Below are 72089 nucleotides of genomic sequence, written 5' to 3' on the forward strand. Positions count from 1 at the left end.
CTCACCGCAGCACGCAAAGGCATCACACATAAAGAGTTCAAGTGGCATGTTGTAGCCAACAAACCAAAAAACATCACTGAGTTCCTCTAGTTGGAAGGCCAATTTATCAACACTAAAGAGGAAATAAACCAGAAAACTGACAATCAGCCTGGAGAAAAAAGAAGAGGGAGGAAGAGGGGACGAGTAACAAGAAAAGAAAGAAAAGTAAATCCCCCAAGCAAAGAAGCAAATCCCCCTCGCGAAGCTACAGGTTGGGTTGGCGTTCTAGGACCCCCCTAGTGGAGAGGACGAACTACACCCCTTTGAACACAAAGCGAGGAGAAATCCTAATGGAAATAAAGTATTCCCCTATCGTCAGCTAGCCACCCAAACTTTGCGGAGACCCAACAACCAAGAACCCAAACGTCTATTATCACTTTCATCGGGACCATGGTCACAACACAGAAAACTGTAGAAACCTCCTCGACGAAATTGAAGAGTTGATCCATCGTGGATACTTGAAAAAGTACATTCTACACGAAGAAAAGGAACAAGGGAACTGACAAGGAGACCAGAAAAAAAGACACCCCAGAGAGTAGCAGACAAAACGAACAGCCACCTCGCTCACTACCAGAAGAGAGACCAATCCGCGGAGTGATTAATATGATCACCGGGGGATCTATTGTAGCGGGGTGCACAATGGCGGCTGGGAAAACATCATTCTAAGAGCTAAAGCACGAAGCAGTGAACCCACCCAAACGACCTCGAATTGAAGAACCAAACTACTTTACCGAGGATGACACCCACGGGATCCAGTATCCTCATGATGACGCCATGGTCATGAAGATGGTTATTAATGACTGAGGTAAGGCGGATCTTGGTGGACTCAAGTAGTTCGGCAGATATCCTCTTCAAGAAACCTTTGACAAGCTACAATTACAACAGAGTGACCTAACACCAACAGATGCCCCACTAGTAGGTTTCCGTGGAGAAGAAGTTAGGCCTATAGGTCGTGTCACAGTACCGGTGGAAGCGGGCACGTGGCCGAATATTATCCGGTTTGAACACACATTCTTGGTGGTCACTACCCCATCCTCGTACAACGCAATCATAGGTCGGCCTACTATGCATGTTTTACGCGCAGTAGTGCCGACCTACTACCTCACAATGAAGTTCCCAACGGATTACGGAGTGGGAGTAGTATCAGGCAACCAGCTCGAGTCCCAAAGATGTTATATCGCTGCTCTTAAAAGAAAAGCAAAGATAGCAAAGGACGTCGAACTGGAATGACCGACAGAGCGAGCTGCCCTGATGGAAGAAACGGTCCACATACTAGTGTCCGAGACCGAACCGACCAAGACTCTCCAGATCGGAGCACTCGTAAGCGAACCGCTACGAAATAAACTAGTAAGTTTTCTACTTAACAATTTAGATGTTTTTTTCCTGGTCTACGGCAGAAATGTCAGGAATTGACCCTTGTGTCATAACTCATAAACTGAATGTGGACCCTTTAGTTAGGCCAATCCGACAAAGAAAATGCAACCTTACCCCAAAACGATGGAGGGTAGTCGATGAGGAGGTCAGGAAGCTCATCGTTGTAGACTTCATCAGGGAGGTCCATTACCCGAGCTGGGTTGCGAACCCGGTGTTCGTGATGAAAGCAAATGGCAAGTGGGGCATGTGTGTCGACTACACCGGCCTGAACAGAGTCTACCCAAAGGATTGCTTCCCCTACCCAGAATTGACCGCCTAGTAGATGTGACATCAGGGCATGAGTTGCTGAGTTTCATGGACGCCTATTCTGGCTATAATTAGATTAGGATGGACACAACTAACCAAGACAAAACTGCCTTTGTAACTGAACTAGGGCTATATTGCTATAAAGTTATGCCATTTGGTTTGAAAAATGCTGGAGCAACCTTCCAGCGACTTGTAAATGAAATTTTGAGCCTTAGATTGGAAATAAAGTGGAGTGTTATGTTGACGACATGGTCGTAAAGACCCAGTTCTCTGAGTCTTTAATTAATGATTTAGACATTGTTTTTCAAATTTTAAGAAAATATAATATGAAATTAAATCCGAACAAGTGTGTCTTCGGAGTCACTTCGGAAAAATTTTTAGGCTACATAGTCAACCAACGTGGTATCGAAGCCAACCCAGAAAAGATAAAGGCAATTATGGACATGAGTCCACCTCAGAAAATAAAAGAAGTCCAGAGGCTGAGTGGCCGGGTAGCAGCCCTAAGCCAGTTCATGTCCAAGTCGGCAAGTCGATGCCTCCCCTTCTTTAAAGCCATTAAAAAGAATGAGACTTTCAAATGGACTGAAGAATGCCAACTCATGTTTGACGAGCTCAAAAGGTATCTAAGTACCACCCCAGTTTTAACCCGACCTCAGGAAGGTGATGTCTTGAAGTTGTACCTCTTCACAAGTGACGAGGTAGTCAGCTCGGTACTAATTAGGGAGATAGACCGGGTTCAATGACCCGTCTACTATGTAAGTAAGGTACTAATTAGGGAGATAGACTCGGGCTGATAAGCCAAGGCGTGGATGGAGGAGTTCATTTGCCAAGAGAAGAAAACGAGTATCAATATATGAAAAATCTAACTACTAGACAATTTGAAAGACAAGTTCAAGAACATACCACCATACAGTGTGTGGTCGCTCGGGCCGAGCTGGGCATCTAGCAAGTTGGCCCGACGAGCGACCTCCTCAGTGAACACCGCATCCTTGCTCTTGAGAAGGCCAAACTTCGGAGTCAAAATGCTTCGAATTGGAGCATAGTTGCCGAAGAAGTGCCTATTGTTGGGACGAGCTCTAAGACGTAGCCTCCTCGGGCATGCGGGGTGGGGTGGCCTTCCTCAAGTCCTCCTCGACCAAATCAATTACGGGAGGCTACTTGACAACTAGTGGGTGCTCGGGCTTAGGAACGGCAGCCTCAGTTGTGGTTGCTTCGGTTCGACGTGAGCCCTTTCAAAAGCTTTCTTCTTCTTCTTCTCCTTCTTCATACTCCTAAAGAGTTCATCGGTAGGGATGTTGTCCATGGTAGTTGCGATAAAAATACGAGCTAAGTCAGATATAGTACCGAAATAAAATGAATAGAAAAAGTACAAAAATAGGGACCTACCAGGAAGACTTAGGCGGGCCTGCATGAGCTTCGCCTCGGTCATGAAGTTTTCGAACTTCAGGCCGAGCTCTGCCCAAAACCGGACCTCCTCCCTTGTCTTCAGGTCCAATCTAACGCCGAGGTCCTGGATGGCTGCCCTCCAGTGAGTCAGGAAGGGCCGCCCCTCGATGTTGCGAACCACGAAGTTATGCCTCTTCCAGGCTAGGACCTTATTAGGGAGCTCGTGCAACAGTTTTTACCCGAGACGAGGAGACAAGTAGTAAGTTCACCTATGCTCGGGCAGAATGTAGGACGAGTTTTTCTTAATGGAAAGGGTCGAAGAGAAGACGTCGAGGTCAAGGGGGCGGTTGTAATCATGGAAAAGATAAATGGTCCCTACAATGTTACGGATAGAGTTCGGGTGTAGTTGGTCTATGGTAATGTTGAAGAATTTAACGATCTTGATTATAAGAGGGTGAAGTGGAAGACGTAGACCGGCTACGAGCTGCTCCTCTAATATCATGATCTCGTTGTGATCATGATCCCAAGGAAAGTTACCTAAGGGGATGCTATATACAATGTCGTTTGGGAGTATGTATCGGGCTACTAAGGCTAGGAGCTTGTCCGCCGTCATTATCGATGGGCCGAAGTTGTCTGGCAACTGACTTCGATGTGAGGTGGAAGCTGATTTACTAGAAGCCTCTCGCTCTCGCTAAGGTGACCCCACCTCGGTAGGACGAGGATCCATGGTCTAAGCTGAGGTAACCACGTCGGCCCCAACGGACTCGCCGCTCCCATCTAGAAGACTATCTAAGCTAAGGTTAGACATATTAAAGGGAAGGACAACGGAATCAAAAGGAAAAAGCAAAGGAATGTGGACTCACCAAAAGGAAGACCGAAGAAAAGGAGGTGACCTCAGACCCAGAAAAGGTTGATACCAAACTGAAAGACTTGAGCGCAACTTCAAAGATTGTGGTTTTCGGACTTGTGGCAAAGAAAATGGGCCCTTTGGCCCCTATTTATAGCTAGTATATTCGGGAATCAACGGTCAAGATCAACACGATCTGACGGCTCCTAGGAAATTCGGTTGCACACCCCTCGAGGTTGAAATTGATTTAGCGCATGTTTTGACGTTCGCAAAGTCCATAAACGGCTTGACGTTCGCGCATACTGGGTTACTTCATGGTTGAACCAAACGGTCGAACAGGTCCGACCAGCGACTCCCCCTCCAAATCACCTAGATTTTGTGCCAAATCCACCTAATCTTGTCGTGAACTCCTCATGTCGGGTTAGGACCCCTGCCATGAGGAGTAATTTGGCACGACGTAGTAAATGAAAGTCACGTGGACGCGATCTGCACGTCGGATGACAACTCATCAAAGGGAGCCTAGTCAATAGTATGCAGAGCTTGGTGTAAAGTCACTTCTGCATAAAGTCACTTCGGGAACAGGTCACCTCGGCGTAATACCACCTTGGCAGCTAATCGAGTTCGAGGCCCAGGAACCGAAGTGGCACATAATAAATCTCAGTATCTCCCCAACAGACTTCGAATATTGCGGGATCATACCGCATAACGGCAAGCCTTATCTTCTCCTCGTTCGAATCAAGCAGCGATAATGAAGTTCATTGATTGATACGTTACTCCCCAACTAAAGTGGGAACGGATCTTGTCCATTAAGGCCGCATATCTCGAAACTGTTCCAGGAAACCCGCAATAACTCAACTATATAAAGGCATCAACCTCTCCATGGTCTAGGTACGCGCGATTATTTGCATCCAAGCTCTCTAGCACTCAAATTCTAGATTGTAATCTCAATATAGTACTGACTTAAGCATCGGAGCGACCTCGCCGGGTTAACCGCCTCGGGTGCTCTAATCCTTTGTCTTGCAGTTTGGTCCAGCTCGCTACACGACCAAGATCCAGATCATCCTCCAGCTAGGAGCTTCCATATTGCGCACCATCAGCATTTATTGTGTATGAAACCACTATTTAGTTTCAATGTTTATCAAACAACCATTGAAAAACATAAATGCTTGGAATTATGTGCATGAGCCGTTGGGGAAAACTTCAAATTCTGGTTTCTTCCAATGGCCCAATGTTTATTGAAATGCAATGTTGACTTGGCAGATTGTAAGCTTAGGTGGAAGGTAGCTTTATGGGGTGTTACTTGAAACGCCCAACCAAACAACAAACATTTAGTTATGTTTGGTTTGAGGGAAAAAGTAGGGAAAGGAAGGGAAATGTAGGGAAGCCTTAAAGTGACACTTTTCACTAAAGTGTTTATCTAAAAAACACCCCATCTATAAATGCCCACAGAACCAAACACATACTAAGTACTTGGCAACTTTAAAATTGTCATTGCACTCTACATATGTGTATTCAGTTTGGAAGGAGTACAAATGCAGATATGTAGAGTGCAAAACCTTATATTTTGTATTATTTTATATGTATTTACATTGTACATATTTGCATTTATACTCCTTCCAAACTGAGCCTAAAGAAAAATTCACAAAATTCCTAATTATTTTCTTAAGTAGATGGATATGTTGAACACTTTGATGGATTTGATGATTTTATTGTTATTACACTCTACATATTTGTATTCGTACTCTTTCCAAGCAGAGCCTTTGAAAAATTCAAAGAATGGGGAAAAATCACTTCTTTTATATTACCCTCAACAAACAACATCAGAGTGGGTGTGCACAAATCACATCAGACATGTATTTATTGATGTTTTAGATATCTATGAGAAACTCTTTACTTAATTATATAATCCCAATATTTTGCTTCTCTTCATCATGTGAAAAATTTCAATATTTTATTATATTTATTTTCCTCCCTCCTCATTCTCATATCATCATCATCATATAAACCTTGTCCCAACTATATGGGGCTATATGAATCATGTGAAAAATTTCAATATTTTATTATATTTATTTTCCTCCCTCCTCATTCTCATATCATCATCATATAAACCTTGTCCCAACTATATGGGGCTATAGAAATCATTTTTTATTACTTTTCACCTAAATCCTTTTTGGTCTGCTCTTATCCCCTTTATGACTCTATTACATATCAGTTCAGTTAAAAAAAATAAGAAAAATAAAAAAAAAAAAACATTTTCCAAAAAATAATTTATTATTTAATCGGATACTTCTCGATAATTGTCCAAAATCAAAACTAAATTAGGTATGAGTTGAGATACATTCTTAATCACTAATTATATGTATGACCGGGGCCGGGCCAAGCGATTCTCAAGTCTGAGCTGCATGGCCAATCCAGTAAAGATAAAAAGTTGGGTTGAGCCAGCTAAACCATTTATTGCCAGCCCTACTTATCGTTACCTATTTAAGCAAAGAGAATTACCGATCTCTGAAGAGGCAGATTCGGATATCCCTCCTCATCCTAATAAATCGGGTTAGATCAGAAAATCTGATGCGTTAATTTAATGAATCCAATTCAGATATTAGTTGATTTGATTCGATTAGTAAATTATGAAATAATATTATATATTATTTAAATATATATATTATATAATATAAATATAATTCTAATCGAATCGGATTCAAATTAGATATCTGATAATACATTCGAATTCGAATGCTTTTGAAAATCAGCGGGTCCTTATCGGATTCGAATTAATCAATCGGATTTTCTTAACATATCGGATCGGATATATCTTTATCGAATCCGATCCGCTCCGTTTACAGCCCTTATATTTAGGATTGAAGGGATAGCTATCTACCCTGATTGAAAGATTGTTGTTGGATCGGATATATCTTTTGAAAGACTATGACCATTTACAGATCGAGTCGGTCTTCTTTATAAATTAACCTTCCAGCTGCAATCTAATGGCCGTAAAGCAATGAAGACAATCGTTGCCAATATATATTCCTCAAGTGCACTACTCCATCATGACACCATCGACATTGAAAGATCTCTACGGCTTTTTTGGCCACTCTGTATATTGCTCTATACTAAAATATATTTGTTTATTTTTCTTCTTTTTAATTTGCTCGTCCTTTGTCTTCTTTTCTGCAAATGGATTGAATTGGTCCTTAATTTAATCAACAATATGATCTTGGGTTGATAAATCTGAATCCAAGAATTAAAAATAATGGTCCAGGACTGATCTATTTGTGCACTAGCTAGGATATATATACAAGTTCACCAATGGACATTAAATCTTTTTAAAAAGGGAAAACTCACTGCTTTGTGCTTTCTGATTCCTTTACCTCCACAAAGTAAGGGGGGTTTGTTTGTACTTACATGAAGAAGTAGTGATGAGGGCAAATTTGGTCCTCCAGTGAAATTGTGACACATGGCACTTCGTGATAAATAGGAAAATACCCAGCCAACAAATTTACAAAGTTGGTGACCCACCCGGGCACCAGTCTGGCCGGCCTGGCGCGACCTGCGCGGTGCGCGCGCGGCCTGCGCGAGCTGCGTGCGGCGTGCGGCCTGCGCGACCTGGCCGACCTGGACCAGCCTAGCGCATGATCCGGCCAAGCCACCCATAAGGCGCCAGCTTGACAACATGATCTAGACACTAACCCGCCGACTGACACAAGTGCTGACCTGACGACCTGGTCTAGACACTGACCCGCCAACTAACACAGGCGTAGACCTGACGACCTGGCCTAGACACTGACCTTCCGACTAACGCAGGCGCCCCCCTTACAACCCGGCCCAGGTGCCGACCTAGCCACCTGACACAAGCGCCAGCCTGACGACCTCGAGGAGTTCACCACCGTACCCCAGTTCTGACAGGATGCGACGAGTCTTACCGTTTGGAGGCTTTTCACTGACTTAACCCGTGAGGACTCCACTATATAAAGACCTCACCCCCCAAAGGGGAGGGGGATGAAAAAAGGGAAGTAACCCTGCTCTCTAGCTCTCTCATATTATCTTCAAAGCTCTCTACAGTAAGAGTGCTAACTTAAGCGTCGGAGAGCCCCCACCGGGAAAATACCCCTGGGACCTCTGATTCAGTTCTCGCAGGTCCTTCAACTCCCGCCGCCTATAAAGAGGAGGAAAAGATGGAGTTCTCGGAGGTCCCTCAGCTCCCGCCACCTACAAAGAGGAGGAAAAGATGGAGTTCTCGCAGGTCTCTCAGCTCCCACCACCTACAAAAAGGAGGAAAAGATGAAGTTCTCACAGGTCCCTCAGCTCCCGCTGCCTACAAAGGAAAGAAGACCACTTCATGCTGAGGGCAGTCGGATTGCGCCGCACCAGGGAGCTCCAGCATTCTCTAAGTCACCGGCTGCCTAGTAGGCAGTTCGCCACCAGGCAATTCGCCACCAGGCAGTTCGCCACTGAGCAACTCGCCACCGGGCAGTTCGCCACCAGGTAGTTCACCACCAAGCAGTTTGCCACCGAGCAGCTCGCCACCGGGCAGTTCGCCACCAGGTAGTTCGCCACCAAGCAGTTCGCCACCAAGCAGTTCGCCACCAGGCAGTTCACCACCAGGCAGTTCACCACCAGGCAGTTCGCCACCAGGGAGCTCGCCACCAGGCAGTTTGCCACCAGACAGTTTGCCATCGGACAGTTCGCCGCCAGGCAGTTCGCCAACAGGCAGTTCGCCGCCAGGCAGTTCGCCCCCGGGCAGTTCTCCACCGAGCAGTTCACCAGTAGGCAGTTCACCACCAAGTAGCTCATCACTAAGGCACGCCACCACCGGGTCAAATAACAAGATACTTAGCCAAAAAATTTTACATCACAAAACATTTGTACGTGGCCGAAAACGATTACATCAAGTAGTATAGATAAACCCTAAAGTGGCAGTCATTTCATTCATGTTTTCTCACCTTATCTACCCATTTTTTTAGGTACTATTTGGTTTCTGACCACTATAATATCTATGTAGGTGACCCTTTAGAATAGCCACTTGTGTTCTCCACAAGTAATGCACCAGATACTGCATTTCAATGACTTTTATTAATTAATTAAATACATACGGAAGCACTGTCATTGCTCGCTACAGAAGATTTCTTAATTACAGTCTCCACTCTCCACTGTTAATTGGTATTATCTAGGCTTAGGATCATCTCAGCAAGGGCTTGGTCCCATCTCTATTGAAGTTATTTTTTTCCTATATATGGATTACTTGAAAACAACCCATTATTTATTTTATTATATTGTTAATGAATTTTATTTATTTTTGTTGGGGGAGGAGTTTAATAGCTTCAATTATTTATTTTTGGGCCATTTGTTTCTGTTGAATATAGGGCTTGGGCATAAATTTTTCATCGTGGCTGATCAAATGATGGTCGTGGAGCCTTTGTCACATGGAGACAAGGCCTCGAGCTTTGCCCCCAAAAGGGTGATAAAGTGAGACGTCATAAAGTGGTAGTGGTTGTAAAAACTTCCATAATAAGCCTAATGACATGAGAGACATACTCATTAGCCCAACACAATCTCTTAGCTTTGTGAGAGTCAATCAGCTTCATCTAGAATTTCTCCTTCTTCTTTTAATCTGTGGGAGCATGGTTTTTTTTCTCTCACTTTTGGGACCTTTCTATCCACCATATATCAAACCCTAAATGTCATTTTACAATTCAAATCACATATCTTTCTCAAGATATCGATTTTATGTTTTTTGTTTTTGCCTTTTTTTCCTTTTTTTTTTATATCACCCTTAATTATCAGATAATTCATGTTCTTCTTCCTTTATAAAGTCTAAGCTAAGTGACCTTTTAGAACCTCTAAGGCAAGTGGCTTTGGTTGGGAGCAACAAGTTGCTTGGTATAATTCTTTAATAAAGTAATTAACTTCACTAATTCAAACAAGCCATGTAATTAAGAAATAAAGTAAAAAAAAAAGGATAAATTCAGATGTTTATCATTCTCCTCCAATTGTCTACATGATGTATATTATTGGAGATGTTCTATGTCTAAGATGTATAGCCTACTACTGTATATAATAGACATTGATTCATGTACACCATCCTGGTAAGAAATCGAGTTTGTTCAAGGAAGAAATGAAGTCTTCCCTTTTGGCTCAGTTTGGAAGGAGCACTAATACAAATATGTAGAGTGCAAAACCTTGTATTTTGTATTATTTTACTTGTATTTGTATATTTGTATTTGTACTCCTTCCAAATTGGGCATTCAGAACAAATAATGCAGGAGAATATAAGGGCTACATCCCTTAATTACAATGCCATACAATATTCTTCAACTACAACTAAACTGTTATTTTATTACTCTGCATGCAGACCCATGTAGTTGATCATCAATTCAAGATTACTAACTTATACCATTATTAGTTAAGAGGAATTAAATTGGAAATTATTAGTACAGAAACTATAGCTATTTATGGGAGCCAAGTAGTCCAAATTAATGCATGCATACAAATCACATATGGAAGTAATGCAGCAGCACCTTTCCTTGGATCTAATAGAAATGCTGAACAAGACAAGCTGCTGCACCACCAACTTTATATATGAGCCACAAAAGAAGAGTTGATGGCATCTGCTAAAGATACATAGGCATGGAGACAAAGTTTCCACACCTTGAGCTTTTGCAGACTTCAAGAAAGGAGAGTTAACAGTGGTTCTTTTTATAGGGTCACCATCTACTTCTTCTCTCTTTTTCCTCTAAGTACTGAATTTTGTTTCTTTACTTTTTTTGGTAATAAGTGAATTTTGCATGAAAGGGGCCATTTCATGGTGCAACAGTAAGTGAATTTTGCATGAAAGCAAGGGAAATCTCAGATCTGAAAGACTATATTGTATTGGTATTTGGCTCTCTCTCTCTCTCCATATCTGTAAATCTTTATCATTTGAGAGTGATGATTGTGGGATCCGAGGACACTTCTTTATGTAATACTTCAGTTATAGGGAAGAGGAAGGTAGCACCACTTCAGTTCTAGGGAAAAGGAAGGTAGCACCTTGTGTGTGGTGGGCTTCCAGGTCCAAGAGACCACAACACCTAAAAGCACCTGGTCAAAAAGAGAGAATACATATATGCAAGTAAGCGAGAATGTTACTGAAGAGATTCTGGAAATGGTGTCGCTTTTGATGATTGTTGGGACGTTGTCTTAAAAGCATTTAAGAGAGAGAGAGAGAGAGAGAGAGAGAGAGAGAGAGAGAGAGGCTTTTTCTATCATGTGTGTATGATTGAATTGAAGCAAGCAAGTTTTATCAGCCTTAAAGTTGTTTATACTTTCTTACTAGTTTCTTCCACTAGCTGACGACCTGGAGAGTTGTGAACTCAGTGATGGCAATAAATTAAACCAATTTGGAGGAATGGCGATGATGAGCTGAGGACCAACTCAAGTCTCAAGGTGGCATGGCAAGAGCAGACCCGGCCCAGCCAGACCCGGCCCAGCCAGCCTGGATCTGGGCCCATAATGCCTACAGACCTTCCCCCTATAATTATATAAAATCAGCTTCTAAGAAGCAAGAGTGTTTTTCTTTTTTTTTTCTCTCTTTTAAATTTCAAATTTTTTTTAATGAAATGAGCTTTCCTTGTAAAGAATTTAAAAATCCAAAGAAAAGTTTCGAAACCATAGGCGACTTTTTTTTTTGGTATTATACTAAACACCTCAAGTTCCAAAAATTATATAGTTCGTGTTTGGAGACTGAGTGGAATAAATTGAATGACACCATTCAAACATTTTAAACATTACCAATATGAAGATGAATAGATGACAGGTTTGTTTTAGCACATTAGGCTGTGTTGGAAATGATGCAAATAAGTGTGAATGCAAATATGTAGAGTGTAAAATAGTTCATATAAATTGTAAAATTGGATTAGTTTTGTATTGATAAATCTTCTTACCAAACAGACTTTTAACTGTAATGGATGCAAACATGAATTCCAATAAAGCATGCATGTGCTTTTGTTTTTATCAAAAGCCCACTTGATGCAAATTTACTTCTTTTTTGTTGATGTACTTTTACATCTTATTATCAATGTAAATATGCATTGGTCTGTCATTTGTCAATGCATAAATTTAATGCTGCCAAACACAGGTACAAGTAAACTAGAGTGCAAATTTACCCTGAACTGAGATTTACGCTCCATTTGCATCATTTCCAAACGCAGCATTAATGAATGAGTTGAGTATCATTTAGGGGTGTTCTCCAATGCGGTTGGTTTTCCTGTTGTTTGCCAAGTTAAATCAAAGCTATATGGTATAAAAACAAATTGGTTCTTAAAACCAAAGCACAGAAAACATGCTTTCCGATTTTGAAAACAAAAACATGTTCTTCAATTTCTGGTTTGAAAAATGACCAGTAATCTCTTATTATATAATATCTGTACCCCTAGATTTGATTTTTATCAACTTGGGTTTGAAGGAACGAGTGGCCATTTGGCCAATTAATAGCTTTCACTATTGCATTGGTTCTCTATGTGCATACATACACCCCACAAAATGTTTTTCCTATTATTTTCTAATTCAAAATAAAATTGTTTTTGTTTTATATGTATATGTCTTGACTCAGTCATGTAGAGAAACAGGTTTAATTGGAGAGTTTTGCCAAGTCGGCAAGGATTAAGGTATCATTACGATAGTCCCGATAAGGGGTTATCGTATCCATATCCATGATCATGGATACAGGATACATTACATACATATCCTATTAGTCATGTGCATCGGTACAATACACCTCTGTATCGAGCCATATTGCATTGTATCGGTGGGTACGGTCTGATACACACCGATATGAAGGTGTATCCATGTCTAGTTTGACAAAATTGTACATTGAGTACTTTTGGATTGTTTTTCATCTTTAATACAAGTTAAAAAATAGTACTATTAAAACTAAAATAAATAATTTAAGATTTAATTTTCCCAAAAAATTTTAATAAAAACTAAAAATTATAAAATAATATATTCCATCTACCTTAGATGATTTATATATTTTATTTTACACATAATTATATGTTAAAAATGAAAACATAGTTATTATTTGAAAAATTAGAGTTATTATATAAAAATAATAAATAAATAAATTTTCCCAACAAAATTAATGAAAAACAGAAAATTATAATTATAAAAACTGAAATGAATAATTTAAGATTTAAGTTTCCCAAAAATTTAATAAAAACTTAAAATTAAATATAATTTATTTTATCTACCTTAAATGATTTATTTGTTCTTTTTTTTTTACAATTATGTGTAAAATTAAAACATTATATGCTAAAAATGAAAGCATATTTATTATTTAAAGAAATAGTTGTTATTGAAATAAAATACTAAATTAATAAATATTCCCAAAATTAATAAAATTTGAAAATTATAATTATAAAATTGAAAGAGTGATAATTATTTTACAATGTTGAATGTTCTAGAGTTCCGGTAATATTTCTCTTCATATAACCTATTGAAGTATGCATTTCTCATGTGTTTATATCTTATTCATAGATAATTCAGCTTTTGGTTTAGTATGATTAATGTATTTATATGATTTATATGCATTTCACTAGCGTATCCAAGCGTTTTTATATCTTTCGTTTGTATCCATGTGTTTCTAAATCGTATCTGTATCCATATCCGTATTCGTGTTCATGTTCATATCTGTATCTATATCCATATATGTATCTGTATCCACATCTGAATTATCCGATACAATACCCAATACAGATATTTTAATCCTTGCAAGTCAGTATAAATCTGCTTTAATAGGGATTGGGGACTAAACAAAGAGACATCGGGGTTAGTCATGAGGCCCAACATTCTTGCAAAGGAAAATATAAATAAGGCCCCAGGCCCATTACTCTTGCACAAGATATTAGAGTCCTTATAATCCAATTCTGGTTGTATCTTGAGGGGCAAATCGTCACATCTAGTAATTTGGCATTTACTAACATCTCCTTGCAGATCAAGAGTTCCTGGACTCAAACAAAGACGCAGTTCAAGAATATATTTCACTTTTTTCCTGTTCTTTTTTATTTTCTGAATATGATGGTTTCAAAAACAAATGAAAACAAGTACATTCATAGCATACACCATCTTAGAGGTTGGGGTGGGAGTTGGGAACTTGAAGCGTTTACACAGCATCAAGCTCAGACCTTCGAGTAGGCCCATATAAAATTTAACAAATAATCAACCTGAGACCGCCCAAGTTGCAGCCTACTTAGAGGGTGTTCCTCTGTATGCTTGATTTTGTTTTTCAAAATAATTTTGTCTTTGGTTATCAAAAAAAATAATTAAATCTACATCAACTAAGCTGTATTCAAGAATAAATAACTAGTCTTAGAACTAATTAATTAAATCAATTAATGATTAATTACTAAATTTCTTAAACTAAAAAAAAACCTCGGTGTAAACAAATTAAATCCTCAAAAAGTTATTATGGTAGGTAAACGTAAAGCACAAGTGGAAAATATATCTTGAAGTTTTCAGAATTCTTTCAAGAGTAAGAAAACCCTTAATAGAGATTAACAAGGTTCCATCTCATACTTAATCACCATATTAAGGTCTGACTTGTGAGAAATGTAACATTGCAGAATTCAAAACCAGTATTCCATGTCTTCTGTTCAACATGTCTTTTCTTATTGGCAAGGATTATAAACCATGCTTCTACCACATGAATCAATATGGCTTAACCCTGTGGGCAGCCTAATTTTTTCCTTTGCTTGTCTTTTCTCTGGGATTTTTAGATTGAAAGTCTGGAATCTGAATTTTTTTTAAGTCAACAGTAAAGTATATTTCATTAGAAACTTGTATCAATACACAGAATTGGTAACAGTACCAAGCTAGAAAGCTCATAAACAATTTATTATAAAGAACAAAATATACATAATTAGTGAATAAAAGAGAAAAAAAGAATTTCTGCAATTGACAAATGGTGAATTAAGAATCGCAGCTCCATCCACCAAAACTGGACAAAGTGTCAGAAATAGCACGAAGAAAAAGCTACAAAAGACGACAAAGCCCCAAATAATCGCAACCGTTACCAACAATGGAACCTGTTGGTGAACTGCAACTGCCACCACCAAAAACTGTAATCGGTGGTGAAATTAGTCGGAAAACAGCCATGGATGGAAAACCAAAACAGTGATCGTGGCCACTGCCCAACAAGAATGAAGAGCTCACCCCCCGTACCAAAATCCCTGCACAACAGAAGCAAAGAAAAGAACAAAAAGAACAAAAAAGAAAAATATGTGAGAGGGAAAAATGACGGGGGATGAAAGAAGGGTGAACTGAAACAATGGAACGGAAAAATCAGGAGGGAGAAAGGAGTGAGAAGAGGGGAGAAGGGGAGAAGAAAAACAAGAGGACTAGAGAGAGAAAGAAAGAGGTAAAGAAAAGGGAGATAGGGGATTCCCCAAGGGGAGCCACCCCAGTGGACTGGTGGCGAAAGAGGAAATGATTAAAGGCGGACGAAGAGAAGAACCTCAAGGAAGCTTCAAGAGATGCTCTCTCTAAACAGAGAGAGAAGAAACCTCTGGAAACCAGAGAGGAAACACGGGAAGTACTCTTCCCATTTGAAGAGGAGGGGTTTGAATCCAACTATTGATTATTTCCTTAGGTTTACCAAGATTACTATGTACTTCCTTATCAAGTATCAACCTTAGGATTTGAGACAACAATACCTTCTTACTGTTAGACATAACATAAATCCCCAAGACCCCAACACTTGCTCATCAATCAAGTGTTCAGTTAGCAGCAAAGTTCAAAATATCGATGCAGGTTTAAGGCCAGTCTACCCCTTGAACCACTCGCCAACCTGAAACACCCCTTTTAGGACATATTGGGAAGCACCCCTTTTAGGACATATTGGGAAGGCTCCGATATGATACGTATTGACCGGTACCGGCCAATAGTGGCATAATTTTGATCCTTGTTTAGCAATTAGTCATTATCTAGATAACTACAAGTTTTGTAAAGCAATTATATCAGTAGTTATGTTTCAGGTATGGAACTGTAAACAAAATCATAAATACAGAATCATCTCACTGAGTTCGTTATTCTCTCATTTGTTTTTTGTTCTCTGAATCAATTACTTATAAATAATCTGCTCTATGAATGTGATCGCTGCTTTTGGCACATCTATTAATACTGATTATCAATACTATTCTAAGATCTTGCTGGTTTGAAGGACAATCTTGCACCTCGCTACTTTTCAAATTCCCACTAACATTACCAGAGGGTTTTCTCTTCCCAGGATTCCTCAATGTCCAAAGACCCTCTTTGATACTTGCCTGAAAAATCAATTAGGTTGTGTTTGGTTGCAATGCAAATTTATTTGTCCTGATGTGAAACCATGGTAGTGCAAATGATTTTGGTGCAAATTATGATTTATTTTATTTCAAAATTGATCTTACTTTATTTTACCACAATAAAATTGAAGTAAAATAAGACCTGAAACAGAATAAAGTAAAGCGCAAAATAAAATTAAACCAAAAATTGCATTCTTTTCATTTGCACTCCCATGCATTTGTACTAGTGCAAATAAAATTGCACTGCAACCAAACACAGACTTAGGGATAACAAAAACAATTGACTAAGGGTTCCCTGTTTTCTCATCACGATTCAATCCCTTGCATCCATGATCCCTACTTTGATAAGAACAAAACTTAAGTAATTGACTCATTGAGATTTAAGAACAAACATTAACTTGTTCCTTCTATTGAACAAGACCTAGTGGTACATGTAGTATTTCTGAATTCTGAGGCAATAGGGAAGAAACTAAAGTTTCTTTCCTTACATTACTAGGGAGAATAAATACATTACATATTCCTTTCAGCACTAAATAAAAAGCACTTCTGATGCAACATTAACAATATCTCTCATGTTGCAGAGCTCCAAATATTTATTCTATGTAAGCTTTCTGAGACAGATACTTGGCAAGTATTACCAATTTAACGAGTTCTTAGATTGTTGAAGCTTTCTGTTGTATGAGCTTTCCATATCCTCCTGCAAACTCAAATACGATTCTCATCAGAATAAATTGCTTTCATCTCTAATTATGAAACATCCACAAGCCATTACATCAAAAGTAAACAGAGAATAAAAGAAGACAAGACCTTGCAAGATTTCAGCAGGGGTTGCAAGAAAGATGATCTGAAAAATCTGACCGACTTGCCAAGTGAGGTCCTATCAAGTTCTGCAATCAAGTGGAAGATCAAAATGTCATGATTGCACATAGAAATATTATGCACCGTCACTCACAAGGTTCCCTTGTGAATTTTGCAGTATAATTCTGAATACGAAAGAATTGAACCCACCTAAATGATTTATTGGGAAAAATCCAACCTAACAAGATGATGCTATTCACCAAAACAATTGTTCATAGATTATTAGTCTCCCCCCGTCCCCATCATCCAATTAGAGACTTAGGGTCATCCTGATCCTGATGAGGTTAATGATATTTTAAATAGGAGATCCTGATTGAATGATAATTTTGTACCCTTTGCATATAACCCACACTTTGGAAGACAGTCCTTAAGATATAAAATTTACATTGCATTAGTCTAAGCATGAATCCTTCCAGTCGGATATACAGATGTGTGATAAGAGGATGTCAGAAAAAAAAAAAAAAAAGTAAAATCTGAAATAAGCTTCTTTCAGGTCATGCCATTTGACCCTTTTATCTCTTCCTATTTGATTGTAGGGGCACTAATCGGGCACTCCTTTTAAATTGTATAAACTATAAATGTTTCCCTTTAAATTTGGAGAGTTTAAATTGCTTCTAAAATGCTCATAGAAACATTTACAAATCAAATGGTTAAAACTAATCTGATAATGCTGAGCTTCGGTAACAGAAGCTATAACTAATCAAAACCAAAAAAAGCAAAAATGAGAAAACAGCAAACTATACAAGTTTAATTTGGATGTACCATTGTCAATTTCGGCTCCCTGACCTCCACTGTTTAGTTCATCCAAAAGCTGCAGAATTGACAAGATCAAAGGTTACAATATGCATTTAACACAAATTTGAAGCACACATTTAGCAGAGATTATATATATTCATGCACAGAGACAAACACGGGAATGTGCTTGTTAACCGAGTCATTTTCCTAAATATCCAGGATCCTTCCGTGTGACAAATTAATCTAGAGACCCAAAGGACTTCTTTTCCTCTCCCACCCTATACATGAAACAAAAACCAAACTGAAAGACCTTACAATGTGTTCAAAAAAAGCCTTCTTGAGGAAATAATTTGTATTAAAAAACTAAAACTTTGAATAATCTTATTAGTTCGTAAAACTACTAATTCACAATCGAGTGTAGGACAGATTTGAAAAGGAGTAGACATATGGCCAATCCTGAGGATCCCCTATAAGGTGCATGATTTGGATCAACAACAATGTTCACCCATATGACCAAATAGAGCTTTTTTTTTGGTATTCGGTGCTATGCACCATTAACTTCCCCCTGACCCCTTTTTTCCCAAAGTACTGGTTGTGGGATTTGATTCCGCACCAACGCTGGAACAAACCAGCTAAGACACCACCGAGCCAGCCCAGAATAGGGCATGTCTCATAGAGAAGCTCCTTCCTTGACCTGATCAGTAAACTTTAAACTGTACAATGTACATATAGGATTTGGAATTACTTGTCTCATACTAAAAATTATCGGGGCAAAGCAAATGCCCATGGATTTCCACTAATTTGTGTGATCTGCTAGAATTGTAGAGTGAAAAAGACTAGATTGATTAAATGATCCCAACCACCAAGCTCATGACAGTCATATGGAATCAGATTTTGGAAAGAGATTTTCCTAGGGTCCATCCATCTACCGTGAAAATTGAACAGACAGAAAGTGACATTCTAGACATTAAAGAAAAGTTTTCATTCAATTTTGTGGATCTTCACACTGATAAGCAGACAACCTTGGAAATGAGAATTTTAATCATGCTTACCGAAGAAAGGGTTGGTACACCTGTAGGATCAAATTCTTCACAGTGTTCAGGATCAATAGGAACACAAACACGACCTGCAAAAAAATATTGAAGTTATTTGAAAAAGCATTCAAGGACTCTTGGGCTAAACATGTAATTTTAAAAGTTGAAACATTTCGCAAATCCACTTTAATGAAAATTCAAAGCTATGTTTAGATTACAGATGAATTGCAAATTAAGTGCAATGGAGGATTGCAAATAGAGGGATCAAGTTCCATGAGACTTTACCATTGCATAAAACAATTAACCATTTAAAGGCATTGTATGGCCAACTGAGTCAAAATACAAAATCTTGTTTGAGGCTTCTTTCTGATTCTTTGCATGATCAGGACATCAGGTGGCTCACCCAATTTGAAAGAGATGATATCATTGCTTTTTTTCTTTTACAAGGAATGAACAAACAGTATCATGTAGATCAAGCTGATGGATTGACCTAGTCGAGACATGAACCAACCTGTTTTCGGGTGGATGCAGAATGGAGCCTTAAGCAAATGATTCATGTGCTTTGAAACCTGAAATGGAGAAAGATACGCTTCATTAAACAGGTACATTTTGTTCCATTTTCAGTGGATGATGCAGATTCATCCACTAGGAGAGTGGTGTGTGAAAGATAATAGGAGCCATCTTGTCATGACCATATAAAACTCAACTTTGATGGTAGCAATCTTGGAAATCTAGGTCCTTCTGGAGTAGGCAGTGTTCAGGGAAGCAAAATGGTTCAATTTTAGCTCTATTCTCAGGTCCTATTGAAGAGGGGACTCACTAAAAGAAGAATTGTTTTCTTTATTCATAAAAAAGAGCAGAATTGCTTTCTTTTTACAAGGTTTGAGATTTGCAAGACTGAAGAGCTTCAGCAACATTGTGGTTGAAGGGGATTAAAGTGGAGGTAAGCTGGCTGGGGAACAACAACCAACCAATCTGGAAGTTTAGGCAGATTATAAAGGAGATCAAATTGCTAGCAAGGGAGGTACTGGTCACTCCTCAGTGGGTGCAACGGATAAGCAAATGGCATGGCTTCTGGGCTCATATGTAACATGTTACATAAATGGGATAGGCAGATAATCTGGCCTATAATTTGAGGTCATTGCCCTATTCTCTTAAGCACTAGTAATAAAGTTTTAGTTACCAATAAAAAAAGATACCAAAAAGGACCACTTCTCAAACCTCCATATCAAGCCTGGGGTATGTATAAGAGAAAACTATTTCTTCCACACATCTACGTAGTCCCTGTGCCTGAAACAGCATTTATGGATTAAGTCAGTTCATATTTAAAAGATCTAATTCAAGTATACCAAATCCAAGTTGAACTCCAAGTAAACAATGATATAACGATCAAATTAGATAACCCTAAAAGATTCATAATACAGATACATCTATGAATACACATGACTTGATTTACTAGTTAGCATGTGAGGTTGAGGGGCAAGGTGCTCCAAAGGCTAATTTCTAGGAAATGCAATGCTTCTAAAAAAAAGATGGGGGAAGGAGAAGTTTTTTACAACAAAAAAAAAGAGAAAAAAAAAAAGAGGACTGAAGCCACATAACATTTCAAACACCCAGCAGAGTTCCGCAAGTGACACCCTCAATATATAATTGAATCTAGATGGCAAAAGCCATCCTGAGGCATCTTATTGCCAGAATATTTGGTGATATAAAATATAATTTATATTGGATACAATATAGACCTATCTATTTAGAAGACATAAGTTCATTGATCCTATCTATATGGCATCTTGTTCTTACATTTTATATCGACAAATAAAAACAAGAAATCGATCCTATGAAATCATCAAATATATGGCATCTTGTTCTCAAATGTAGGCATTTCTATTGAGTTTATGCAATACCCAAGGTAAAACCCAGTTTTTTTCTCAAAATGTGTGTATATATATATTGTGGACACCTTGAGCTTCCAATAAATGCTTTTGGCACAAATCAAGCATAAAGTGAGCGTGTGAGATCCAATAAATGGTATTACACGCATTATCCCATCCAAGTACCTTTCCCCGCTTCCCCCATCCTCCCCTTCGTCTTCTCACCGGAAAAGCCCTAGAACCATGGACTCTTCCTCTCTTGGCTCAACCCTTTTTTGTGTCTGTTTCTTTCTCCATCTCTTCCACTCTTCACTTGGCACCACCCCTCTCCAAGTGATTGGAAACCCTAAGGCCATGTTTGGTTCAACTCTTATCCTTGCTCATTCTTTCCAATAATAAAATTCTAGAATGGGCAAAAATGGGTGGAAATGGGCAGTTTTTGTGGTAAGAAAGAGAATAAATTTTGAACCCATTTGGTTACAAATTCCATTTTCATTCACTTTTTTCATTAACCAAAATAAAAATATAGGTATACATACAATACACGTCAGCAAATATATAGTGGAAACATGCAAAGACCCATACCAACAAAACACAAATCAACCATGTGGGCCCTGTATCAAAAACGCAAAATACAAAAAAGAAGGAAAGACAAGAAACTAGAAAAGCATCTGTCCTGCATTTGGCTCTATCTCATTGGCATCTATTATTCTATGTAGATATTTGAATCTACCCATTTCATTCATTTATTACTCTATATGGATATTCTCATACATGTTGCTATAAGAACCCTGCTTTTTCTTAGGAGTTCTAACTTAGGTTTCTTTTCCAAAGAAAGTGTCACCATGTTCCTTCATTTCTATGCCCAAGAGCTGAGGATTGGATAATAAGTTTTCTCCTATTTTTCTTACTTCCATCTGTTGAAAGTATTCAAAAAATTAATTTCCACGTTCATTGTATTCTAACAGGTTCATGTACTCTTTTCTTGGACTTATCATCCTCCTACTGTGAAGCATGTGCAGGATAAAGTGCTATTTTTCTTCATATTTTAATTCCAATTACAATTTCTTCTGTGGATTGAAATTGTGCATGCTTCTGGCAATCACCTTGATAGTTTCATTTGGCTTTCTTTTTTTCTTTTTGTATTTTCTGTTTAACAATATAAAGAAGCTATAGATATGGAAGGATGAGGAAACACAAGAATTACAATTAACTTCCCAACTCTTAAGTATTGTCATTCTAATTTTGCTAAATTTTGTTTTTTCTTTTTTATTTTAAATTTACTCTTTACTTGAGGTCCTTAGTTGTTTACTATTTTTACAGTGTGCTTTCCTATGCTTGGTTCTTTTTTTGTTCCTTATGTAACTTAAAAAATAATGGTGATTTAAGCCATTGCAAGGTTAATGATTTTGCTAAGGGTAATCTAATTTCTATAATCATCTAATACAGTTTTACATTACATGCCATAAGAAATACACTTGAATAAATAAGCGAGAGAGAGGGAGGAGAGCCAGAGGGGGGAGAGAAAGGATAGAAGGAAGGTGGGAGTAAGAGAAGAAGGGGGAGGAAAAGAGGAAGGGAGGGGGAAAGAGAGAGAGATGGGGGGGAGGAGGAGGTGAAGAAGGAGGCAGGGAGGGACAGAGAGATTAAGGGGAGGAGGAAGGGTGGGAGAGAGGAGGGTCTCTATTTTTTTATAATTTTCTTTTATTTTCCCTCTTTGATTTGAAGTCCCTATTTTTTTTTTGCTTTTAAGTTATTCAATTTCTTCTTAGTTTGGGGAGATGATTAGTTTATCAACAGCCAGGTAATTCTTTCCTCTATTTATGTAGGTGTTCTTCTAAACTCTATTATAACTCCCAAATATAACAACTCAAGGTACTTCAACTTTTAATCTTTCCACTGTTGTTGAATTTTTTCCATTCATGATATTTTTGCAACTATTTAATCTTTATTTATTCTAACTCATAGACAGTTAATGTTTACATATCACCTCTTCAATTGATTTTGCAAATTCAGCATAGTAAGGCAGTTTAAACAAATATTTTAAAAAACACCATCAACCTACTTTAATTCAAGTTCATTTAACAATCAATGTTTACTCTACACATCAGTTCTTCAATCAATTTTGCAAATTCAGCATACTAAGGAACTTATTAGCAAATACTTTTACTAATTGTTCCTACACAGATCCACCCTTGTGGTCATATATGTGCTTGATTCTGTATTTCTTTTTATTGACACACATGCATTGGTGCTCTTGGTCTTTTTCTAGACATGATACTAATGGATTTCTTTGCTTTGGCTACTTACTGTTACATCCAGCTGGCCTAACTTGATATTATTAAAGCATTTCACTACATCCTTGATAATGTCACAAACCAATTGCCCCTTGCACTAGGTTTGATGGTTCAGACTCCAACCTTTTTCCTCAACCCAGATTGTGATTTCTCAATCAAACAACCAAGTATAGAAGATTTTGACTTCAAACGTCTACATATTACCATATAATAATGTCAACATTTCCCTTCCCTTGTTAGGTAGATGGGATTATGCAGGATAGCAAGCAGATCAACTAATAGGACAGAAAGATAAATATAATGTGTTGTACCAGCAGCTTCATACTTTATGTTTTCCGGATTGCAATAGATGTTTAAGTTGCTCCCATCGAATAACATTAATGTCTTCTTTAGCAATGGAAGACCTTCGGCTTTCCATCCACTTGCCCCGAAGCTCAGAAGCAATAGCTGCAATTATTGTAGTTTTGTTACTTTAATTTAATGGAAGAAAATAGAAAATAAGATACTATTATGGATGAAGAAATAGATATGGTGCTTAAAGTAAAATAGCTTATTATCATACATTCATCAGGAATCGTTTCTAGGATCTTCTCAAACCTCTCTGCAGTTGCAAACAACTTTTGACCAGAAAGTATTTTCTCTTCAAAGAATGCCCTTAGGACTTCTGTATATGACCTTCTGCAGAAAGAAGATTGTTAAGGAAAAGACAAGGCTAGTTAAGATAACTAATTATAACAAATCAATACTTACGCAAGAAAAGGATGAAGAACAGGACCCATTAGAGATACTTTCTTCTGGCTATTGTCATTGCCCTACAACATAGAATAGCCCCAACAATTTTCATGAGACCACATACAAGGTACATGTCACCTCTAACCACTGATGCAATAATAGTATACCAACCTTGTATACTCGGAAATAGTCAGCAATTGCTGCCCTCTGTTCATTGGTCAACCTGGAGATTGCATGTAGGTACACATAAACCATTAAACTTTCTATAGGAGAAAATACAAAAGATGAAATCTAAATTTTCACATTTTAGCACCCATTACCTTCTTGCTCTCCCATCGCAAACCCAACAGTGAACACCACGCCGGCCACTATATACCCAAAGAATGTGATTGAAACCAAAGTCATCTGCATTGGAGATAATAACAAAATAAAGAGTTTGTTTAATTTTGATTGAATGTGAAAGCACATAATATTAGTCAAGCCCAGAACACCAATTTTATATTGAATAAAGAAAATTGCACACAATAGACGTATGCCACTTAAACCCAGTCAATGTTTGCTGATATATATACATATATATATGTAACTTTAGGTGGGCCAAATTAAAACTGAACCCGACCTGATATATATACATATATATATATGGTTAGTTTTGGTTGGTTGAAAACTTCGTTAGGGTTAAGTTGCAAAGTGGCAACCCTATATAGAGTCAGTTGGATTAAAGATGGATGCCTTAGTCAACCCAACCCAAACTCAAACCCGATTACATTTGTATATGTTATGCATGTATGTAATTATGAATCAGGGTTAAGAACCATGGGTTGAAAAATCACGTTGGCCTAGGGTTAGGTTAGGTAGGTTGGGCTAGGTTTGACCACAACCCAAATCAACTCAACACCCAAGTTGCACCCCTAATTATGCAGTTACATATTATTGGATATCCCAATCTCAAACTTCATTGTACTTAGTTGTAATAAATCATGTACCACGTCATTTCATCTTACTTTCAGGTGAAATAGTAATGTTGCAAAACTTGACTGTGAGGAAGTCCTTTTTTCAGAATCCATGCTTTTCTACGGAATGTATGTAGGTCTCAGGCTTGGAATTCAAGCCACCCTACCCAATTCCCTTTTCCCCTCCCTCCAGAAATGGTATCCTCCTTTAGTTACTCACTGTTAGAAGTTATGAAACATTTGATATTATTTTTTTTTCTAGATCAGCAACACAAGATTTTGTTAATTAGAAAAATCAGGTTACAATTTAGAAAGCTAACCCAATCCAAATTTACATTTGAGCCCAAAACAGATGTGTTCTTTGTACCCCTTGCTTAGCTAAGCTATCTGCCAAACTGTTGGCAGTTCTCCTTACCCATCCCACTCGGATTGGCATGTCCTTTGATAGCCATTTATTTCTCCTGAGTTCATTCCTCAAATGCCATGTCACTCCCTCCCCCTTTTGCAGCAATTTTACCACAGTTTTCAAATCTTGCTCAATCCATTTATTGGGGGTGACCATGCTTCAACAGATTTCTGCCTAGTAGATGAAGATGTAGCAATAACACCCCAAGCCCTGAAAAAACCTTCAACCTTAAAGTCTGAAAACAGCTTCATGCATTTTGCATTTTGCCCAGTGTCCCACACTCAAAGTTATTGTTTCTACTTCTACCAAGGCTTTCTTGCTTCTTTCCCTTTCTTCAAATATTCTTGCATTTTTTTCCTCCCAAACTGTCCAAAGTAGTTCTGCTCTAGTACATCTCTACAAAATCCTACCCCTCCTTTTAGTGCAGCTAATGTCATTAGGGCTAAACAAACCATCCAACATGTCAGGAGAAGACCACCTACAACCAAAGAGAGAAGCAAACCAATTCCAAATAAAGTAGCAAAAGGGCAAGAGAGTAGAAGATGAAGTGCAACCTCACCATTCAACTTACATAGGACACACCAATTAGGGGACAAACACCAATTTGGTCTTGTTCTTTGGAGTAGATCACAGGTATTAATACAACCATGAAACACTTTCAACAGAAAGCATTGATTTTAGGGAGAATGGGAGAGTACCATATTTCCTTGACTGGGAAAGGAGAGGAAGAGGTGGATAGCTACCAAGGAATGTAAGGACTTACAAGAAAATAACCCATCAGAATTAGGGCCCCAAACCCTAGAATCCAATTCACCTTTTCCCAAGAAAACTAAATTCAGCAAGCCTAACAACTCAGACACAATAGGAAGTTTAAATTCTCTAAGGTTCCTATTAAAGCTAATTAAAGTTCATCCCTAAAGGATGATGGTGCTGACTTAGAAATTCAGAAATAGGCCTACCCTTGAACCTAGAAAGATCAAAAAGAGAAGGGAATCTCTCACCCAGAGGAGTATCCCCAATTCACACATACTTCCAAAATCTGATTTTCTGACCAGAAGCCAAGTCATACCTGATGTGATGTAGAAAGGTAGGAACAATTTCATGAATGGCCTTTCAGGGGCAGCCAAGGTAGCTACGGAGACATCCAACATCCCATCCATTGCTTGACATGCCAATGAATACTTGCAACAACCTTGTGCCATAATTTCTCGTTTTCATTAGGAAACCTCCATAGCCATTTGCTAAGCAAAGCCCGATACAACTTAACATTACCAATTCCCAATCCCCCCCACCCCCCCTCTGCTTTCAACTTCACCACCTTTTTCCCATCTAACCAAATGATCCTTCTTTTTTTTCCCCAGCTCCCAAAGAAAATCCCTCATGATTTTTTCAATTTTCCTCACTATCGCTTGTGACATCCTAAACATTGACATGCAGTACACTGGAAGATTTGCTAGGGTAGACTTAATAAGAGATAATCCCACCCTCAAGATGTAGTTCCTTTTCCACCCAGCTAAGCACTTCCCAACCCTTTCCACCAATGGACACCAAAAACTAGCTAACCCGGGGTCATCACTTAGGGATAAACCTAATATTTCATAGGCCACTCTCCTTTCTCACAACTAGGAAATCTACCATAAACCTTAAGTCATCCTCTTCAGTGTTGGTGTTCCAACCTCTAAGCTCTCCAACCAAAATTAATCCTCAATTTAGACAGCCTCTCAAAGATTTTCACCACCAACTTCAAGTTTTCCACCCCTTCACTACAGTCTCCATCACAAAAGATTAGAATGTCATTTGCAAACTGCAAGTAAGTGATCAAAATATTGTCTCTCCCTATTGACCAACCTCTAAACAGCTACAAGCTTGAAATCAATTTACTTAGCACATCAACAACCAAAGTGAATAGAAAGGGAAGAGAGGGGGTCACCCTGTCTAAGCCCATGAAAGCCTTCAAAGAAATCATGCAATGTCCCATTAACAATGGCTGAGTAATGACTAGAATGTAAGCAACCCCTAATCCATTAAGAAGTTCCAACCCACCAAATCATAGGCTTTCTCCAAGTCCAATTTGATAGCTACTCCCTTCCTCTTTAATCTCTTTTGAGACTCCACACATTCATTACCAATTAGAATTAGACCAATAATCTACCTATCCTATACAAAGGCCCCTTGAGATTGCAAAATAAGTGGGGGGATTACTTTCTTAATCCTTGTTGGAATAATGTTAAAATAACTTAGTTGCAGATGTTAGGGCCTGTTTGGCTAATTAAAGTGTTTTTTATTTCGTTTTTTATTTATGTTATGTCTATTATTGTACTCGGGGGCACAAGGGTCTTTTCCCTTGTTATTTCTGTCGCCCTATATATAGTAAAATAAACACTGGCGCTGCCAGTACTGTTACATTGCAAACCTTCTCTCTTCTCTCCTCTCTTCTCTTCTCTTCTTCTTCTCTTCTCTTCTCTCCTCTTCCACTTATCTCTAGCCAGCTACACTGCCAAGATGGTATCAGAGTGGGAATGTTGATTAAAAGAGAGCAGATCGATCAACCCTACTGTCAAGAGAAAATCGATCAACCCAAAGAACAGATCGAACAGACTAGTAGAAAAGAAATCTGATTCTGGACTACAGAATAGCTACAACTGGTACAATTCTCCCTATTTTTTCTCTTCTTTACTCTCCTTGGTCATGTGTCGAGTGAAAACCCTATGAATCTGGGGCGGCTGAATGCTATCAAACCTATGTAACCCTAGTTTTCTTGGATCGTGTGATCCTATTCATGGGTTAAGACAACTGTAGGTCAATGCTGACCTGTCTTCTCAATGGTTTGAGTTGACTATAAGTAAGAAGGATCTCCTGCTGATTAGTGGTTGTTAGACATTCTGGAATTCTGGTAGGTGGGGACTGATAAAACTATACAGGTCTGAAATCTGCCGAATATTACCTCAGTTTTTGTCCGGAATTTAGTACTGTTTGTGCTCAATCTGGTTGGTAAACCCGAGTGTGTGGGTGTGAACCAAGTGGAGCATTGTTTTGTGGAGTAAGGAGGGGTCCTAAGTCCGGTGTGTGGGACTGATTAACTGCTTGACCATGTCGACTGAGAATTCTGCTACTTCAGTGATCTCAGGGAGCCACAATGGAGTGAGTGGGGGAATGGATATGAGCTTTCCCATGGCTGTCATTCCTTTTGATGGTCTGAATTACCTCGAGTGGCCTAGGGGGATAAAACTCTACATCACTGCTAGGGGGCGAATAGGATACATCAATGGGAGAGTAAAGGAACCGAAGTATGGAAGTGTTGAGCATGATAGGTGGAACCAAGAGAACAGTATGGTGATGTCTTGGCTCTTGGTTTCAATGCTGCCACAAGTAAGGAAGACTTTTATGTGGGCTGAAACTGCTTGTGAGATATGGGAACAAGCAAAGTCCACTTATTCAGAACAGAGACACTATGCCAAGATATATCAACTACAAGCCGAATCTTCTACTTGCAAGCAGGGGGAGAGGAGTCTCTCGATGTACTATTCTGATTTGACATCAATATGGAAAGAACTTGATCACTGTCAGAATGTGAATTGGAAGTGTGATGAAGATGCAAAGGCCTATAAGTCACTTGTATCACAGCAACGCGTGTTTGCTTGCCTCCTAGGGCTGAATTCGTCATATGAGTCCATCAAGGTACAAATCTTGGGTAGTAAAGACTTGCCATCAGTCCAGGAGGTGTATGCCTTGGTGCAGTTAGAAGAAAGCAGAAGAAGTGTGATGAATGGTGTAGAAGGGGAGTCAATTGCCCTAGCGGTCCGGGGAAATTCAGATACAAATGTCGGAGGTGGCTTTAAAAGGGGTGACACTCAAAAAAAATCAGAAGATAAAAGCAAGTTTTGGTGCACTCACTGCTAGAAGACACGACACACTAAAGATACATGTTGGGATCTCCATGGAAAACCTAAATGAGCACAGGATTTGGGTAAGAAGTCAGCACCGAATCAGAGCAAGAAACCAGGCCAACATAATCAAAAAAGGTATAACTCAACTAATATGGCATCGACAGAGACTAGTCCTTCCGTAACTCAGGAGAGACATCTCGGTTCTAACCCTAAGGAAGATATTATCAACTCCTTCCGTGAACATTTGGAATTGTATGGTAGGACTCTCCGCCAGGTGGATTCTGGGCCTACTCCTTCTACCTCATTTGTGCCTACATCAGGTAATGCCACAGCCTTCCATGTGTCATCTCATACTACTGATTCACCTGGGATTATTGACTCCGGAGCCTCAAATCACATGACCGGTAAGTCAAATTTGTTCCAGACATATAACCTTCTCTCTGGGAGAGATAAGGTAAGACTGGCTGATGGTTCTTTTTCTACCATAGCTGGCCGAGGCACCATATTTCTCCCACTTGGCCTTACTCTTCCTAATGTCCTGCATGTTCCGAAATTACCTATTAATTTGTTGTACATTAGTAGTATTACTCACTTGAACTGCTCAGCCACCTTTTTTCCGTCTTCATGTGTGTTTTAGGATTTGACCTCGGGGAAGACGATTGGTAGAGGAAGCATGGCGGATGGTCTCTACGTGTTGGAGAATAATGCTGGTCTAGTGGCGACTGAGTCCACAAGTTCGTCGAGTGAGAGTCAGGCCTATTTATGGCATAGTCATTTAGGTCATCTTTCTTTTGAGTCGTTAAAAGTTATGTTCTCAAAGTTGTTTGAGTCCTTGTTAGCGAGTCAGTTACAGTGTCAAACTTGTCAGTTGAGTAAGCATTGTAGAAGTTCTTTACCTTTAAGAAATAAAAGATCTGAATTTCCATTTTATATTGTTTATTTTGATGTTTGGGGCCCTGTTACTCTACCTACTACGGCTGGCTATAAGTATTTTGTTACTTTGATTGATGATTATTCTCGACACACTTGGGTTTACCCTATGCGATCTCGAGATAAAGTGCCACAAATTGTGAAAGATTTTCAACGCATGGTGTTCACTCAGTTCCAAACGGAAATTCATATTTTCCAGTCGGACAATGCAAAGGAACATTTCCAGTGATCTCACGAAGTTCTTTGCTTCGAGTGGGTCACTTCAGCGAAGCTCTTGTGCCAGGACACCCCAACAAAATGGTGTGGTTGAACGAAAAAACCGTCACCTTCTCGAAGTTGCTCGTGGCTTGCTGATTCATATGAATGTGCCTAAACAGTTCTGGATGGATGCAGTATTGTGTGCGACATATATCATCAATCGCATGCCCTCTCGGCTACTAGAGTATAAGGCCCCACATCAGCTCTTGTTCCCTACAGCCCCGCTGTCCACCATTCCGATGCGTGTTTTTGGGTGTCATTGTTTTGTCCACAACCTGTCACCTACTCATGGTAAACTTGACCCTCGGGCTATTCCTTGTGTTTTTCTTGGTTACCCTTCATCTCAAAAGGGGTATCGTTGCTATGATCCCATTGCCCGCAAGTACTATGTTTCCATTGATGTCTCATTCTTTGAGAGTCAACCGTTCTTCTCAGTTTCTCCTCAGGGGGAGAGTAGGGTTGAGGAGAAACAGGCGACGACTCATATTCAACTACCTCCTTTACCCGATCCACCTCCGTTCCGGGTTTTTCATCGTCACCATAAGAGCCAACAGAGCGTGGAGCCGGACACTATGCAACCAACATCATCAGATTCACCCGAGGTAGATCCGTCTCATCAGCCAGGTACACTTGCTCCCATTGCTCCTTTAAATGATGATTCACCTGTCCTCAATGATCTTAATATTCCTATTGCTAAGAGAAAGGGCGTTAGATCTTGTACCACTAATCATCCTATCTCTAACTTTGTGTCCTATGAGCATGTTTCACCTTCGTACCGTGCCTTTCTCTCTTCTGTGGATAGTGCCCCCATCCCTAAGACCGTGGCAGAAGCTTTGTCAAAACCTGAATGGACAGATGCAATGCAGGAAGAAATTGATGCCTTACACAAAAATGGTACGTGGGAGTTGGTAGATCTTCCTGAGGGGAAGGAACCAGTGGGGTGCAAGTGGGTGTTCACAATGAAACACAAAGCTTATGGAACTGTTGAAAGGTACAAGCCTAGACTGGTAGCAAGAGGCTTCACACAGGTATATGGAGTGGACTATGCAGAGACTTTTGCTCCAATAGCGAAGATGAACTCCATCTGGATTCTCCTTTCCTTGGCAGCAAATCTTGACTAGGATCTTCACCAATTGGACATCAAGAATGCCTTCTTGAATGGTGACTTGGAAGAGGAGGTGTACATGACCCAACCCCCAGGGTTTTGTGCCAAAGGCAGTGAACAAAAGGTGTGCAGGTTAAAAAAGTCCCTATATGGGTTGAAACAATCACCTCGGGCTTGGTTTAGTAAGTTCCATTTAGCAGTCCAACAGATGGGATTCAAACAATGCCAGTCAGATCATACCCTGTTTGTAAAAAGAGGTGAAGGTAAAATTGCAGCTCTTATTGTGTATGTGGATGACATAGTGATCACAAGAGATTGGGAGGTTGAAATCCAAAGACTAAAAAAATTCTTAGCCACTAAATTTGAGGTGAAGCATCTACGCCCCTTACGATACTTTCTTGGAATTGAAGTTGCCCGCTCTCACAAGTGCATCTTTATTTCCCAACGGAAGTATGTACTAGATCCACTAGAAGATACAGGCAGGTTGGGGGTAAAACCATCTGATTCACCTATTGAACCTAATCACCATCTGGGAGACAATCAATGAGAGTTTTTGAAAGATGTAAAGATGTTCTAGAGACTCGTGGGGAGACTTCTATATTTGTCTATGACCATGCCTGATATTGCCTATGCAGTGGGTGTCCTTAGTCAATTCATGCACAGCCCGAGAACAACTCACTTTGAGGCTGCAGAGAGGATCTTGAGATATCTCAAGAAGTTTCCTGGAGTTGGTTTGTTGATCCAGAAACACAATCACTTAAAAGTGGAAGTATATACTGATGCAGATTGGGCAGGAGCAGTCAATGACCGAAAGTCTACTAGTGGTTATTGTGCCTTTGTAGGAGGAAACCTTGTCACATGGAGAAGCAAAAAACAAAGTGTGGTGGCTAGATCCAGTGCCGAAGCAGAGCATAGAATGATGGCTCATGGGGTTGCGGAAATCATGTGGATAAGAAATCTGTTAGGTGAACTGGGTTTCGCAGTAAGCAATCCTACGTCACTCTACTGTGACAATAAAGCTGCCATCAATATTGTTGCTAATCCAGTTCTGCATGATAGGACAAAACACATTGAAGTGGACAAACATTTTATCAGAGAGAAACTTGAAAATGGAGAAGTGTGCACACCATATGTCAGCTCGGAAGAGCAACTTGCAGATATCTTCACCAAAGGTCTTCATCATGTGCGGCACAAAGATTTGTGTGACAAGTTGGGCATGATTGACATCTATGCTCCAACTTGAGGGGGAGTGTTGGAATAATGTTAAAATAACTTAGGGGCACAAGTTGCAAATGTTAGGGCCTGTTTGGCTAATTAAAGTGTTTTTTATTTCGTTTTTTATTTCTATTATGTCTATTATTGTACTCAGGGGCACAAGGGTCTTTTCCCTTGTTATTTCTATCGCCCTATATATAGTAAAATAAACACTGGCGCCGCCAGTACTGTTACATTGCAAACCTTCTCTCTTCTCTTCTCTTCTTCTTCTCTTCTCTTCTTCTCTTCTCTTCTCTCCTCTTCCACTTATCTCTGGCCGGCTACACTGCCAAGAATCCTCAAAGACAGCACTTTTGCTATTACCTTAAATACTAGTGACTAGGCTAATAGGTCTAAAATCCCCTGGCCAGTTAGCATTGCTCTTCTTAGGGACTAGTGCTAAAAAGGTGGAATTCATCCCCGAACTGATAACCCCTCTTCTATAGAATTCACTAAGCACTCTTAGTAGATCACCTTTGATTATGTTCCAGCAGTCTAGATAAAAGACCATTACGAAACCATCAAGCCCCGGAGCTTTTGATTATTCATAGAAAAAACCGGCTCCTTGACCTCATCTTCCTTAAATCTTCTTTCCAAGAATTGCAGTTGAGCCTCCCCCAATGTCTCCCAATCAATGCCTTCAACCAACCACCTTTCATTTAAAGGTTTTCTTTAAATAAACCTGAAATGCTCAAAAAAAGCCTTAGCAATCTCACTCTGGTTTGTAATCACATTTTCTCCCACCATTAAAGAATTAACCAAGCTCTTTCTTCTCCTTCCATTTGCAATGGCATGAAAAAGTCTTGTATTACCATCACCTTCTTTGATCCACCTCTCTCTCTCGATTTTTGCTTCCAACTCATTTCCTCTCTCAAAAAGGTCTCCCCTAGCTCCTTCTTCAAAGACCATCTCAAATCCATGTCACCCTCACCTAAAGAGCCCACTACTTTGTTATCAATTACCTCAATTTGGGATATCAAATCAGCTTTTTTCTCCTCTAGTCTTCCAAAATTATCCCTATTCCACTCTCTAAATTCCTTTTCACCGATTGAAGTTTCTTTAGGAATTTTTGGCCTTCCCATATTGGTGATTGATCCAAGCTATTCCACCAAATCTTGACCGTCTCTTCAAAATCCGAGTGAGTGAGCCACATATTTTCAAATCTGAAAGGAATTAAGCCACCATTATTTGATTCTCTGAAACAAACAAATGGGCGAATGGTTTAAGGTGATTCTAGGTGGAGTTCTCCAAACTAGACTTCGCCAATGCTCTTCCCAGTCTAGTGAAACTAAAAACCTGTCAAGCTTGGAAAGAATGGGGTTTGCTTCGAGGTTTAACTAGGTATAGCAAGATTACCCCAGTTGAAGGCCTCTCAACTCAAAGGCCACAATAAATGAATTAAACCTCCTTATGCTTGATGCAATCCTTTGTCTACCCCCATTTGACTCACTCACAAATCTAACAACATTGAAGTCTCCCCTAAACACTAAGGCCCTTCCCAGAGACTCCTAATGTCCCCAAACTCCTCCCACGTCTTATTCCTTTCTCTATAAGAGTTTGGCCCATACACATTCATGAGAACCCATTCAAAGCCATCCTGTAGGTTCTTTAATTTAATAAACACTGAGAACTTGCACGCTAATCTTCCAAACACTGAATTGCCTCTTCTTTCTTAATTGTTATTATGCCCCCCCCCCCCACTAATTCCTCTCTCCCCAAATACTTCTTATCCATTTCCTATCAACTTCTTGAATTTTGGATTCTTGGATCATAACAAAATCCGATCACTCCTTCCTCAAGATCTCTTAAACTACTATTCTTTTTGCGGCACTCCCTAACCCCCTTATATTCCAACTAATAATCTTCATGATCACAACAAAGACTAAACCCAATCCCCCACATTCTATAGGCCCCCCTTCCTTCTTCCTCCTCTAGCATTTAACTACTTATCCCCTTCCACATCATTAATAATTTTCTCAACTTCGTTTAGCTTCTTTCTCCTATTACCTACCTTTTCTTTGATCACTTTGCTTTGAAGTTTCCCTTCCTTAACTTTGTCCATCTTCAAGCCCATTTTGTCAGCCAAGTCCATCACTGAGTCCCTTACACCCCATGCTTCTCCACTACTTTTACTCCTTTTTGACCAATTATTTCCTTCTTTCTCCTTAACTAGTTCCTTCCCCAACGCATCCCCGCTTGATCTCTCTCCTAGGACTGATTCCCTTTTGCGATCCCTTTTTTCCCATCCATACCCAACCCCATACTAGGAAGGACAACTTCTTTGGTTTCCCGCAACCTTTCACCCTAGCCTCAAAAGCAACCAACCCTCCTTTCTTGTCTCCAACGATTTCTTTTCCATAAACTCCTTCTGTTAGACCCCTACCCATCTCCTTTTTTATAAGCACTTCCAAAGGCACATCAAAGCCATGGATGGGAGATGAAAGTTTTGTAGAACCAGTAAAACAAGGATTAGGATCAAAAACAAAACCAACAGTGTTAGAGAGGTTACCAGAGTTTGACCGAGGGGAAGACACAACAGGAGTTGTAGTAACAATTCCTTCAAAACCCTATATCCACCTCTAACAGCTTGGGAAGGCTTCAAATTTGAATTTTTTTTTTTTGTAGAACTTCAAATTTGTATCAGACTTCACCAATTCTGGTTTTGTACCCTCAACCAGAATCTCCTCTACAATTTCCCGGTTCCCCCATCAAATCAACAACTGATCATTCTATCCTTGTAACTCGCATGGACTGGTGTCCTTATCCCTTTGGAGTCTCTATTCCCCTCTAACTTTTAGAATGGTCCTTTAGGCCGCTCTCTGAGATTAACTACACTTCCCAACCTTTGTCTTTGGTGGAGTGGGATTGGCCCTCACTTTGTAAGCCCATTTTGATGTCATCAGCCTTTCCTCCCTCAAAGAGAGAAACAACGTGAAAGCCATCATCACTCTCCAAGCAAACTTGAACCGTGCCTTCTCGTCCAAGTCTTCACAATCAACCCATTGTTCATCATCCCTCCATTCTGCCTTAGCCCTATCGTAGCAATGATTAGGCCTATCTCACTTCTCCCATTGCAACCAGGAAAAACCACCCCTATTCGACTATCAGAGGTCAATGGTAATGATGATATATCATCTTTACCATCCCCCATCGCCTCACAATAGCTCCTACACGTGCCTCTTAAGTCATCACGTGGTGGGTTCTTTGAAGTTGAGTCAAATTGATGATTCAAGACGGTTCAACCAATGTCACATCCTTCTTTGTTCCTTTTTTTTACCCAGGTAGGAGAAACCATCCCTTGACTCGACCAACCTATTAAAATTAAAATATTTTGAAAATCCCAATTTTAAAGGCAAAATGGAGCCAAACGAGATATTGTTCAATGGTCCACCTTCCAAAAATAGGGCCAACATTGGGCTTGAAGTTTTCTACTTCCATTAGGCCACTCGACTTGGCATCCATCTGGACACATCACCATCATCCTCTTCCTCTCTACTTTTCTCCCACAACAACAATTCAACTTCCAGTGCTAAGTTTAACTAGACTCTCCGCTATCACCCTTCAGAAAAGAGCTCAATTGATCTTGGAATCTGATCTGGTTTGGAGTAGTTCACTTTGATTTTGGCTGCTTGAAGAGACAAAGTATTCACCACTACCCGGGATCCCACGTAGAGTACCGCCACTTGGGAGAAGACCTCCTACTTCCACAGGTTGAACGGATGCCCTACCAGCTCGATTTGCAGAACCTCTTCCTTTAAATTTGTTAATTACCATTAATGGGAAATCTGTTTACAGCAATGTAATTTATCTGTTTGATCTTTCAATTTTATTTTTCCTTATGAAATACGATCCATGCACTTACGTTCAGTTTCAGTTAGTGTATATAAAACTGTGAGAAATTTTCACATATGTGGGTTTTTTCACTCTCAATTTGACCAAACCTGGCCCAAGTTGCACCTCTTCAAGGCTCTTAATGCACAGGGGGAAGACCTCAAAATTACGAATGGATGTGGCCTAGATAGAAATATGATGATAGCAAATTGTGTCAATATGTGGAATAATAAATCACCTAAAGGACCTAATGAATGAGGTTCCATCACATCACCCAAAGTTCTTTACATGTAGCAATAATCATTTTTTTATACGTAACTAAAAAATCTCTCATTATTCCAATCATTATCTTCATTACCTCAGCTGGTTTATTTAAAAGACTTTCAGAGCAGGAAATGAATGTCATTACCTACCTCTAAGTGCAATATCAATCACTTTAATAGCAGCAGTCATCAACGGCCAGCAGTCTAAGCAAACATCAGCTCCTGAGCAACAATATCGAACATCATCATAGTCCGTCATATCCTGCAGAAGGACATGCATTTGGACATGTTAAGCAGAAAGTGCAATCAGGATTGGAATTTTAAGCATGTTGTAATTGTTCAGTTGGGGTAAAAGTTGATTAGCTTACAATATCAAAAACAAGCTCCCTCTCCACTGGAGTAAAAACATTATCACCAGATTGTGCATAGGCATGCCTCTTAGCAGGCTGTAGATCATACAATACAAGAAATGAGCTATGGTACTAGTATTATAAAATACATCCTCACATATTCTAATAGAAACAGAAGTCCATGTGCTGAGATGGATGAGTGATAAAACTAGAAAGGATAGACTCAGAAATGAAGTCATTTGAAAGAACATAGGAGTAGTTCCAATAGGTGATCAAATGAGAGAAAGTAGACTAAGGTGGTCTGGTCACATGCATAGAAGACCACCAACAGCACCCGTAAGAAGTTTTTTTTTGAAGATAAATAAAAAAGAAAATTTTATAACTACAAAAAAAGAAACAAAAGATCTAAATGACAAGGTGTCACCACTTCAGTACAGTTTTACAAGAATAACAAAACAACATTTTCAAACAAATTACATCAAAGAATTCACAGTTCTCCAGAAATTTGAACCGAAGTCTTCTCCACTAAATTCAAATTCCGGAAAAAACAGCACCGAATCCATTAAGGGACTAGAAGGGCTAAGGATAGAAAAAAGGACTTGATTTGAAGTAGTTAAAAATGATTTAAGTGCTCATAACTTATTAATGGCTATGGCATTAAACAGAACAGAATGGTGAAACAGGATCCATGTTGCCAAACCCATGATGGTGATGATATTCTAAAAAAAACAGACTTGTCTCAATCAAGAATTTGTGGCTGGGAGAATCAAGCCCAGTCATCAGTTCAAAGCTTCCTTAAAACAGCAGAAAAAAGAGTACGCAAATCATACATCTACACTGTACACTGGCCCGATATCAATTTTAACAGGGCATTTCTCTTTGATGGAATTTTCCAATTCAGTTGCATTATTGAAAGACTGGAACCGCAGATATATATCATTATCCAGAGTGAACGAAAACTCCCTTCGGCCAAAGTAGGAGTGGTCACAAGCTGGATGCTTTCCATCTGAAGCAGAAAAAGACATAGTCAAACAAGAACAGAAACACAGTATAAAAGAAACCACAGAAGAAATCAATGACATGAGCACACTAATCAAGAGAAGTTAACTACCATTTCCATATGACATCCATTTGAACATCTCAGCATGTGGAAACAGCTTTCCTGTCACAAATAGCACATTCTACTAAGTAGACAAAATAAGCAACCAAGTGCATGGACAAAGAAAACAAGGACAAGAGTAGCACTAGGTGGCAGTGATAAACCATTACCATAATAAGCTTTAAGATAATTGGCATTAAATTCTTCATATCCAGCATTTGCTTGTCTAGGCTCATGTCCATCAATTTGCAAATTATCTCTTCCATTTTCTCCTTTGGCCATTTCCAAACTCAGCACTACCCAGTCAGTGAATTTAAATTCAGATTCAAGATAATATCATGCAAGCGAAACAGTAAACAACATTCTGAAAACAAACTAGATATAAGCCCCAAAATATTTCACTGAACAAAGAAGAAATTTCACTCCCTTCAAAATTCCAGTGGCATTGATTCTTCTAATCTTAGCCCCAAAAAATTGAAAAAAAAAAAAAAAAAAGAAAGAAAACAAAAAAGATTTCAACTCCAAATTTTCTTTCTAAATCTTGTAGGCTAGGCTTTCTTGTAGCAGAGACAATGAAGTGCAAAGACAATTCAATCAATTCCAGGCATTATTTATGATGGACAATGTCAAGAGGTAAATTATTAATATATTTTCATTCCAAGTGCTACAAAACAACAGTCAGAAAAAGAAAGGAAAAGATAAAAAGATTTGATAATATTAAAAACCCCAAAGCAAGCAGATGGCTCTCATGAGGTGAGATTCATAAATTGAGAAATCCTAGAAATAGCAAAAACCAGTAGAGAATGTCCAATTGTGAAGTCGGATTCTATGAACCACATGTACAAGCAAAACTACAAAAGTAAATGAAGAAAAATACCAAACAATTGCAGAAGTTTTGCAAAAAAATAATTGCAGAAATTGTAGAAAATACAGAAAAAAATGCATGAAAATGTAGAAATTACAGAAATTTTGTAGCAAATGCAATAAAATTCAGATATTACAATTGCAAAAAATGCAGAAATATTGCAGAAAATGCACGAAAATACCAGAAAAATCAAGAAAATGCAGAAATTACAGAAACTTTGCAGAAAATACAAGAAAATACCAGGATATTGCAGAAAATGCATGAAAACACCAAAAAATGCAAAAAAAAATGCAGAGATTTTGCAAAAAAGGCAGAAATATTCCAGAAAATGAAGAAGAAACAGAAACATTGCAGAAAACAAAGCAAAAGGCAGAAATTTGCAGAAAATGCATGAAATTACCATAAATTTTGCAAAAATAATGCTGAAAATGCAGAAATTTCGGATAAGAGGCAGAAAATGGCAGAAATTTGCAGAGAGTGCATGAAAATACCAGAAAATTGCAAAAATGCATAAATTTTGCAAGAAAATGCTGGAAATGCGTGAAAATGCAGAAATTGCAGCAATTTTGCAGAAACTTAAGAAAAAAAGCAGAAAATTACAGAAATTTTTGCAGAAATTACAAAAAAATTACATAAGAGTACAGAAATTTGCAGAAAATGCATGAAAATACCAGAAAATTGCAAAAAAAAATGGAGACTATGACTAATTGGAGACTGGACTAACAATCAAAAAAAGATAAAAAAGAATTGGAGGCTGGATTAATTGTTCAAACAGATCCTTATCCTGTTGTATTAAAAGTATCATATTTGAGTGATATGTACCTTAGCACTTATAAACAATTTATGGTTGCATTAATGTCAAACGAATATTGCTATACTTAGTGGAGAATGATGCTACTTTGCCTGGAGTATCTTTATTTACGAGAATTTCTTTTGTTGGAAATTATATGTGTACTGACTAGAGTTCTTGTTTCTGTGGTAATTTGAAGTCAAGAATCCTTAACTGGTGCGCCCTTTTCTTGTTGGACTGTTGACAGTTTTGCTTCTATAGATACTTCTTTGAACAATTTGTTTCTTTGTGTTAACTTCCGTCTTACATCTATCAAGTGAACTTCGTTGGAAGTTCCCAAGTTATTGACATTTTTTCTTTGTTACAGGCTACTTCTAGTATATCCTTTATCCTTTTGTGCAAGACGGTTGGACTTGATTTTGTTATGATTTGAGAGCTTCCTGAATAGAACCAATGAGCAACATGTTCTTTAGATAGTGCATGTTGAAAAGTATTAACATTTATCTTAATTGTCCATCTTAATAAGTAGATTTAATTATTTTTGCCCTTATACTCTCCACCAGCTATTACTATGATTCTCAAGACACCATTGCAGCAAGGGAGAGTTATCCATATGTGTCTAAATGTGTATTATTTGATTGATCACATTTTGAATACTCTAATGGCTTGTTGGACTTTAGTTCCTGGGGCTTAATGGTAACTTTTTCTCCACCATGTAACTATGTCTTTATTCTGCAATATGTTTCATGGTAGGTGGGCATATATGTTACACAGCTTATTCAGCTAGAAAATTTGGTCTTTGTGGGCTAGGAGAGGCATTGCAGACAACATTAATGCATCACTTATATTCCCTCAAAATACTGAAACTCCGGGCTTTTTGGAAGGTCTGAAATCTTGCTTTGAACCCAGTGTCCTAGTGTTCTTAAAGAAACTAAAAATCCTTCTCTTCTTAAAGATCTTTTTGGGTTCAATGCATATCTTGAATGCAAGAGTTCACATTTGTGAAAAACTATTTAGATATATATTGTGTGAAAGTTACAACACTTGTCTAGTAGATGAAGAATGAACTCTTAATTAAAATGCCAAAAAAAACTAATAAACTCAAAACTAAGACCTACATTTCAGCTTTTCAGGATCATACCATAGATTCTCTAAGCTTTGAAAACCGGCCTTGTGTATGTAGCATTTAATATTGGGTCAAATTGGGTTCATCCCTACATAACCTACCTTGTTTTGTACATTATATAATATAAAATATTACATATATCATAGAATAACATATATACATGTATACATTTTTACTTTATGTATAAAATACATATATTTAAATATATGTGGGCCAGGCTTGAAGTATTAGGCCCAAGGCCCGTCTCTGACATTTGTGGGACAAGCCTGAACAGAACTCTTGACAGTGTGGTCGACCAGAAATAAGAGGAAGAGAAGAGAAGAGAAGAGAAGAAGAAGAAGAGAGAAGGGAGAAGAGAAGAGAAGGGATTGGCAATGTAATAGTGTTGGCGGCGCCAGCTTTTATTATAATATATATATAAGGCAACAGAAATAACAAAGGAAAAGACCCTTGTGCCCCTGCTACCAATGAGTACAATAACAAACGCAACAGAAGTAAAAAAAAATAGAAATAAAAAATGCTTTAACTAGTCAAACAGACCCTAACACCAATAACTAAATTATTTCAACACTCCCCCTCAAGTTGAGATGTCAATCATGCCCAACTTGTCACACAAATCTTTGTGCCGCACATGATGAAGACCTTTGGTGAAGATATCTACAAGTTGTTCTTCTGAGCTGACATATGGAGTACACACTTCTCCATTTACAAGTTTCTCTCTAATAAAATGTTTGTCCATTTCAATGTGTTTCGTCCTATCATGCATGATTGGATTAACAGCAATATTGATGGTAGCTTTATTGTCACAGTAGAGTGACATAGGATCGCTCACTGCAAAACCCAGTTCACCTAACAGATTTCTTATCCACATGATTTCAACAACCCCATGAGACATCACTCTATACTCTGCTTCAGCACTAGATCTAGCCACCACACTTTGTTTTTTACTTCTCCATGTGACTAGGTTTCCTCCTACAAAGGCACAATACCCACTGATAGACTTTCGGTCATTGACTGCTCCTGCCCAATCTGCATCAGTATATACTTCCACCCTTAAGTGACCATGTTTCTGGAACAACAAACCAGCTCCGGGAAACTTCTTGATGTATCTTGGGATCCTCTCTGCAGCTTCAAAGTGAGTTGTCCTAGGATTGTGCATGAACTGACTAAGGACACCCACTGCATAAGCAATATTAAGCCTAGTCATAGACATACAAAAGTCCCCCAACGAATCTCTGGAATTTCTTCACATCTTTCAAAAACTCTCCCTAACTGTCTCCCAGATGATGATTAGATTCAATTGGTTTTACCCCCAACTTGCCTGTATCTTCTAGTAGATCTAATACATATTTATGTTGAAAAATAAAGATGCCATTGTGAGAGCGAGCAACTTCAATTCCAAGGAAATAATGTAAGGGGCCTAGATCTTTCACCTCAAATTGAATGGCTAAGAATTTTTTTTAGTCTCCGTATTTCAACCTCCCAATCTCCTGTGATCACTATGTCATCCACATACACAATAAGAACTACAATTTTCCCTTTACCTCTTTTCACAAATAGAGTGTGATCTGGCTGGCATTGTTTGAACCCCATCTGTTGAACTACTAAATGGAACTTACTAAATCAAGCCCGAAGTGATTGTTTCAACCCATATAAATATTTTTTTAACCTGCGCACCTTTTGTTCACTGCCTTTGGCACAGAATCCTAGAGGTTGGGTCATGTACACTTCCTCTTCCAAGTCACCATTCAAGAAAGCAATTTTTATGTCCAATTGGTGAAGTTCCTGGTCAAGATTTATTGCCAATGAAAGAAGAATGCTGATAGAGTTCATCTTGGCTACTGGAGCAAAAGTCTCTACATAGTCCACTCCATATACCTGTGTAAAGCCTCTTGCTACTAGTTTAGGCTTGTACCTTTCAACAGTTCCATCAGTCTTATGTTTCACTGTGAACACCCACCGGTTCCTTCCCTTCAGGAAGGTCCACCAACTCCCAAGTGTCATTTTTGTGTAAAGCATCAATTTCTTCCTGCATTGCATCTGTCCATTCAGGTTTAGACAAAGCTTCTGCCACATTCTTAGGAATGGGAACACTATCCACAGAAAAGATAATTGCACGAAATGAAGGTGAAACATGATCATAGGACACAAAATTAGAGATAGTATGATTAGTGATACAAGACCTAACACCCTTTCTCTTAGCAATAGGAATATCAAGATCATTGATGACAGGTAAATCAACATTTAAAGGAACAGACATATCAATAGGAGCAAGTGTACCTGGCTGATGAGACGGATTTGACTCTAGTGAATCCAATGATGTTGGTTGCATAGTGTCAGGTTCCACGGCTCTTGAACTCTATTGGCTTTTATGGCGATGATGAAAAACCCGGAATGGAGGAGGATCGAGTAAAGGAGGTAGTTGAGTTTGAGCCGCCTGTTTCCATGGAGTGTCTTCTGGCAATGAGTGCACCAAAGTTTACTCTTATCGTCTGTTTTTTCTGAGTCACCCTTTTTAAAAACACCTCGACATTTGTATCTGAATTTCCCCGAACAACTAGGGCAACTGACTCCCCTTTTACACAATTCATCACACTTCTTCTACTCTCTTCTGACTGTACTAAGGCATACACCTCTTGGACTGATGGCAAATCTTTACTACCCAAGATCTACACCCTGATGGACTCATATGAAGGATTCAGCCCTAGGAAAAAGGCAAAGACCCGTTGCTGAGATACAAGTGACTTATACGCCTTTGCATCTTCATCACACTTCCAATTCACATTCTGATAGTGATCAAGTTCTTTCCATATGGATGTCAAATCAGAATAGTACATTGAGAGACTCCTCTCCCCCTGCTTGCAAGTAGAGGATTCAGCTTGCATTTGATATATCTTGGCATAGTGTCTCTGCTCTGAATAGGTGGACTTCGCTTGTTCCCATATCTCACAAATAGTTTCAGCCCACACAAAAGTCTTCCTTACCTGTGGCAGCATGGAAACCAAGAGCCAAGACATCACCATACTATTCTCTTGGTTCCACCTATCATATTCAGCACTTCCGTACTTCGGTGCCTTTACTCTCCCATTAATGTATCATATTTTCCCCCTAGCAGTGATATAGAGTTTTATTCCCCTATACCACTCAAGGTAGTCCAGACCATCAAAGGGAATAACAACCATGGGGAAACTCATATCTACTCCCCCACTCATTCCATTGTGGCTCCCTGAAATCTCTGAAGTAGCAGAATTCTCAGACGACATGGCCAAAAACAAACAATCAATCCCAAACACCGAACTTAGGACCCCTCCTTACTCCACAAAAAAATGCTCCACTCAATCCACACCCACACACTTGGGTTTGAAAACAGTCTGAGCACAAACAGTACCAATTTCAGGACAAAAAAGGTAATATTCGGTAGATTTCAGACCTGTACGATTTAACAGTCCCAACCTACCAACCTTCCAGAATATCTAAGAACATTAATCAGTAGGAGAGATCCTTAACACTTATAATCAAGCCAAATAATTGAGATAACAGGTCATCCTTGACCTACAGTTGCCTTAACACAGGAACAGGATCACACGATCCCAAAAAAACAAAGGTATAAAGATCTGATAGCATTCAGTAGCCCAAATTCATTTGGTTTTTTCACTTGGTACACAACCAAGGAGGGTAAGAGAAAAAAGGAAGGACTGTACCAGTTGTAGATCAGTTTTCCTCAGTCCAAATTCAAATCTCTGCTCCGCCCAAATTCAGCAAGTTGGAAGAGTGAAGTCTGTTCGATCAGTGAAGTTTGTTCGATCTGTTCTCTCAGTCAGTATTCTCGCTCTGATACCATCTTGATAGTGTGGCCGGCCAAAAATAAGAGGAAGAGAAGAGAAGAAGAAGAGAGAAGGGAGAAGAGAAGAGAAGGGATTGGCAATGTAACAGTGCCGGCGGCGCCAGCTTTTATTATAATATATATAGGGCGGCAGAAATAACAAGGGAAAAGACCCTTGTGCCCCTGCTATAAGTGAGTACAATAACAGACATAACAGAAGTAAAAAAATAGAAATAAAAAACGCTTTAACTAGACAAACAGACCCTAACACCAATAACTAAATTATTTCAACAAGAACCTAGGCCCAAGCCTGGAATTTCCAAGCTAGGCTTGTGTGGGCCAGGCTGAAATCATCACCCCCACCTGTAAAACAGCTATCAAGTTCAGATAACCCATTCTCCAAACCAATAGCCTTTACCTCACATACCGATACACACTGTCAGCCAACAATGATTAAATTAAAACCCAATTACTTTCTATCAATCCCCTACTTTTAAAGTTCCAATCCATGAAATTTATCCGTAAGACAGATCCAGACTTTCTTCCAAGGAGGATCAATCACAGGGATTTTCCTTGTCTGCTACCATTCCTAAAAAACTTTACTTTGCTACTACAGCTCTCAAGGATTTTTTCCTTGCTGTTTCAATGTATTATCGTTGTGACATTCAGTGAAGATTTTTACTAAATATGCTCACTTATTGCAGAAACCAAAACAAGACCACTTCTATAACCAGTATAATTGCAGCCTCGTCTGGTGCAATGAAGGCTGATGAAGTTGCTAAAAAGGTTGTAAATGGCATAAAACCTGGGAGATTCATTGTTCCTTGCAACCTTGCAGCTGCTGGTTTATCACCACATAGATCACCCCTGATGGCATTTATTGATGTGGTTTCTGCTGGTGTTCTACATACTACATATTGGAGCTCTGTTTTTCCAATGGAATTAGTATGGAAATATAGCAAGGTGGCATGCCCGAAAAACTAGTAAGTACTCTGCTGAAGAATGTCTCCCTTGGAGAGTGTGCCTTCTCTTTCTCTATTGCTGACCATTAATTCATCCAGCATAATGGGATAATTTTGTTCTCTAGTTCTAAGCACATTTGACATTGTTAAATGGCGGATCACTATACATGTACGGTCTAATATGTTATAAAATATTAATTAAAGATTCATCTAACATTTGTTCAAGACAAAAGTTCATGATATTGCAATTTGATCATATAGATCTTTCACCATGGATATAATTTCAAAGTGTTTGTGCTTTTACTTACAATCTTATTCTAGCTGAATTTATTGCTTCCAATTTCCTATATTTGGAGCTTTTACTTACAAATTTGAGGGGAGGTTTATTTGGGGCTAGAATTAACAAAGAGGTAAAGAAAACAAGAAGAGTTTCAAGGAGAGAAAAAGAGGTTAGTTATGCAACCAGTGAAGGTGTGAAGGTCTGAAGTGAATGTGTTTTTCAAAGAGAGAAAAACAGGGGCGATGAAGTGGAGGGGACTTTGTTTGGGTGGACTGCTAGGTTGTGCAAGGTAAAGATGTGAGGAGGGGTTAAGTTAGGAGTTTCATTTGTATAATCTTGGGCTCTGTTTGAGGGGGCTTCAAGATGTTGGTTGGCATTGTTTAAAATTAGGGGTGGCCCGGTTGTTTATGGGTTATGGGTGATGCCTTATCACCCTTTGTAATCCTTTCTCTTTATCTTTCTAATAAATTTTCTTCTTTATTTATCTTCAAGAAAAAAGGTTCTTGGAGTTGCTTTTTGATTTGTTTAATTCTAGTATAATTTGTAAAGTATTAATAGCTAAATAAATGGAGCAAGTGTTTTTGGAAACTAGATAGAACTTGCACAGATGAACCATCCACACCACTGGATTATTCAAAAATAAGATTCTGACCTTTTATGGTTAATGATATTTCAACTTTCTAAAGCCTATTGGTTCAGTTTCACTTCTTTTCCCTTATCTTTTCTAGTTGTTTTCTTTATCTTAATAATGTTTCTTTGTTTTTTATTTGTTCTATCACAGTTTTATATAGGTTTTGACTGGTCATTTGAAGCATTAAATTGTGAACAATCAATCCATGCAATTGTACATAAACGAGCAAAAGGAGACTTGAACCTGGCTTCAATAGGAACTAAATTGGGTCATTCAGTGCACGGGAACTAAATGCAAAATGTAAAGCATGAAAGAAAACGGTTATGCGAAAAGTGGCTGTCGAAGCTATTGAGGGGTCTGAATGGGAAATTTTCCAATAATTTGCAATCTTAGGTAACAGGTTTCACACCTTTCCATGAAGTGGAAAGGTGCTAAGCTCAGACATGGCCTCTATTCTGCTATCATCAAATGACCCCAAGTCATTTGCAAAAGCTCAAACCCTTCTGAAGATTAAATAAAACAGTTACTGATAAAAAAATTAAAGAAATGGAAAAAGGGAGTATTGAGTCCATAAAAAGCACAGATAAGCAACCCGATGTTTTAACATTTGGTAGAGTAGGTAGCCTAACTGCTATCTTGATAGTATGCCATATCTGTTTGTAGTCCTGAGGTCTATAATAGTTTGGTATAAGTTTCAAGTTCTGGGAAGAGGAAAAAACCTGCAAAGAGCCTTTTCAGATCTTCACAACGAAATTTACCTATCCAAAGCTTCGATCTACACTCGACTTGAGAACTCTGAGAAATAGGGGCGATGAAAATAGTGGCACGACGAGAAACAGCGGCGTTGAAGCTAAGAAAAGAAACTTGCTTCAATGGCGGAACAGACAGAGAGTTGAGAGAACTGAGAAAGAATTTCGACCTACAATGGCAAAACAGCGGCGTTGAAACCCTAACAGCTTTCTACCCTGCCCTCGATTTGGTGACCAGTGGAACAGAGAACTGAGAGAGGAAACTTATGGCATAATCTCCAATGGCGGAAGAGATTCCAAACCCTAATACCTAACAGCTTCAATGGTGGGACAGAGGACTGAGAAAAAAAATGAGAGAACTCTATTCGACTGTTCTGACTTCTGACTTGCAATGTTCTCTCTCGACCCAACTGACCCTGGCAGGTGATGGAATCTGCTGGTGCGGTGGTGCCGGTTCGATTCAAGGATTTCCTAAATGGAGCTCTTCGCTCGAACAATCAATTGGATTGGAGGATCCGAGCTACCTTGGAGCAGCGACGGCCTCCTGTCCTTCGCAGCTTCTCTGATGGGGAAGCTAGGGATTTTGTGAAATATCTGTGATACTGTGACGCACTGGATCACTACCTCGAGAGGAAAGGCACTAAATGGCGGGAACGATGAGAGAGAACAAGCGATGAAGGTTTATTTGGCGGGAAACTTTGTGAGAGGTTTGTTGGGAGTTCGGATCTGGTCCACACCAGCGCACATCACACCGACCTTACGGGCACATCTTGCTGTATCGAGAGTATAATAGGAGATGTTCCCGTGGTCATTAGAGGTGTAAACGGTATTTAAAAATCCGATTTCTAATTTGATATTCCATATAATTGAATCCAATTCGAATCAAGGTTCAAAATATTAATACATATTGGCCTATATCGATCAATACATATTGTTTCGGGAGCTCCCTATATGCTTCTATATAGGATGTATTGGGGTTCTGACCGGTTCAGGAAGTGGAGTCTTAAATTGGCCTCCCAAACTGATTTTAAAAAAAAAATTAAAAAAAATACCTATATCGTTCAATACACCCCTACCAATGTATCGAATGTATCGATATTTTGAATCTTGATTTGAATATCTAATCAGTTAAATTCGGATATGACCTGATTCGATTCAATAAATATCCAAATTTAATCATTTATTTAATTCTTATATATAATATGTCAAATATTTTATATGATATATATATAATAATTAAGTTATATAAATAATTTATAATTTATATACTTGTATCAATAAAATATTTATTTTATATATTTATTAATTATCTAAAATAATTAATTAATCAAATTCGAATTAAATCGAATATTCAAATATTTAATTAGATTTGAATTCATATATTAATTTTCAATATTTGTTGGATATCGAATTGAATTCAGATATTAGATTGTTTAGTCGGATTCAAATTCGGATATTGCCATCTAATTGGAATTCATATATTAAAGTACCCCTGTTTATAACAATTGGCTAACTCTACCCCTGTTATTAACGTACGTTAAATGTTCCATCAAAATCCGAACACGAGTCTCTAAAACCCTTATGCTATGTTTGGTTTTAAGGAAAATGTAGGGAAAGGAAGAGAAAGATAGAGAAACCTATATATGGTTTGTAAAGGGATCCAAAACTGCAATTGGAAAATTGAAAACATTCAAAAGAAAATGGAAAAAGAAATACGTGCATGCATAGGAGAAACATACAAATACGACTGAGCTTCCCTCTGAAGAAGGAAATCCATGATTTATTAACAAAGGTCTAATAAGGCCAAGTAAATCTCCTTGAAAATGCAATCAAAATAAAAAGAGGAGTTTCAAGACTAGTAATTAACTATAAATCGTTAAGCAAAGCATTAAGATGGATTAGATACCTTATTCTTAATAAATATTATCTAATAAATAGATTATACAATGCATCAATTTTTTCTAAATTTGATTTAAAGTCAATATATTAGCAAATTCAAATAGAAGAAAAAGATCGTATAAAACCACCTTTACAATTCTTGCAACACTATGAAAGAAAGTGGTTTAGTTGTTTCGACTAGTTGATGTAGGCGCATTTGGCTGGCCTGTACAGGATTGACACGTGTCGAATAGAGGGCACCAGCATATGCTCGCCATGAGGACGCTCGGGGTTACTCGATGTGGACCAGGCAAACCCAACTACAAGGCAAGGGATCTTGCCAAGCCCTCGTACAACTTGCATCTGGACCATCCGAGCCCAATTGCCCCTTGGCAGCTCCGATTATAAATACAAGGCACCTCCCACAAGGTAGAAGATTTGAAACCTTTGTGATCTCTAGTGCTCTCTCCTCTAAGGACTTAGCGCCATCTGAGACCTCGTTTGTACCCCTCTGCTCTAGACTCACTACTTACCTTGTGAATATACTAACTTGACCGTCGGAACTTTCTCCTCGGGTTCCCATCCGAGGTCATTGACACCTTCTCCCTTGTAGATTCACTACCGCGAGAGCCATATTTCGTTTCTCCTCGACTGCCCTTCTTAGTACTAGCCCTCGGCCTCTATAGTATCCGAAGGATCAATCCACCTTGGCCCGTCTCCTCTGGACCCTCAAAGCCTTCAGTCCTCCTTCGAAGCTTGGGAGTGATTTTACTTTGTTGCCCTCGGCTAATCCGAGCAACAACAATTGGCACCATCTGTGGGAACCGTCGCTAAGACAATCCCATCTAACTTAAACTTTGAAACTCCTGAGCACTGATCACCATGGTATGAAGAGCCAAGAACCCCTAGAACTTGATCACAAATGAACAGTTCAAGTGGTCATTGACTGTCTGGAATACCTCACGCAATGCGTGGAAAAAGTTTGCCCCTAGGCAGGAGGTCCCTCCCGAGGCAACCGCCCCGCCGGGGTGTCAGAGCATCGGGGCCGATGTGAGCATGTTGAGCCCTCAGCACTCGACCTAGCCGACCCCCAATGGGCCGAGACTGTTGAGTTCGGCAACAGCCGACCCGCCAGCCTAACACAAAGGAATGAAAGACCTCCCAGCTTAAGGGAGGAAGAGCCAGCGTGGTCTCAAGATAGCCGCCGGCCCTCTAAACAACACCACTGCCATAGGAGGGAGAATCCCCGGGATGAAGGCAGGCACCTCAGCCATCGTAGCGCCCACTCAAGGGCTGAGGGATGACATCGCACCTCTCCCGCATCGGTCTCGGACCTCCGCGATCTCCTGAATAACCACCGCATGGTACTACGTCGGAGTTGACTATCATGCAAATCCAGAGTTCTGAATTTCGTGCCAACCCTCACCATGCCTGCAAAGACAGAGACGGGTGGCAAGCTCCAACTGACCCTCAGATTGTTGAACTGTGAGTCGAGCTCGGGGCCATCAAGGGCGAACTCTGCCAAGTTTGAGAGAGCCGAGTTGACGCCTCGGCCAATCAAAGCAATTCGATGGGAAGAACGGACACATTCATCCCGGATATCATCTCTGAGCCTCTCCCCCAGCACTTCAAAGGCCCCACACAGGAGATGTATGACGGGAACTCAGACCCTGATGAACACCTGGAAAGTTTCAAAGCACTCATGATACTTTATGGGTATTCTGACACCTTGACATGCCGGACTTTCCAAGCCACCCTTTGTTGTTTCTCTAGTCTCCCGCCTCATTCAGTTAGCTCATGGGAGCAATTCACCAACCTATTCCTTGCTCGCTTCATCAACAGCATGTGATGCCAGAAAAGTGTGGTCTCACTAATGTCCATCAAGTAGAAGTAGGGAGAGTCTACAGTCCTATATCAACCGCTTCAAAAAAGAAGAGCTCAAGGTCCGCGATCTCGACCCCATGGTCTCTATGCACTCTACCATCAATGGGCTCTACCCTAGTTCGGCATTGTAGTGCTCGATTGCAAAGACCCCGTCGAAGACCAAGATGGAGTTCCACAAGAAAGCCCTAAAATACATTGCGGCTGAGGAGGCTTCAGTCGGGGACCACCAAGAGAGGGAAGCCGAGCGCAACAACAGACCCCTGGAGAAGTAAATGAAGAACAGAGACCACCGCAACAACAACACCAGCAAGGACAAGAAGAAGTTACCGGCCTCAGCCCTAGCTTACACCCAATACATGCCACTCAACTCCACCAGAACCCAGATCTTGATGCAGCTTGTGGAAGAGAAATTCATGAAGTGGCCTTAGGAGATGAAGAGGAACCCCAAGAGGGGGAACCCAAAGAAGTACTACAAGTACCACCATGGCATTAGCCATGACATGAGGATTGATATGACTTGAAGAACGAGATAGAGTCCCTCATTCACTGTGGACATCTCAAGCAGTACGTCGAGGGTGAGACCGACGCCTCATCCTCCCAGTAGTAACAGCAACAACAACAACAGCACCAGTAGATAGCTAGAGTCATCGACGTCATGGCCAGGGGCATGGCCTCGAGTGGGGCCTCGGCTTTGGCCCGCAAAGCCTACACCAGACAACTAAACATCCAAGGGCCTACCCCCAAGAAGCTAAAGCAATAGAAGACCCTCTCCTTCATGGATGAGGACCAGAAGGGGGTCATGTTCCCCCTTGATGACGCTCTAGTGACATCTTCTTCTACGAAGCCTTCTAGAAGATGAAGATAGCGCCTGAGCACCTCTAGCTAATCGATGTCCCACGAGTGGTAATGTGGTCAGACTGGAGGGAAAAATTACCCTACTTGTTACAGTAGGGACCAAGCCTTGACAGATGACGAGGATGAACGAGTTCCTGGTCGTGAAGATCAGCTCAGGGAAGCCACCTCCTCATACCACCTCGCCCTCAAGTTCCCCACCGAACACAGTGTTGGAGTTGTTCATGGGGATCAGCGAGTGGCCCATTAATGTTATGTGGTGGCATTAAAGGGCAAGAACAAGGAAGCATTGCCATTAAAGGGCTTTGACCTCAGGGAGGATTTCATCTCAGTTCTCCTAAATGAGGCCGAGCCCGAGAAGACAGTTCGTGTCAGGTCCAACCTTCCCCTAGAGAGACTATTCGAACTGGTAAGTTTCCGCAAAACTAATGTTGACGTCTTTACTTGGTCCGCCATTGACATTCTTGGAATTAATCCCTTGGTCATCACTCACAGGCTGAGTGTGGACCCTAGCTCTAGGCCAATTTGGAAAAACTAGAGGAACTTTGCATCGGAGCATTGGAAGGCCATAGGAGAGGAAATTGGCAAGGTACTCGATGTTGGCTTCATTTGAGAGGTATACTACACTAACTGGTTGTCAAAAGTGGTTTTGGTAAAGAAAGATAATGGAAAATGGGAGATCTGTATTGATCTCACAGACCTTAACTAGGACTGCCCTAAGGATAGTTTTTTTTTGCTAAGAATAGACTACCTCGTTGATGCCACTACAAGGTATGAACTACTTAGTTTTATGGATATCTTTTCCAGATACAATCAGATAAAGATGCACTCAGTGGATGAGGAGAAGACCTCGTACATCACTAAACATGTCACTTACTGCTACAAAGTGATGCCCTTTGGCCTCAAGAATGCAGGGGTCACCTACCAACACCTTGTCAACAAGGTGTTTAAAAATCAGATGGGGAGGAACGTCGAAGCCTATGTGGATGATATGGTGGTGAAGAGCCTGAAATCTGAAACAAACACCTCGGACCTGGTCGAGACCTTCGACACCTAACGAAGGTTCAACATGAAACTCAACCCCAACAACTGTGCCTTCGACGTCACCTCGAGCAAGTTTTTGAGCTTTGTCGTCACACAAAGAGGCATTGGGGCCAACCCGGACAAGATACAAGCCATACTGGACATAGAACCCCCTCGGTCGGTGAAGGAGGCTCAGAGACTCATTGGCCGAATAGCTGCCCTCAACCGCTTTATGTCAAAGTCAATGGCCAACTATTGTTTTCCCTTATTTTGCGCTATTAAGAAACTAAAAGACTTCTAGTATTTGGAGGACTATCAGCATGCTTTCGATGAACTCAAGGCATACCTTGCCTCGCCTCCCTCCTCGCTCGGCCAGCCTCAGGAGAAACCCTATATCTATATCTGTCGGCCAGGGATGAGGCAGTCAGCTTAGCTTTGATAAAAGAAGATGGAATGCATAAGACAATATACTACATCAGTAAAGTCCTCTACGACGCCAAAACTAGGTATCCTGAGGTGGAGAAACTAGTCGTCGCCCTTGTAGTCTCGGCTAGAAAGCTCAAGTCGTATTTTTAAGCTCACACTATAGCACTCCTAACGAACCAGCCCCTTAGGCCTGTCCTAACCAAGCCTGAGACCTTACGACGTTTGACCAAGTGGGTTATCGAGCTCTTAGAATTTGACATGCAGTACTAGTCGAGGCCCACCATCAAAGCACAAGCCCTAGAAAACTCCGTAGTAGAGTGCACCTTCAGCCAAGCCCTCCGTCGAGCCCCCAAAGATGCTGAAGGGGACTGCCCGGCTGAGGAGGCTCACCCCAAATGGAAACTCTTTGTTGATGGTTCATCCAACGCCAAGGGAAATGGAGCAGGCCTTATCATCCTCACGTATGCGCTGAGGTTCAACATCCTGACATCCAACAATGAAGCTGAGTATGAGGCCCTCCTCGCTGGGTTGCAACTATCCAAGGACCTCGGCTCCCTACACCTCGAAGCCTTCAATGACTCACAACTGGTGGTGAACCAAGTTAACGAAGAGTACAAGGCTAGAGAGCAAATCATGTCCACGTACCTCGCCAAACTTCAAGAACTAGCATGTCACTTCAAGCACTTCTCCCTGCAGCAAGTCCCATGAGCTGAGAACACAAGAGCCGACGCCCTTTCTAAGTTGGCAATCACCTTGGATGCAGCCCTCGGCTGCATTGTCCGCGTGGAGAAACTACCTCGGCCCTTTGTAGAAGAGACCCAAGTCCTTAGGGTAGAGGCCGAACTATTATGGATGGACTCCATCATCAACTTCCTTTTGACTGAGCAGCTACCTGACGACAGGAACGAGGCCAGGCGACTCCAGCCTCAAGCAGCCCACTACACCTTACCAGAAGAAAAGTTATACTGAAAGTCATTCACATTGCCTTACCTCCAATGCCTCCTCTAGGAGGAGGGTGAGTATGTGCTCTGAGAGATACACGAAGGCATCTGTGGAAACCACCTCGACAGAAGAGCCCTAGCCCAATAAACACTAAGGCAAGGGTACTTTTGGCCGACCCACCACAAGGACACAACCAAGTTGGTACGGAGGTGCGACCAATGCCAGAGACATGCCAACTTATGTCATCGAACGGCCACAATCCTCTCAACTCTCAGCAGCCCTTGGCCCTTCGCCAAGTGGGGGATAGACCTCCTCGGCCCCTTCCCTCAAGCAACTGAGGGGTAGGAAATACCTCATCATTTCCGTGGACTACTTTACTTCACCAAGTGGGTAGAAGCTGATCCCTTGCTTCTTTTGGAAGAATATTATTTGTTGCTTCGTCTCCCCCACATGTTGGTCACCGACAACGGGAAGTAATTTGACAACACCAAGTTCTGGGAGTGGTGCGCTTCCCTCGGCATCAAGTAGTAGTACACCTTGGTAGGCTACCCCCATACAAATTGTCTAGCTAAGGTCACCAATAGAACTATACTAGATGGACTGAAGACTAGGCTTGACCGAGCTAAGGGCCAAATGGATTGACAAACTAAGCAGTGCACTTTGGGCATACCAAACCACACCTCAGACAGCCATGGGAGAAACCCCGTTTAGCCTAACCTATGGTTCAAAAGCCATTATCCCCGTAGAGATCGGCTAGCTAACACTCCGAATTGAAGCATACGAGGTTGAGAATAGTGAAGCACTTAGAGTAAACCTAGACTTGTTGGAAGAAGTCGAAAAACAAGCACAAGTAAGGGTGGCTGCCTGTCAACAACGGGTGGCTTGCTACTACAACTCTAGGGTAAAAGAGAGGCACTACAAAGAGGGAGATCTTGTCCTCAAGAAAGTCATGGTCCCTAAGCCAGGTGTGGGTAAACTTGGTCCCAACTGGGAAGGCCCTTATAGAATCAAGTAAGTCATCGGCCCCGACACCTTTTGCCTTGAACACCTAAGTGGAAGACCTGTCCCTCAGACATGGAACACGGAAAACCTCTAAATGTACTATAAGTGAATGTATTTTCTAATAGACAACTGATGAATGAATAAAGTAAAGTTCATCTTTGGCTCAACGCTTAGCATATGTTCTCACTAAGCCCCTAGGAATCCTCGACTTCATGACTGGCCGAAGCGCGCAACCTCACCCAAGGACTATGCGCTCGTGCCAGACCGACGACAGGACACATGGCCAATGTCGAACACCCAAACTTAACACCTCACCAAAAAGAAATACACTAGGACGACCGAAGCATCGCATGCATCACTACCCGCCTCAGTGGTAGATGACCTCTTGGTCTTATACACTTAGCGCGATTAAGTAAAGGCGGCAACCCCGACTAACTCGGCGATTCACCTCAACTCGAGACCTCGACCTCCTTAGAGCATCACCTTGGCCTCACCGAAGTAACCACTTGGGAGGAAGGGAGCCAGGCGAGTTACACCTTTGCCTCGGCCCCTCCCCCACACTTCGAGAGGCCTCCTCAGCCTTGCCTAAGCAACCACTTGAAAGGAAGGGAGCCAGGCGAGCTACATCTCTGCCTCAGTCCCTCCCCCATGACTCGATAGGCCTCCTCGACCTTGCCTAAGTAAACACTTGGAAAGAATTAGGTCAGGTGAGCCACACTTTGGTTGCATGACTCCACCTCGGCCTCTCCCTCCTAACTATCTAAGGCGAGCATGTAATAGGCTAGTACGATCTATATTTTGTGCCTTGTGGTCTCTTTGTTGAGAGGGGAAGGAACCCCACGGTAAAAAAATAAGAGAAAAGGAGAGAGAGAGAGAGAGAGAGAGAGAGAGAGAGAGAGAGAGAGAGAGAGAGAGAGAGAGGGAGGGAGGGAGAGAACGCACTGAACAAAAAATGCTTGCATTTTTCATTCATCCACTCTAAGCATTTACAAAAAATTTGCGGCCTTAGCGGCCGAGCACATGTACGAAAAGACAAGCAAGAAGAAGAACCCAGCTAAGCTTCGCCACCAGCCAGGGGGGGGGGGGAAGCAGAGTTCTCGGCGCCTCCAGCAACTCCATCAACGACCATGACAGACACTTCAGGGGAATATGGAATCACCTTCAGCCCCTTGATGTCAAAGTTGGGCATCACCTATAGGAAGGTCTTCTTTGTGTCCTTGATGTCTTCCAGGTACATCGCAAACGCATAATCCACGAGGGCCTTATGGTACTTGAGTGATTATTTGAATGCCTCCACCCTCTCAGCCACCCACTTCTCAACCTCAGCCACCAGCTTCTCAGCCTCAATTGCCCACTCCTCGGCCTGCGCTTCCCGCCGTTGAGCCTTCGTGACAATGTTGTCAAGGGGAGCCCTGTCCTCCTCGGACTTCTTCAGCGCCTCTTGCACTTGGTCAAGGTGGGCCTTCGTGGTCTTTAGGTCATCCTCTAGAGTCATCTAGAATTACTGCTCGTCCTTGTAGGCTGCCCTGAACCTGTGCCACTTGCTCTCGGTAGTGGCAACCGCCACTTGCAGCTTCTTATTGATCTTCTCTAACCAGTCCAAGCGCTCTAGGGTGAGGCTCATCTGGTCTTCCAAGCCGACGAAGTGGCGACAAACCTGCATTAAGCACCATTAGTAAGAACCATAACAAAGAAATAAAAAAAGAGAAGTATAGATGAAGACGAAGACTAAAAGCCTCGACCAAGTGATAGAGACCCCCGTTGCAGACGGTCTGGGGGCTACTTTGCATCATTTTGAAGTGATCCCTCAAAAGGATCGCCCTTCTCACTAAGGCCTTGCCAACCCCCTCAGTGATGAAGTCCCGCTCGTGGATCTGCCTCCGGGGCTGAAAGACCTTGGCGAGCTACCCAGTCCCCTCAACCGGCTCCTGTACAGAACTGGGGGCAGACGAAGGCCCCTTTGGATGCCCCTTGGTGGGAGGTTTCTTTATTACGACACCCCCAGCAGGACACTCACTAGGGGCCACCTTCTTCGGTGGCTGCTCTCTTAGGGCCTCCTCGGTAGGCCTCTTTTTACTCGCCTCGACCACCTCGGCAGGTCCCTTGTTCACCTCGGTCGGCTTCTTGCCTCCCTCAACCGGCCTCTTTCCCTTGTCCCCTCGATTGATGAAGGCTTGTTGTGGATTAGCCACCTTGGCAGGCCCCTTTGGCGTCTACCCTCCCGACTTCTTGTTGGCCTAAGCCTTCTGCTTGGTACGGGCACTCTCCTGCAACAACTTCCGAGCGTCCATCGACACCTCTTCAAACAAAAGAAGACAAATCGGTATCATAAGACAGGGACGAAGGGGACATGTTGAAAGGCTATGGGACCTCTCCTACCAAGGGGGGTAGGGTTGAGCCTTATGAATACCAAGGGGAACTCCACCAAAGACTTGGCCTTGATTGTCCCCAGCCACGAGTATGTGAGCTACGACAACGGCCTCCTCGTCCCGAAGTGAAGGGGGACACCTCTCAATTGTCGTGCAGGCTTCTCCCCACCTCGACCTAAACAACCAACCTTCGGGGCAAGAGATGTAAAAGAATTTGTCCTTCTAGTTGTGGACGAACATGGGGTTATCAATGGGTTTCCCCCTCTGTGGCTAAAGGTAATATATGCTGGCCTCAGAAGAGTGCTTCCTCGACACAAACATGGCATGGAATAGCTTTGGGGTCAACTCCACGTCCTGAAGCTAAGTCCACACCAACATAGCTACGAGGGTCCTAATGGCATTGGCGACGAGTTGGCTGATTGTGACCTCGTACCACTGCAACAGCTCCGAGATCAAGGGATGAAGAGGGAACCTAAGGTCGAACTCTAGAAAGTGTTGGTAGACACAGTTTTCCCCCTCTTCATGGGTCCACAGCCGGTCACCGACATCAGGAACCCTAAGTTTGTAGGACTGAGGTATATGAAACCTCCTAGCCAAGGCCTTAACTTGGTCCACGTCCAAAGTGCTATCGAACTCCGAACGCTGCAGGTCAACCATGGCCACCCCTCAGGCAGCGCTTTCGGTCACTGTCTCCGGGATGGGCTTTGGGGTCTGCTCCTCATCGGCTTGGGGGGACCCCTCTGGCTCCCTCGACATCACAAATGCAACACTTTTATAAGGAGGGTCTTCACCTCGGCGGCTGCCCTCGACAACCCCAGAGGCTACCCTCTCTCTCAACACCACCACCTCTTGCTGAGGGGAGATGACAGCTAGTGGACCTAAGGGAGAAAGGGTGATAGGAGTCTGAGGAGAGCTCCCTTCCGAACCAGCTAGAAGTTCATAGCACTCAGGACCAGAGTCGGAGTGAGACATGGTTCAATGTGTTACCTAAAGATGAAGAAGAAAAAGGAGGAAGACGAGGTGTGTTGAAGAGTCGAAGGTCTGGGAGCAATGTTCACTCAATAGGAAAGGGCACCTAAAGACAAATGACGAAGAAAAATCATGGCTAAGACCCCTATTTATAGAAGAATGGACGGCTTAGATCCCATAGGATCCGACGATCATGAGCCCTCCGCCTTCGCTGACCATCCGTGATGTGACACTTGGCGATCAGCCTCGGGGAGATGAAATGACATCGAGCGAACCGACGACCAACCTTGAGGAGATGAAACGACGTCGAGCGAACTGACAGGCCCGTTCGTCGTAACCCATCGGTTTGGGAGTACAGTCCTAGTGGATGCATGGACTGGTTCATCCTTAGCTCTTGTCCCCCCTACGGAAGGCTCTCCTCGCGCCAGACTCGTATCGGGCTCCCACCACCTCGGGCTCCCTAGCTGGAGCTGAGGCATTCGCAGTTTCACCCCTCTTCCATGAAATAAATTCAGGCCAAAGCAAAAGCGAGACAAATGTAATGCCACTATAACGTACATTCCGCTAAATAAGCCCGATGGCACCTACCAATATCGACACTCCCTTTAGCCGAAGCCGGAGCACTTTTTGAACCCCCACCTCGGCCTCAAGAGTGGGGGGCAAGTGATGTAGGCACATTTGGCTGAACTGTACGGGGCTAACATGTGTCGAATAGAGGGCGCTAGCAAAGGCTTGCCATGAGGACGCTCGGGGGTTACCCAATGTGGACCAGGCGGACCCAACCACAGGGCGCCGCGTAGCTCTGCAAAGGATCTTGCTAGGGCCTGGTACAACTCGCATCTGGACCATCCGATTCCAATTACCCCCTGGTAGCTCTGACTATAAATACAACGCACCCCCTACAAGGTAGAGGATTCGAAACCTTTGTGATCTCTAGTGCTCTCTCCTTTAAGGACTTAGCGCTATCTAAGACCTCGTCTGGACCCCTCGGCTCCAAATTCACTACTTACCTTGTGCACATACTAACTTGACCGTCGGAGCCTTCGCCTCGGGTTCCCACCCATGGTCTCTCGCACCTTCTCCCTTGTAGATTCACTACTGCGGGAGCCATATCTCGTCTCTCCTTGACTGCCCTTCTTAGTACTAGCCCTCAACCTCTACAGTATTCGAAGGAGCAATTCGCCTCAGATTTATGTGGCGACGAGGGAAAGTTTATTTTCCTGGGTACTACTTACCCGAGTAAGTGATACTCATCTCTTAGGTGGGTAAATAACTTTCCCACCTAGGGAAAAATTGCCAACACTCGAATGGGACAAAAATGCCCCTTTTAATAATGAAATTTTATGGATAAAATGGTCATTATCTTATTTACATGAGAAATAAAAAAAAATGAGTAAATGCACTTACCTGGATAAGTGTTTCCCAAGAAAAACTTACCTAGTTAACTGTATTTACCCAGGTAAGTAAGTTACCAAAAAGCGAATGAGGCCTAAAGATAAGTTTCATATAACCTAAGACAAGTCGTTTATGTAACGTTGACATGTCCATGAGATGAAATGAAAACCTAAACACAACACCATGATGCCAAACACCCAATATGTGCTATACTTTAAAATTACCATTCTACTACTATCACTTTGAGAACCCAAAGCAGACCTAATCCTGACAACACTCCAAGTTTCTCGGGTCACCACCTACCTCTCTTTGTCCTTTGACATTCACTAGTCACAACCCCTATCCTTAGCCAATCCCTCATACCCAAGAACTTGCTCCGACCAAACCAACTTATCTTCCCCAATTCTAATAACTGAGTCCTTAGGGAATACCTATACAAAGTTTTTGTGTAAGTATATTAATGAAGGTTGTTTTTTTTTTTTTGTTGTTTCAGAAAGAAAAAAAAAGGTGCTAAGTGAGGGAAGAACATAGAGCCTCCCAACTAGCCCAATTTGGATTTAGCAGTCCCTAGTCGCACCTTGCTTCCATGGGCTAGTGTCTTGGACCTCTCTTGTTTTGAAATTTGCAGGTTTGAAATGTGAACGGGCGATTAATCAATAGCTCATCAGCCTATATGGAGGTTGCATGAAAAAACCATATTCGTTTTTTGATATTAGTGGGTCCCACAAAAAAGAATGATTCCTGAACAACTCATTTACATGGGGAAATAATACTCTCCTCAGGTCATTTACCCTTAATTAATTATGCACGTGAAAAATCATTAATATGTGATTAGACAATATTATCCTTTCATTGATGTCACTTTTTCGGATAAATCAGTCATTGTACACCTTTACCTTGGAAATAAAACAACACTAGTAAATGTTATTATCCAAACAAGTGTTCTTGCTTGATTAAGTGCATTTACTCATTTAAGTCATTTAATGAGATATGAACGAGGCCTATATATAGCCCCATCCTAACATGCTCCAACAATAAATCTTGAACTTGAATGTTATGTTTGGTGTGAAAGAAAAATTAGGGAAAGGAAGGGAAAGTTAGAGAAACCTTTACAAACTTTGTATAGGTTTCCCTGCCTTTTCCTTCCTTTCCCTACCTTTTCCTTCAAGCCAAACATAACCTAAACTTCAGCTTCCTTAGGTCCTAGTCTTGATACAGCTTCCCTAGGCTCCATTCCTTCAACAATATTCAGTGTTCATAAAAAATCCAAGGATCTTTACTAAAGCACCCTAATGAAATCTCATGGATACCTAAAAACCTTGCTGAAGAGGCTAAATGCTTGAGGACTGAGCATCAACACCCGAAATAAATTGAAGCCTACTAACAACGTCCCCTATTGAAATGTAACCTTTGGAAATACACACCCAATACTTGGCATCATAGATACTGCCAAATATTTTGGGTTGAATTTGAATGGATTGGGCGGATCAATGAACATATTGATATCAATGGACCAGTCCAGACTTAATGGATCGAAATATTTATTGGATTGGACATGGTCCATTTATAACATATGTATATTGGATTGGGTTGCATTGAATCAATATTCAATCTATTGACATAAGATAAGAGTAGGAGTGTAAATGGACCAAATTTGGATTGGACCCAATCTAAATAAAATCCAAATTGAGCAGTTTGGATGGTCCAAACATTGAATTGGACCAGTCCAGAGTGGTCAAAATGCAAATATATACAATTAGGTTGGTTAAATTTGATCCTATGGCTCAATTTGGAAGGAGTACAAATGCAAATATGTAGAGTGCAAAACCTTATATTTTCTATTATTTTATATGTATTTGCACTGTACATATTTGCATAGATTCGATTTGGAAGGAATACAAATGCAAATAGTGCAAATAAATTCAAAATACAAGGTTTTGTACTCTATATATTTGTATTTATACTTCTTCCAAACTGAGCCTATTGGTTCAATCCAACCTATTGATATCCGTATCCTCTTACCTTGCATTGCAATTGAAGCTGAAATCCTGGCTTCCAAACGACTTCTTATGGTTCAGACTTCAGAATCATAAAGGCAGTGCTCAACAGGTCGTCAAGCTTGCTTTTGCCGGATGAAAAACCCAATTGGTGAATTCACGCCTCCATTATTGAATTGAAAAGCCTCTTAAATACTAAAATAGCATGCATGGTACACGAAATGGGTTGCTGGTGAAATTAGCCCAGAGAAGAAAAAGAGGATAATAGCCTCTGGGCCCAATTCACCGAGGAAAAAAAATCCCACAGCATATATGAGTTTTCTGGATTTTTCACCAAACAGTGCTTAGCTATCAGCATAGGCCTTACCTTGTAAAGCCAAAAACTGACACCTGAAAATCCTCCCAAACAGGTAAAGTCTATGTTTGATTTGATAGAAAATGAGAGAAACAGAAAGTTGAGGAAGTTCTGAAGTAAATTTGTTTCTCATATTTTCTAAGATAGCCCAAGGGTAGTTAGGTCAGCCAATAACAAAGAGACAATGTTGCATATGTACCTGCAAAACCATCTAGGATTCAAAATAGAACGTGTAAGAGTTTATTTATTTTTTCTTGAGAAAGAGTCAACTCCAATTCAAAATGACATTTTTTGTGAGATTACTTCTAAAATTCATGGTTTAGCAACCTGATTTGGATCTTTAAGTACAGAAGAAAATCGGATGGTGGCAAATATATAAATTTTTTCCTTTTTTTTTTTCTTTTTGGTAATGTATTATATGCTTAAACAATACAGTAAATTAGTAAAAATGTACGTGCATTGCACATGGAAATATCAAATGATGATGATGATAATAGTCAGTAACCAAATGACTTTACTAGTTGAGCCATTAACCTATTTAACCAGGAAAATGGACTATAATTAAGACATTAATTAATTTTTTTCTTTGTATTTTAGCCATTTCTATCTTTACCAGCAACAATTCTTATTTTTCAAACATATTTTTGTTTAATATGAACAATATATAATATTAATGCATGTTCAAAAAATTTAATAAAATTTATAAAAAAATCTATATTTTTATTTTTTATTATTTAACTATGAGATAATAAAAATTATTTATTTAACAATAGGAAATGAAATTCCAATATATTGTTTGAATATTGGTTTTAATGTTGTGGTCAAATCAATTATTTATAGATATATCACTTATATATAATATATATGTTATTTATTATTTATTTATAAATATGTTATTTATATTGCATTTTTGTAAACTTCTTATATGATGAAAATAGTTGAAAAAATACTATGTATTTTCCTTATTTGAACAATTATATTTTCCTTTCCTTTTAATGATTTATTATTTTTTAAATTAAATCGAGTCGTAACAGATTCGGGTATCCAACATATTGATCGGATTTAGATTTGAATCAATATTTATGAGATCTGATCAGATATTCGGATCAAATCGAATTCAAACATACCTTGATTCAAATCTGATCCAATATATTTGTATCCCTACCAAACCACTTGCCTACAATGACATAGCTAATTAAATAATTGAACCACTTGATATGGTTAGTGGGGTCACGTGTTAGACATTAATGCTCTTTATTTTTTTATCTTAATTTTTATCACATTTTTATCATTATTGAAAATAATTCTACTTAATCACACTTCTTTATATGATGAATATATAATATTATAGAATGTACCCAAAATTAACAACAAATTTCTACATTTTATAACATTTTATGTATCTTATTATTTAATAATAACATCCATTTGGCATGGATAGTTTAACCACTAACCCATCACTTGGATGGAAAAACTATTTTGCTTTTTCGGTTGATTTTAAATCATGTATTCAATTTTCATATTAATAAACGTAAATCTTATTTTCACATTTATTTTATTTAATATGGTGAATATATAACAATAGAATTGTATCAAAATGATTTATACAAAGCTTATATTTTAAATCATATATATGTATGTATGCATGTATGTATTTAATATTTGTTACTTAATTATGACATCATATATTAACCCATTTGATCCGGAATGTTAGATCATTGATCTACCTACCATCTAGATATGGAAATGGTTTAATTTTCAAATTGGTTTCAAATTTTGTATTCCATTTATATCATTGATAAAATAATTATTAATTATCATACTTATTTTTGTTTATATTATTAGTATATAATATTATAGATGTGCCCGAAATTGTTTCCTATTTTTTTGTACTATTCCATTTAAAAAAATATTTTTAATCATATATCATGGGTTAACCTATTTGACTTGAAAGGTTGAACCACTAACCCGCCCCTAGATAAGATGGTTTAAATTCCATCGATTTTAAGTTGTATATTTGATGTTCACCATTAATACAATTATATCCATTTTATCATAGTTATTTTTTAATATGATAAAAATATAATAATAGAATTGCATCCTTTTTTTTTTTTGAAAATTTCTTCTATTTTTCTATATTTTTTGTATTTCTTATATTTCTAAATTTGTATTATTTATTTATGACATCATGAAATTATCCATTTGATCCAAATGGTTGAAGTACTTACCTATGACCTAGATGGAAAATATTATTTCATTTTTAGGTTTATTTTAAAAATATAAAATTTTATTCTATTAATAATTATTGTGTATGGATTAGTGGAATTTAATGATGATAAATAAATTTATTTTTTATATTTCTAATTTTGTATTATTTATTTATGACATCATGAAATTATCCATTTGGCCCAAATGGTTGAACTACTTACCCACCACCTACGTAAAAAAATATGATTTCATTTCTATGTTTATTTTAAAAATATAAAATTCCATTCTATTAATAATTATTTTGTATGGATTTATTATTGGAATTTAATGGTGATAAACAAAAAGTATAAATGTTGGATTCAATGAGAGAGAATGCGATTTATTTAATGATTTAAATGTGAGACTTAATGAGAGGTAATTGAATGTACTTAATGGTATTCTTTTAATTACATTTTTTACCCTTTCAATGGAGATGAACTAAATTCAAAAGGAGGGGTATTTCAATAAAAAAAAATTCTAGAAGCCAATACCTCATCATTCACACTTTTATAAGTAGTATAGATTAGGGGTGGGGCAAAGCACGATGCACGTGAGTAGATGTGTAAAATGGGTCATGTTGGGTCAACATGTCACGACCTGCGTGCAACTCGTACAAAGTGCGAGTTGGGCCTTGCCCGCCCGCGGGTCGTCCCAGGCCGTGCCTCCCTCCCCTGCGATATTTTGGGGGGTTGGCCAAGCACGACCCACAACCTAAGCCTACGTGGGCTCGTGCCGTGCCATGGGCCGGGTTGGTCTGTGGGCCGAGCCTTAGGCCATGTCAGGTCATGGACTAAGCCAAAGCTATTTATTTAGAAAGATGAAAAAATCTTATAATTTTTATTTTATATGAATTTTGATGTATACAATTGTTTATATATTCAATAATTAAATAAAATAGTATAATAAAATTGAAAACAATTGTTTACTTTATTAGTATATCATATACTATATTACTATATAATTTTAATTTATATAATATATAATATGTTATATTATATATATATATATTATAAATATATTATATATATATGGATTGTGCCTCCCTCCCCTGGGATATTTTGGGGGGTCGGCCTACGGCCCAAGCCCGCACGCAGTGTCACAAGCCAGGCTATGCATAGGGCCAAAGCTATTTATTTAAAAAATTTGAAAAAAATATTATAATTTTTATTTTATATGAATTTTGATGTATACAATTGTTTATATATACAATAATTAAATAAAATAGTATAATAAAATTGAAAAGAATTGATTATTTTATTGATATATTATATACTATATATTATTATATCATTATAATTTGGGTAAATTTCTTAAACTACCCCTATTGTTCATGAAATTGACAGACTGTACCATTATTGTTTACATATTGTCTTAAAGTACCCTTATGACAATTGACATTGTCAATAAGTGCCAACATAAGGAAACAAAATGTCGAATTTGCCCTCCACTATTCCTCAAATTTCTTCCCCCGTTTCACAGTCTGCCTCTACTCTCTCTCCATTCTCAGACCTCCCCCTCCACCTCCGTCTCTCTCTCTCTCTCTCAACCTCCACCTGGAATTGCTCTTCCGGAAATGCTTTCGGCTCAATGGTTCTCCGCCTGCACGTTACTTCCAATAACACAACATCGAAAGCAAACACGTAGAGCTCGTCGTGGCCTTCTCTTTATTCTCTTTCAAATTTTCAAAATGAAAGAGATTGTTAAGAACCTCCAGCAGATGACTAGTGATAGGTGGTCCCGCGGAGCTTTCGGAGAAGGGTAGCCTAACGTGTAAGCACAACAATGAGAACTAAAACAATTAATGCTTTTCGTAAATACCTTGAAATATTGCTGTTGATTGAGTTGCATCGCTGGAGATTCAAATCCACCGGATTCATGCCCATGTTTTAAGGAATGGCGAGCGAGATTCAAACCCAACAAAGACATATATCTGAAACATCTCAAAACCCAGTGAGGGTGAGCTACCATAATATATAAACAGAGGGAGAGAGTCAAAGAGATTCATTTAAGGGGTCATTGATTCCGTTGAAAAACCATCCCCTTCGATGCCATAGTATCTTTGTCCAGTAACGAATTCAAGCTCAATGCAGCGGCGGATCTAAACACACTCCTCCGATCTGCCGCTGTTGTGAAACCTTCCCTGGTGTGTCTGTGTCTGCACCGGGAGTGTCTGCACCCCCTGAGTGTGCCTTCTCCCTTTGTCACTCCTCCGATCTAGACACACTCTTCGCGTCTGTGTCTTCTCCCATTGTCACTTGTAATCCGCGCAGGTGTGTCTGCACCCCCTGAGTGGACGATAAAGAAAGGATTTCTCGGAGCAACCCCCATGTTCCACCCTCGACGCCACCTCCATCTCTTCTTTCTAGCAGAGATTGTTTCGATAATGAGTGAGATCTGTTTATCAATTTATTTATTTTGGCTGTTTGTTTGTTTTTTTCTTGAGTAATCTCTTGTTGCCCCGTTGCTCTGACAGACTGCATTGTTCGACGACATTGCAATGGCTCGATCATACAAAGAGCTTCTTTAAAATTTCCCCTTTTATATTGCACATTACCAGCCCTTTTCACCTCCTTTGGATCCGAAATCGCCATGATCCGTTTCACCATCATTGATTCTCTCTCACCATCCTCTTCATTCATTCTCTCTCTCTCTCTCTCTCTCTCTCTCTCTCTTCCTTCGTTCTCTCTCACCCCTATTTCATCACCACTTTGCAGCAACAGCTGACCCCTCTAGTAGCGGTCCGATAACATGTAATGGCCTCCCCAGGTTCATTATCGAAACAATCTCTTCTTTCTAGCAGAGATTGTTTCGATAATGAGTGAGATCTGTTTATCAATTTATTTATTTTGGTTGTTTGTTTGTTTTTTTCTTGAGTAATCTCTTGTTGCCCCGTTGCTCTGACAGACTGCATTGTTCGACGACATTGCAATGGCTCGATCATACAAAGAGCTTCTTTAAAATTTCCCCTTTTATATTGCACATTACCAGCCCTTTTCACCTCCTTTGGATCCGAAATCGCCATGATCCGTTTCACCATCATTGATTCTCTCTCACCATCCTCTTCATTCATCTCTCTCTCTCTCTCTCTCTCTCTCTCTTCCTTCGTTCTCTCTCACCCCTATTTCATCACCACTTTGCAGCAACAGCTGACCCCTCTAGTAGCGGTCCGATAACATGTAATGGCCTCCCCAGGTTCATTATTCTAATAGTGGTCAAATACAGACGACGACAGTAGTGGCGATAGCTGTGGAGGGACAGGGAATGGAACGGTTGCAGAGTGGTTTGCTGTAGCTGTAGCCGAGGAGAGGGATGGTGAAGAAGAAGGGAGAGGAAAAGGAAAATTTTGGGTTTTAAAGAAAATTTATACATCACATTCTATAACATTAACAAATATTTACAACAAGGTAGAGCTAGTCAATTGTCAAAAAACTTAAGGGTACTTTAAGACAATATGTAAACAGTAAGAGTACAATTTGTAAATTTTGTGAACAGTAGGGGTAGTTTAAGAGATTCACCCTTATAATTTATATAATATAATATATTATATATATACTATATATTATTATATCATTATAATATATTATATATAATATATTTATATTCAGCAAATTTCTTAAACTACCCCTAAGGTTTAGGAAATTGACTAACTATACCCCTATTGTTTCTAACGATTGACTAAATATTCTTTACTATGGGCATCCGTTTACATAAGGATTAAAAATACTATTTTGCTTATTATTCTTTAAATTTTCAAAATGAAACTTTTGATACATTATTAAAAGTGAAATGATGTTAGACATCGCCTGAAATTGTCGATAAGGTTTTGGTTGTTGTTGTTTGCAAGAAAGTTGACGATCAAGTGTATTGGTCGTTGTTGTTCTCATTGGGAAAGATGAGCGCTCTTGCTCTACTTTAGTTAACTCCAAAAAGAGCACCGAACAAAAATTGTGTTTCAAAGAATCGTCCAGGGAATAATTCAACCAAGGGACCCTCTTTTCCTTTGAAGCCAATCCATATAACATGAAGGTCCAACCGATGTGAAATCATTCAGGACGAACTAACTCATTAGCTCAAAATCCCCTGTTTGTCCATCTCCCTTGCCAATCATATGTTGTTTCTTTCACGTCATACACTCTCTAAGATAAAATTATAGAAGAGAGAAAATAAAAAAAAATAAAAGAATTGTTGTATTGCTTGACCTATCAACCAGGCTAAGATGGGTACAATATATATACACAAAGATCAAAGAATAAATAAAGAAACTAAGAATAGAATAGGCGTTGTATATGTACAAAGGTTTCTAATTAATTCTTGCTAATAAATTCTTCTTTCTAATTTAGTGGTTGCCAAATTTGTGTGAGAGCCTCTATTGGTAATTGGAGGATATCTCTCATTGGTAGCTGCTAAAGATCCTTTATTAGTAGCTGCTAGTAATTTAGTGGCTGCCTAATTTGTGTGAGAGCCTTCATTGGTAACTAGAGGAGATCTCTCATTGGCAGTTGCTAAAGATCCTTTATTAGTAGTTGCTATTCTGGACTAAGAGCCTCCATTGGAAATTCTCAGTCTTGTGGAGTTACCTTCTAGAGAGCTTTCCTTAATATGCCCCCTCAAGCGAAATGGGGTGGGAAGCACGTGAAGCTTGGACCGCAGAAAATCAAATCGAACTGGAGCAAGAGGTTTGGTAAAGATATCAGTCAGCTGGTCATTAGTAGAGATATATCGAACATCTAGGTTTTTACTGAGAATATGATCACGCAAAAAATGAAAATCCACTTCAATGTGCTTGGTATGAGCGTGAAACACTGAATGCGCTGCCAAGTAAATGGCACCAATATTATCACAGTAAAGAATAGGTGGAATAGACTGAAAAACACCCAAGTCCAATAGTAAAGACTAAAGCCACATTAATTCTGTTGTGGAGTTAGCTAATGAGCGAAATTCGACTTCAGTGCTAGAATAGGCAATGGTGGGTTGTTTCTTCGCACTCCAGAAGATTAAATGAGATCCAAGAAAAACACCATAACCGCCGGTAGACCAGCGGTCATTAGGGCAACCGGCCCAATCAACATCAGAAAAAAGCAACTAAATACTCAGGAGAATTAGATGCAAAAAATAGTTCATGCTCAATTGTCCCTTTGAGATAATACAGAATGCGTTTCACTATCGTCCAATGATCATTGGTGGGGTTATGAAGAAATTGATAGGCTTTGTTCACCGCAAATGCCACATTTGGACATGTAAGTGTAACATACAACAGGGCCCCAACAATGCTGCGATACTAAGTAGGATCAAGGAGCAGGTCTCCTTGAAATTTAGACAATCTAGATGTCAGAGCCATAGGCGTGATCAAGGGTTTAGAGCCTACCAAATTATTTTTCTGTAGGAGATCCAAATTGTAACCCCTTTGAGCGAGAAATAGTCCAGTCTTGTCATGATGATCTTCTACTCCAAGAAAATAGTGTAGAGATCTGAAATCCTTAAGAGAGAAACTCGAAGACAAATCCAAAATGAGTTGAGAAACATGAGCAACAGAACAACCAATAACAATAATATCATCAACATAAACCAAAACATGTAGAGAAATATAATTTTTGGTATAGATGAAGAGAGAGGGATCACACCAAGAGCTTTTGAAGCCAAGATCATGAAGTCTACTACTGAGTCGAGAGAATCAAGCCCGAGGGGCGAAGACCATAGAGAGCCTTTTTAAGTTTACAGACATAATCTGGACGTGTCTGATCCTCAAAACCCCGGGGTTGTTTCATATAAATATTTTCTTGAATAAATCCATTCAAGAAGGCATTGTGAACATCTTGTTGCTTAATGTCCAACCCTTGTGAGGTGGCCAAAGATAAAACTATATGGACAGTGGTTGGCTTAACAACAGGACTGAAAGTATCAGTGAAGTTGACACCAGGAACTTGAGAGAAGCCTTGAGATACTAATTTGGCTTTGTATCATTCCACAGAACCATAAGATTTTCTCTTAATTTTGTACACCCACATAGAGCCAACAACATTCATGGAAGATTCATAAGGAACAAGCTGCCACGTACCATTCTGTATGAGAGCATGAAATTCAAATGCCATAGCAATGCAACAGTGTGTAGATTTGGATGATTGAGAGTAGGAAGTTGGTTCTGCATCATTCGGACTACCATATGCAGGTAGCCCTTCAGGTATGAGAAACATTGTGATAGTCTGCGCATGATGGGAACTCATGGAACAGGTAGTCATAGAATGTGTCCGTACAGCCAGAGTAGGAACAATTGGTGTGATGTCGTGAATATCTTGAATCAATTGCGTTCTCTGTCATAGCTGAGCTACTTGAGACAAAGACTCATTAGTATTAGTGGAAGATGAACTTGCAGTTATACCTTGTTCAAGAGACGGAAGGTCATGAGAGGTGATATCATTCTCCTGCGCATCAATGACTGAAGGAACAGGTAGCAGGGTGACTGGTGCTGAATTCAAAGGTTCAAAAAATTTCTCTCTTGAGAGAGTCCCAGAAACTCTTTCTCATAAAAAACCACATGTCTTGCAATAATTTCTTGTGAAGTAACCAGATTATAGCACTTGTACCCTTTATGAGAGAAACTATATCTAACAAAAATGCATCAAACAGATCTATAGTCTATCTTGTGCTTGTTACATGGCTGAATGAAAGGATAGAAAACACAACCAAAACTCCATAATATAGAATAATCAGGTTTTCGACTAAACAACTTTTCATAAGGAGAGAGATTAACAAGTGTTGGAGTAGCAACCGGTTAATGAGAAACGCTATAGTTTCTACTACTTCAACCTAGAAGGATTTGGAGAGAGAGGAGGACGCCAGTAGAGGGAGAGTGGACTCAATAATATGTCGACATTTCCTTTCAGCATTTTCGTTCTGCTCATGAGTATGAGGACAACTGACCCTGTGTGAAATTCCTTCACTATCCAAGAAGGGGGATAATTTTCGAAACTATCCCCCCCAATCACTTTGAAACATCTTAATTTTAGTGGAAAATAAATTTTTAGCATGTCTCTTAAATTTAACAGAAGCATCAAACACTTATGATTTCCCTTCAAGTGGATAAATCCAAGAAAACTTTGAATATGCATCCATAAATAAAACATAATATTTATAGCCTTTTGTAGACAAAACTGGGGCAGGTCCCTACACATCTGAATAAATTAACTCTAGAAGTTAAGAGACATTAGTAGAAGAAATTGGAAAATTTAAATGATGTGCTATGCCTAATCGGCAAACCTTACAAACAAATTGATTTTCTACATGTCTTGAATAAGGTAAACCAAATTTAGAAATTATTAATTTAACTATTTTCAATGACGCATGTCCTAAGCGATGATATCAATCCTAGAAAGAGGCTCTTTCTTCAACAAAGTGCTTCAACGG

The 72089-nt window shown here is 39.8% G+C and overlaps 1 protein-coding gene across 4 annotated transcripts; it reads right to left on the reverse strand.

The window, feature by feature from the left end:
- Nucleotides 1-16639: 16639 nt before the first annotated feature.
- Nucleotides 16640-48155, reverse strand: POLA3 (DNA primase POLA3). 4 transcript variants are annotated; one of them, XM_088972937.1, is made up of 17 exons: nt 47359-48155; nt 38294-38419; nt 38136-38186; nt 37855-38030; nt 37043-37120; nt 36825-36936; nt 24108-24192; nt 23959-24010; nt 23806-23867; nt 23618-23733; nt 23381-23502; nt 20109-20177; nt 19399-19456; nt 18906-18979; nt 17881-17929; nt 17068-17147; nt 16640-16957 (listed from the first exon to the last, which is right to left on the reverse strand). In XM_088972937.1, exons 2-17 carry the CDS (start codon nt 38403-38405, stop codon nt 16895-16897), a joined length of 1359 nt encoding a protein of 452 aa, XP_088829063.1. In that variant the 5' UTR covers nt 38406-38419; nt 47359-48155; the 3' UTR covers nt 16640-16894. The 4 variants fall into 4 exon arrangements, with proteins under 4 accessions (XP_088829063.1, XP_088829062.1, XP_088829064.1 ...); XM_088972936.1 differs by having other exon boundaries at nt 47320-48155; XM_088972938.1 differs by having other exon boundaries at nt 47874-47998.
- Between the last annotated feature and the right edge of the window lie 23934 nt (nt 48156-72089).

This window comes from Nelumbo lutea, chromosome 2, assembly GCF_056320005.1.
Source record: "Nelumbo lutea isolate HS-2025 chromosome 2, American lotus-T2T, whole genome shotgun sequence".
Classification (NCBI taxonomy): Eukaryota; Viridiplantae; Streptophyta; class Magnoliopsida; order Proteales; family Nelumbonaceae; genus Nelumbo; species Nelumbo lutea.

Coding starts and splice junctions, on each gene's coding strand:
- POLA3 (XM_088972935.1), bottom strand. CDS start 43,236: ATGCAACCAACATCATTGGATTCACTAGAGTCAAATCCGTCTCATCAG. Junction 24,011..24,107: donor TGCGATGGGAGAGCAAGAAG/GTAATGGGTGCT, acceptor TGCAATCTCCAG/GTTGACCAATGAACAGAGGG. Junction 23,503..23,617: donor AGAAACGATTCCTGATGAAT/GTATGATAATAA, acceptor CAATAATTGCAG/CTATTGCTTCTGAGCTTCGG.